At 45.1% G+C, this 60,948-nt stretch overlaps 7 protein-coding genes across 8 annotated transcripts in view; 3 read left to right on the top strand and 4 right to left on the bottom strand.

Annotated features, from left to right (window-relative positions):
• Positions 1-3,905: 3,905 nt before the first annotated feature.
• Positions 3,906-10,284, top strand: LOC307241752 (calcium/calmodulin-dependent protein kinase type 1D-like; the record flags this gene model as incomplete). Its single annotated transcript, XM_080015971.1, has 11 exons — positions 3,906-3,991; positions 6,622-6,747; positions 6,880-6,954; positions 7,055-7,193; positions 8,126-8,249; positions 8,359-8,434; positions 8,730-8,842; positions 8,954-9,032; positions 9,376-9,466; positions 9,777-10,108; positions 10,227-10,284. The coding sequence occupies 11 exons, from the start codon at positions 3,906-3,908 to the stop codon at positions 10,282-10,284; spliced, it is 1,299 nt and encodes a 432-aa protein (XP_079872097.1).
• Positions 10,285-15,972: 5,688 nt separating this feature from the next.
• taf8 (TAF8 RNA polymerase II, TATA box binding protein (TBP)-associated factor) lies at positions 15,973-21,160 on the top strand. Its single transcript, XM_080015654.1, has 8 exons — positions 15,973-16,096; positions 17,079-17,238; positions 17,324-17,422; positions 17,513-17,575; positions 17,680-17,804; positions 17,923-18,070; positions 19,117-19,259; positions 20,670-21,160. The coding sequence occupies exons 1-8, from the start codon at positions 16,049-16,051 to the stop codon at positions 20,808-20,810; spliced, it is 927 nt and encodes a 308-aa protein (XP_079871780.1). The 5' UTR covers positions 15,973-16,048; the 3' UTR covers positions 20,811-21,160.
• A 3-nt stretch (positions 21,161-21,163) lies between these two features.
• LOC307241196 (ciliary microtubule-associated protein 3) lies at positions 21,164-24,425 on the bottom strand (the record flags this gene model as incomplete). Its single annotated transcript, XM_080015232.1, has 6 exons — positions 21,164-21,273; positions 21,762-21,918; positions 21,978-22,114; positions 22,393-22,485; positions 22,607-22,746; positions 24,398-24,425. The coding sequence occupies 6 exons, from the start codon at positions 24,423-24,425 to the stop codon at positions 21,181-21,183; spliced, it is 648 nt and encodes a 215-aa protein (XP_079871358.1). The 3' UTR covers positions 21,164-21,180.
• Positions 24,426-26,196: 1,771 nt separating this feature from the next.
• Positions 26,197-30,633, bottom strand: atp6ap1b (ATPase H+ transporting accessory protein 1b). The gene is made up of 10 exons (XM_080015930.1): positions 30,499-30,633; positions 30,194-30,314; positions 29,489-29,563; positions 29,168-29,361; positions 29,051-29,088; positions 28,873-28,958; positions 28,541-28,770; positions 28,350-28,385; positions 27,966-28,203; positions 26,197-27,332 (listed from the first exon to the last, which is right to left on the bottom strand). The coding sequence occupies exons 1-10, from the start codon at positions 30,618-30,620 to the stop codon at positions 27,120-27,122; spliced, it is 1,353 nt and encodes a 450-aa protein (XP_079872056.1). The 5' UTR covers positions 30,621-30,633; the 3' UTR covers positions 26,197-27,119.
• A 1,340-nt stretch (positions 30,634-31,973) lies between these two features.
• On the top strand, positions 31,974-36,387 carry gdi1 (GDP dissociation inhibitor 1). Its single transcript, XM_080014463.1, has 11 exons — positions 31,974-32,286; positions 33,188-33,295; positions 33,433-33,532; positions 33,720-33,854; positions 33,975-34,173; positions 34,517-34,648; positions 34,759-34,858; positions 34,969-35,140; positions 35,466-35,610; positions 36,014-36,068; positions 36,212-36,387. The coding sequence occupies exons 1-11, from the start codon at positions 32,242-32,244 to the stop codon at positions 36,362-36,364; spliced, it is 1,344 nt and encodes a 447-aa protein (XP_079870589.1). The 5' UTR covers positions 31,974-32,241; the 3' UTR covers positions 36,365-36,387.
• A 2,779-nt stretch (positions 36,388-39,166) lies between these two features.
• On the bottom strand, positions 39,167-52,108 carry itih6 (inter-alpha-trypsin inhibitor heavy chain family member 6). The gene is made up of 17 exons (XM_080015634.1): positions 51,999-52,108; positions 51,175-51,210; positions 49,976-50,130; positions 45,531-45,641; positions 45,128-45,375; positions 44,383-44,552; positions 44,130-44,246; positions 43,821-43,992; positions 42,046-43,734; positions 41,599-41,631; positions 41,417-41,434; positions 41,274-41,321; positions 41,157-41,186; positions 40,947-41,042; positions 40,723-40,836; positions 40,208-40,591; positions 39,167-40,127 (listed from the first exon to the last, which is right to left on the bottom strand). The coding sequence occupies exons 1-17, from the start codon at positions 52,104-52,106 to the stop codon at positions 39,865-39,867; spliced, it is 3,792 nt and encodes a 1,263-aa protein (XP_079871760.1). The 5' UTR covers positions 52,107-52,108; the 3' UTR covers positions 39,167-39,864.
• A 5,158-nt stretch (positions 52,109-57,266) lies between these two features.
• The window catches only part of pfkfb1 (6-phosphofructo-2-kinase/fructose-2,6-biphosphatase 1), a 6,816-nt gene continuing 3,134 nt past the window's right edge, over positions 57,267-60,948 (bottom strand). Inside the window, exons 2-14 of one of the 2 annotated variants that reach the window (XM_080014942.1) lie at positions 60,426-60,551; positions 60,238-60,334; positions 59,999-60,065; positions 59,797-59,871; positions 59,572-59,628; positions 59,341-59,462; positions 59,042-59,249; positions 58,787-58,933; positions 58,439-58,543; positions 58,187-58,316; positions 57,997-58,059; positions 57,837-57,901; positions 57,267-57,570 (exon numbers count right to left, since the gene is read on the bottom strand). In XM_080014942.1, coding sequence (XP_079871068.1) covers positions 57,511-57,570; positions 57,837-57,901; positions 57,997-58,059; positions 58,187-58,316; positions 58,439-58,543; positions 58,787-58,933; positions 59,042-59,249; positions 59,341-59,462; positions 59,572-59,628; positions 59,797-59,871; positions 59,999-60,065; positions 60,238-60,334; positions 60,426-60,551 — 1,322 coding nt within the window. In that variant the 3' untranslated portion in view covers positions 57,267-57,510. Of the gene's footprint in view, positions 57,571-57,836; positions 57,902-57,996; positions 58,060-58,186; positions 58,317-58,438; positions 58,544-58,786; positions 58,934-59,041; positions 59,250-59,340; positions 59,463-59,571; positions 59,629-59,796; positions 59,872-59,998; positions 60,066-60,237; positions 60,335-60,425; positions 60,552-60,948 lie in introns of those variants that run through there. The other variant, XR_013844540.1, reaches the window with a different exon arrangement.

The raw sequence follows: 60,948 nt of genomic DNA, 5'->3' as shown, positions 1-60,948 counted from the left end.
CTTAGCTATTTCTTTATGCTTATTGTCTAGATAAGCACCAAATATGACAAATTCCTAGTACATGTAAATTCCCCTGGCGGAATAAAGTCATTCAGATTCAGATTCTAAATGTTTAATACTTTTTTATTATTATTTAAATATGCTTAAATCTGGTATAAGATAAGATCAGGTAAGATAAACAAGCACACACCAGTACTGAAAACCATTGAAAGTGGACAATGGCCATAATAGCCTCACAAGCCTGTCTCCATGACAACACCGTGGACTTCTCCAGCTATTGGTATTCTGCTTCTACAGCTGCTGTGACACAGGTGGGGGAAATGCAGCCTTCCAGTGTAACAGCTCACTTTCATTTACACGCATTTGTATAATATGCATCACTGATAACCAACTGGATTCTAAATATTAATGAATGCATGTAAGAAATTTTATAAGATTACAATCATTAAATTGAAGTTGCATTGAGAAAAAGGATATGGCTGTGTATCTCCTATTCTACGGAGTGCACAGAAGGCTACAGTAAAGATATTATTTTAATTTGGCTGGCTGGCTGTTTCTCTTTACATTAAATATATTGACCGGTCCCACAGTTTTCATTGTATATATATATATATATAAACCGAAATGAGAATGATTTGACATTTCAGTGCGTTACTTTTATGACACTATCTATAATTATGTTGTATAATTATTTCCAGGGTCCTGAACAGTTTCAATTTGTTAAAAGCTTCGACTGCCATTACTCATTCACTATTCCCGGATTCTTCTATACAGCAGTATAGTTATTATTTTTCATATCAGGGCCCCTGGGTTTGAAACAGGCGTCATAAGATGTTGACTGCGGAACCCCAAATTGGAGAAGATTCTTAATGTTTAGATATGATTTAGTCCAAACGTCCATACCCTGCCTGTACGACAGTATAGTAAAATAACAGTGGGGCTATATGATCAGAACAGTACTTGTTGTATCTACTGTACCTCTCTAATGGCGTGTCTTAGATGAAATACTGGTGAAGTTGAACCCGTTGTGCTGGGTGACACAGGCTGAGAACCTCTGACATACAGGATACAGAACGGCCATAATTATTTAGAAGCTTGTCATCAATCGGAAAATGGGTGGGAAAAAAAAGTACTTTTACCCAATGAATGTACAAAAACAATGAATGACGCAGAGTAGTGTGTGTGTGTGTGTGTGCGCGTGTGTGTGTTTGTGTGTGTGTGTGTGTGTGTGTGTGGGGGGGGGGGGGGGGGGGGGTAGCAGTTGTATTTTGCATCTTATCTCACTGCATTTTATACAGTATACAGCCTGTACATGTCTATCCACACAACCCCTGATGGAAAGCCGGGTGCGATGCTGGTGCTGATGCTGCAGCCGCGCGGAGGAACCAGCGCGGCTCCGGCGAACACCTGTCAGATTCTCGGCCCCTCCCCCCCTGATCGGTCTTGAGTCCCGTGGTCGTCCGCCCACGGCCCCACACAGGGGAGTCGGAGCGCAGCGTTCAGTCTCCAGGTGAGTGTGTTATTCGCAGACAAAGCCCCCCCCACCGCCCCCCCCCCGAGGCGCGCTCCTGCCGTCCGGCCGGGCCGTGGTGCGCGCCGAGGTGAAGCGTGGGTGACGCGTGCGGCAAACGAACGTCCGTTTGCCGCAGAGAGGTTTTCTCGCGAACGGGTGGATTCTCTCAAAATCAGTCGGCGGTCGGGAGTCGCTCGGGGAATAAAGAGCGGTGGGTTTGGTTCGTGCGCGACTCGAACCAAACCCGACTCTCGGGCTCCGAACAAGCCTCTTAAAAAGTTGCCGTGTCAGTGATTCGGGCGGTGGACCCTTGACTCAGCAAACGGAAAATAATTACAGAGGGGAAAATGAATCTGTTTAAAAAAAAAAAAAAAAAAAAAGTGGCATTTGACTACGATTCATGTTGAATGTGACTCCCATGTGATTTACACCTTGCACCACCAAAATATTGATCATTTTGAGAGACGTTCGTAGCGACTCCTCCTTTAACCGAATCAGAAAAATAAGAATAAAAAAAGAGTGAGCGTTTCACCACCATCCGGATGCTGCGGCAGCCAGTTTGGTTCCCCCCTGGTGGCATCATCAGCGTCATGGATTGTCCTCTGACCATCCACACCAGATGTCTGTAGCGGCAAGAAACGCACCTGGCCAGTGTCAATTCTGTCAGCAAGTCTCTGCTGTTGCATTGCGTGATAAGGGCAGAGCGGATGCATCATATGTTCATCACATATATTAGAGGCATTTCTGTTGAAGCATCATGGAAAATGGGCTGAGATCAACGTTTCCACCTCTCAGAAATACGATCAGCCCCAGTGCAATGGAGTTTCAGCTCTGGGATCAGTTTGCTTTTATATTATACAGAATATCCCCGAATGCCAGCGTGCGGCGTCCAGCTGACATGTGTGTCCTGGACACTGTGATCACCTGCTGAGTCTCATGTCCTCATGCTGCTGGATGACGCTGGAGGCTGAGGACTCACTGACAGGTGGACAGGAGGGAGGGAGGGAGGGAGGGAGGGAGGGCGGGTAAAAGCTCCCTGAGAACCGTCGACGGACACTGCCTTTTTCTTATTAGTGTGTGAGAGCGGAGCGAGAGGGAGAGCGCACGCACCACCTCTGAGCTGTCGTACAGTAGGTATACGCTTCTTCTTTTTCGGGGTCGCACCGCCGAGGCGCCCTGGGTGTCGGCCCCGGAGGCGCAGGGTGGATAGGTCTCTCATCAGGAGAGACGGGGAGAGGGGAATTGTCGTTTTTCAACCCCGTGAGATTTCGCTCGTCTGTCTTCCGAGTAGATCCGCACCAGCGTCGGTGCAGGGCTGATGCTTGATAACTTGATGAGACATGCGAGGAATTAGAGAGGTGTGAAAGGGTTTGGATTTCTGAAGTTCATTTTCCTTGGTGTTGTTTTTATCTTGGTTTTCAATCCCGGAAAAAAAAACAACTGTTACTTTTTACTCACTCTGGTCCTGAGTGTATTGGATGCTCAGACATGGACGCTAAAATCAACTACATGCGAGTCCCAGGTTTATTCTAGAGTTTATACCATAGGAAAGAATTTGCCGTCAACTTTTCATTTTGAAATTGTTAAACTAATCTAGACTCTAGACTAATCTAGGCTTTTTTATACCCCCAACCTTCCATTTCGAATGTCCTTTCGGCGCTGTTTCAAGGTGAGGTTTCTAGATCAGGAGTTATAATCCCTTATATAAGAGAAAAGAGGCCAAGACGCCACATAGGGTACCCTGCTTACTGCCGAACTAATCCCACCAGTCATTGCTTCACAATGACAGTCAAAGCTTTTTATTTGCAAGATAGGTCATTCTATTCTATTCCACCGAGCCAAAAGACCGAACTGAAACGGTTTCAGTGTTTTGAATCTATGAACCTTGTAACTATGGACACATTTCTGAACATGCTGAGATGATGAGACTCGTGGGCACACACTCTGATGTCCGGTTAGAAGCCCTGTGTGAATCGGCGGAATCGGTTGTCGTCAGCTCTCCCAGCGGGGGTGTGTGGGCGTGGACGAATCAGCTGGTCTGATAATCGCTAATCGATAATTGCCGGACCGCCCTGGCTTCCGATGTTCCCGTTACGCCGGCGGCTTAGCGTGGCCACCTTCGTCTGATGCCTGTCTGATCTGCCTCGGTCGGCTGTGCACGTCAGTGCGGCGGCAGAGGTCCCGCCGTCTTTCCGGGGCCCCTGGATCCCGAGCCACTCCGCGAAACTCCCCAATTTCCCAAAAGGAGGTTCTTGTCGATCGTTAACGCCGGGAGAGGGATCTTAATGGCACCGTAGGCCGATTGCTTTCACTGAGTTCGATGAGCGACGAGCCGACTGCCCGCCCATCCTGTTCCTTTCTGACAGGAATCCCCGCCGAACCACTCGCCGCCATGGGCCGCAAGGAAGCCGACTACGTGTGGAAGAAGGACACGGAGAACATCCAGAATGTCTTCGAGTTCATGGAGGAGTTGGGATCGTGAGTAAAGCTTAACTTGACCTAAACCCGGTCTTCCATGACACTACTCCCCATTTCCAGGGTACCATCTCTAAGGAAGTGGAGATGTACTGACACATTGTCGCAAGGCTCCAGAAGCATCAACACTCACACCTCACCACCACCAGAGCGACAAACCTCCCTCCATGTTTCAGACTATTGTACGGCGTTATCCACGAGTAGATGTTTGTCTTTAGTATCGGGGAGATCTAGGGGCCTTGCTTTGTTCCTGGGTTTTCCCGTGGCCTGATTGTAGACCCTTAAGAGCCTTTGAGACCGTTTGGTAAGTCGCTGGGACAGATTATCGCTTTGATTGGATTGACGGGAGGAGACCTACTTTGCCGGTGTCTTAGACAGGAGACTCTCTGGCCACGCCTGAGTCCGTCTCATCTGCTGCGACGGCCCATTCACAAAAAGGCTGCTTCGTATAAATATACATAAAAATCTTAATCTATGTCTATTGATAGTCGGTACTCGACCGGTTTTCAAGGCTTCAAGCACTCTTTGGCGGGAGTAATTGATGCTGTTGGGATGCCAGCCCCGAACACCGTAGCCGGTAATGGCTAACTAGGGGCCGATGTGCCATTCCAAAATTTCCCGTCTTACAAACCCTCCTCGATGTTTTCAGCGGTTATTACAAGTGTCATTTCCCTGGCCAACACAAATGAACACCACAAGGAGTCTGGAATTGAATGACGTATACTGTACATGCGTAAGCCGGTGCTTTGCACGGCTGCTCTTATTGCAAATGTTGAAGATCTCAACGTTTCATCATCATCTAAGCCGCAGATTGACTCATCCAAAGATGCAAGGACATTTGCAAACGTCCTTGCATTTTGTGGCTTTTTCCTGCTTTAATAAGTATTCAATCTACAATATACAGGCACCTGTCCTCCAATATCTGGCTTGTTTGATGAATTACCTTGAAGTCACTCTACTTTGACGTGCTTTCATTTTCTCATCGGAAGATGAGAGATCATTTTTTCAATGAACTGCGCCCACGTCCTGGTGTGTGTGTGTTAGAGTTTATTCCTCTTCCTATGTTCCCTGCTTGCCATCCGGAGGGACGTGGAGTGCTTGCGGAGGACGGCTCTCCTCCCGCGAGGCCTCATCAATCGCTGCTCGAAAAAAAAAACACCCTCCAAATTGTTTCCCGGTGACGAGGGCTCATCAGGCCGCACCCTCTGGAGCGTTCGCTCTCGTACCTGCTTTTACCCTTAGTCGGGGTGGAGCAGTCTCTGTTCGCGTGGTGACCTTAAGTAGCTGCACCCAAATGACCTCCCTGACTCATTTCAAATTCGTAATTAGAGTCGCTTGTTTTCCACCCGTTTTTCTAAATGAGACCATGATTCACGTGGCTTATACCTGGCCCTTTAATCCACCAGCGAGGGAGGGTAACATCCCGGCGTTGGCTGTCGTACATTGATTGAGTCCTCCAGGGTCACAGCAATTCTTCTTAAGAAAATGAGCCGCGGTAACCAGGGAGAAGCGCGTCCTGCGGCGTTGCCAAGGACAGAGGCTCTTTTCCTCTCTCGCCAGAGCTCCCAAGGCTGCGTAGGTGTGACGGGCGACCGCGCTGTCAATTTCCTCATCCTAAATGACATGCCAGGTGGGAAATAACACCAAAACCCTCACCCGGCTTTTGTGTATTGTCTGGTGAATGGGTTAGTAATCATGCCGGTGCTCTAAGTGGAGCAGGATTAATATGACTGCAGCCCACCATGTCACAGCCGTGGGGCTCATAGAAATAACATAGAAAAGGAAGTGCTGGGTTGTGTGGCGCTGTGGCCTGTTTGCGCTTTGCCGCTAACCCTGGTGGGCGACCTGCCGCTCCGTCCGCACATGCTCATTGCCTCAGATCCAGCTTTGCCCCTGGATCCCAGAGGCCGCAGTCGCCACCGCCGGCGCTGCGTATGTTTCCATTGCGTAAGGGATAAAGGTTCCTAATCCACCTCCTGGGACAACTATTTCCAGTCAACGCTGAAGATAGCTTGGGAACAGGAGAGGACGTCACAACAGAAAAACCAGCCTGAGCTTCTCTAGCTTATATGTGTGTGTGTGTGTGTGTGCTTTCTCCTAATTAAGTTTAACCTGAACTTTAACCCTCCATCAGTTTAATTTATTAATGTCAATTTCCCAGAGATCAAGTTTGGTAGGAGGGATCACTATGTAAGTCCTTTAGGCAATTTAACAAATGAACTATAAAAGTAACAGTGAAAAAGTAAACAAAAAAGAAAAGAAAAAAACAAAAAACGAATCAACTTCAAAATAACTGGTTTTACATGATAATGTGAGAATCTATAGATAATAAAATGTGGGTGCTAGCGTGGTAAACAGTCCACTTATAGCGGCAAATTAGAACTCTGTAACCTTCAAATTAAAAATCTCCCTAGATATCGCAAAAAAAAAAAATAAATACGAATTTAATTTGAAAAGAAAAGTGTGATGCGGAATAACCCAAACCAGTCCCTAATTGGCCAGAACGGACACCAAGAGGCCGCCAGTGGCTCCATGTTATTAAACCCCCTCTCCAAATGCCTTCCCACCTCTCATCTCTTGCGGTGTTTATTTGCATATAAACATTTTTTTCTGGCTTGCGTGTTGCTCGATAGGGGGGCGTTCTCCGAGGTCTACATGGTGAAGGAGAGGAAGACGGGGAAGCTGTTCGCCATGAAGTGTGTGAAGAAGAAGCAGAAGAAGGACCACAACCTGGAGAACGAGATTGCTGTGTTAAGAAAGTAAGATAAGATGAAATTACTTAATATAAAGACTTAATTAGGATGGGGGGGTTAAAGATTAGTAGTAACTAATTAAATAATTAAGTAATAATTAAAGGCTCAAACTTGAAGGTTTCTTTTTCTTCAAATCAGGGTAAAACATGACAACGTCATTGGACTGGAGGACTTCTATGAAAGTCGGACCCACTATTATCTGATCATGCAGCTGTGAGTTTGCTTTGTCGCACGTTATTTTAATTAATATTAATTTTATTTAATCAAATATATTATGAATTGTTGATGTTTGACCGTTTTCCTGAACTATCAGTGTGTCGGGGGGTGAGCTTTTCGACCGCATCCTGGACCGGGGGGTGTACTCCGAGAAGGACGCCAGCAGGGTGATCCAGCAGGTCCTGCAGGCCGTCAACTACCTGCACCAGAGCGGCGTCGTGCACCGCGACCTCAAGGCATGTTGTTGGTCTCATGGTACACTGTTGGTCTCATGGTACACTGTTGGCCTCATGGTACACTGTTGGTCTCATGGTACATTGTAGGTCTCATGGTACATTGTAGGTCTCATGGTACACTGTTGGCCTCATGGTACACTGTTGGTCTCGTGGTACATTGTAGGTCTCATGGTACATTGTAGGTCTCATGGTACACTGTTGGTCTCATGGTACACTGTTGGTCTCATGGTATACTGTTGGCCTCATGGTACATTGTAGGTCTCATGGTACACTTTTGGTCTCATGGTACATTGTAGGTCTCATGGTACACGGTTGGTCTCATAGTACATTGTAGGTCTCATGGTACACTGTTGGTCTCATGGTACACTGTTGGTCTCATGGTACATTGTAGGTCTCATGGTACATTGTTGGTCTCATGGTGCATTGTAGACCTCATGGTACATTATAGGTCTCATGGTACATTGTTGGTCTCATGGTACACTGTTGGTCTCATGGTACACTGTTGGTCCCATGGTACATTGTAGGTCTCATGGTACATTGTAGATCTCATGGTACATTGTAGACCTCATAGTATGTTGTAGACCTCATGGTACATTGTAGGTCTCATGGTACATTGTAGATCTCATGGTACATTGTAGGTCTCATGGTACATTGTAGATCTCATGGTACATTGTAGACCTCATAGTATGTTGTAGACCTCATGGTACATTGTAGGTCTCATGGTATGTTGTAGACCTCATGGTACGCTGTAGACCTCATGGTACGCTGTGATCTCATGGTAGTTGTAGACCTCAGGGTACGCTGTGATCTCATGGTACGTTGTAGACCTTGTGGTATGCTGTAGACCTCACGGCACGCTGTTGGATTCGTGGTACGCTGTAGGCACCAGGCTTAGAAGTAACTTAAGAGACTTGTCACCTTGTCCCATGCAGCCCGAGAACCTCCTCTACTACAGCCAGGATGAGAACTCCAAAATCATGATCAGCGACTTCGGCCTCTCCAAGATGGTCGACAACGGGATCATGTCCACGGCCTGCGGCACGCCAGGCTACGTGGGTAAGAAAAAAACCTAAACCGTCATCAGGAAGCGGTCCCAAGATGTAATCAGAGGGAAAGATATAATGGATTTTTGGAGCCGTGGCAATGTCATTTCTCTTACCACCAGCTCCAGAGGTTTTGGCACAGAAGCCCTACAGCAAGGCGGTGGACTGCTGGTCCATCGGTGTCATCACCTACATTTTGTGAGTTATTAATCCTGCTGTTTGAACCTTGTTTTATAATGTGTGTGCATGTATTCAGCGACACAGAGGAGTAAACATGAAGATAATTTTTTAATGAGATCAAGGGCAGCTGGATTATGAGTTATGTGAGGGTTCAGTTAAGTAGCTGTTGCATGTGTGTTGCATAGCGCCATCTCGTGGGGAAGGTACCAGCATTTTTTCAAATGGCTACATCTGCACAAACGCACCCACAATGACTGATGGTAATAACTACATAGCTCCCCCCAAAATATGATTGTTCTATCCTTTGGTCCAGGCTCTGTGGCTATCCTCCTTTCTACGAGGAAACCGAGACGCGGCTCTTCTCCAAGATCATCAAGGCGCAGTACGAGTTTGACGCGCCTTTCTGGGATGAAATCTCCGAATCTGGTGAGCGGCTCCAACGAGCCTCTGGCGTCTATCGCCGATCTCCCCCGCTGCGATGCTGCCGACCTGACTCCCCGACTCTGTCTCTGTCTTTGTTTTTTCTCCAAAATGCAGCCAAGGACTTCATCCGCAACATGATGCAGAAGAACCCAAACATGCGCTACACCACAGACCAGGCGCTCAGACACCCCTGGTAAGCGTCTGAAAGCACATTTCCACCTCGGCAGCAGTCCAATCTAGTTTTAAGGAGCTATTTTCTTTTCCAAATAATAATAAATAATAATAATAATAATAATAATAATAATAATAATAATAATAATGCACGGCCATGTAACAAGATGCCGATCAACAAGTTCAAATCTTTAGTTCCTGAACTTATCAAAGGAGAATCCCATATTTATGGACTTATATACAATCTATATTATATATAGGATCTATATGAAAACCATTGCTCTCAAAATACTCCAGGCTCCTACTACTCCTACTACGGCAGAGGATCCTCCGCCAACTGACTTTGACCTTTTTTCCAATTGCAGGATCATCGGAAAGACGGCGCGCAGCCAGGACATCTACCACTCCGTCAGCGTTCAAATCCAGAAGAACTTCGCTGCCAAGTCCAAGTGGAAGGTAAGTGCAGTTGATCGGGGTTTAATCTAAATCCTTCCTGATTAAGGAGTGTTTAATAGCTTTGCTCTGTAATCAAGGCTAATTTGTGACCGAGGGCTCTTACTGTAAGAGGAAGTCAAATCAAAGCACATTTATGTTGTTGTTCTGACTTTATTTTGTTATGACTGACATTCAAAAAACGCCCGAGTTGGAGCATGCGTACTTAATATATCCAAATTCAACAGGCACTTTCACAGCCATTGTATTCGTAAATGTTCAAATTAAAAGTTGTCTTGTACCGTTTTTGGTTCTCTTTAATTTTCAAACGCAGCAAGCTTTCAACGCCACCGTGGCCATCAACCACATGCGGAAGCTGCAGCTGGCCCACTCCGAGGGGACGATGCGGCGGGAGGACATCCCGGACATCACGGTCAGCGACGCGTCCAACCCCGAGCGGCTCAAGCCGGAGGCCGCCGCGGAGATCGACGGGAATGGCAACGCGGCCGGCACCAACCACATGGCGCTGCCGTCGGGCCCCGACGAGCTGAAGAGCTACTTCCACCTGCTGAAGCCCTGCCACAGCCAGAGGGAGTCGCAGCACGCGCCCTCCATCGCCGAGCAGGGCAAGCACGCCTACCACTCCGAGCCCGCCAACCTCAACGGGTTCGTCGCCTTCTGAGTCTTTCACTTCCCACCAGCGGTGTGTAGTATATATCGATACCACTGGCAGGAACCTGGCGATAACACAACACTTCTCCTCCTCTTCCTCCTCTCTCCTCAGATACGGCAAAAGTCGCAATGGCAAGGTTATGCAGACCGGAGTGTGCTCGATCATGTGAGCGTCCCATGGAGCTTACCTGCATGGAAAGAAACAGTTTATTAGGTGAGGATAAGATAAGATAACATACGATACGATACGATAAGATAGTACTTTATTGATCCTCCCCATAGGGGAAATTCAGGTTTTGTAGCAGATCAGTGGGGAACATGAAATATACATTCAAAAATAAAAAATAAGTAATACACCGCTCAATAAAGTCAATAAAATAAGAAATTGTAATAATTATTATTATTATCATTTAAAAAATGATGATAATGAGACTAAAAAGCTCAAGAATATACAGTGCAGTTATTTTCAATTCAATGCAAATTAGAAAAGCATTTAAAATTAGCATAATACTTCCATCACACATGAGATTTGCTAGCTGGGGATTTTTTTTTTTGGAATGTTGTCTAACCATGTGTTGTTCCTCTCTGCAGGTCAGTCTCGGTCTTGCAGCTGACCCGGAGTGGGTCCTCATTCAGAGCGACCCAAATGGTCAGCGGGTTCCAGAATTTCCCGAAAGAGTGCCTATGAATCCCCTCCCCGTAACACGCACATCACAAAGAAGAAGCACGAAAGACACACACACACACGCCGACCTGAACCTGTTCCCTATTCATACAGTATTAAAGGATCTGTGTTGTGTAACAGCGGATGTTGTGCCCCCGCCAGGCTTAACTTGGGCTAAACATTTTGTTTGGAGAAAGTTAAATAATCATCGCGGTTTTGCATAATTTCAGTGTTTTCCTCAGGACATTAGCAGCTGAATTTAATATCTGGTTAAATGTTGTCTATTTAACTGTTATTTAAGTAACGCTCCAATGTGTAATGCTGTATTTTGCATTATCTTTTGCTGTGGAATATCATATTATCTATTATCTATTGCACAATTGCACATTTTAGCACGATTATCAAACGGAAAAACTGCATGTTTGCTGCTCTAATTGGGGACTGTCCATTGTTTTCCGACGACCCATTATTCCGAAAACCCAATTGTCCACAAAATGCTGGGTTCCAGATTAGGTAACCCTAAGTTTAGGTATAGGTTACAGATGGTTAGGGTTAGGGTGTCGTCCATGTCCAATGGGCCATCGTTCGAACTATTGGGGTTTCGGAGCAATGGCATGGCACCCTTGAAGCGGCCCAGTCTCAAAACGCCTGCCACACCGGTCTCTCACTCTATCATATTGATTGCCATTGTAATATTATACGTTTTTGTTTTGAATATTTCCTACCTTTTTTCTAAAAAATATTTTAAAAAGGCACAACGGCACAGACAGGAATTTTCCCAAAAATCCTATCTATAAATGCACATGATACCAGCATAGATGACACGCGTAAATTGCCAATTTCTAAGCTCTCGCACGTGGGAGAATCTAACTGTACATAATAGAGTTTATGGAGGATGTTTCCTTGAAGAAAATAATCCGTCACTCTGTGTTTTGTGTCTCAACGTGTGTGTTGCGCTTGGCATTGATGTGTTCAACAGATATACATCTATTGTGTGTGTGTGTGTGTGTATTGTAGGGGGTGGTTTTCCCGAATGCTTGTCAATAAAAGCCAGTGCACAGTTTTCAACCATGACACGGTGTCTTTCGTCCGCTTCACCTGATTCCATAATTAAACTGACCTCCAGACCAATTACCAGGCGCTGAAGCTGCAGTGGACTAGAACACACGCACACTCGCACACTCGCACACACACTCGCACACTCACTCACACACACACACACACACACACACACACACACACACACACACACACACACACACACACACACACACACACACACACACACACACACACACACACACACACACACACACACACACACACACACACACACTCGGGGTTAAGAAGTGCAAAGTATTTGGAGAAGGCGGATAGCTGCTAAATCCATCCCAAATATATTGATCGGTTTTGAAAATATGAAGAATAGAATAATTTAATTTGACCAATTTTGTTTTTTACTTTTGCAGTATGAAATAAAGAATGTTTAGTTAAAAGGAAAACATCATACTATTCTTAGTTGAATAGTTGATATGACTTGATATGATTTTAGAGCAGTGGTATTCAAAGTTTTTTTTTTTACTAAGCCCCCCTCCCGAGGATTTTAAGGAATTTAACTGGAATTGAAAAGATAAAAATAAAAAAATGTGTCATATGCAATTCCAAACAAATGTGCAGTTGTTTATAGTAAACCAGATAGAGCAGTGACATCCATTTGTGGCTTTTATTCCCTATTCACAGAGGCGAACGGGGGCAGAAAGGTGCACAACCAATGAAAAGATAATAATAATGAAAATAAATTCAAATACGAACAAATTGTATTATTTTCAATTAACTAAGTAAAATAACAACCTCTTTCTCTCCTCCCGCCCGTCCCCCCATCTAACTAGAGTGTTGTGTTGGACAGCCAACAAACAACGCACACGGGAGTGGATGACACGTACACACACACACACGTACGCACGCACGCATGCACGCACCTCGCTTTCTGGCTTTTAATTTAGAATGAAGGGCCTTCATTGTCAGATCCATTTCAGCCACTCCCAAACTTTCTCATTTGCTGACCACGACCCGCTAGTCTGGACTGAACGCCTATTCAGGCCAAAGGATGAACAAAAAAAGAGTGAAATGTGGAACACGGGTCCTGAAACGGTGCCACTGGTTTTTCCATCATCGTCAGGAACTTAAATTGTGTGCGCATAGTTGTTATTTTACTCACAGCGAGTAAACACCGGTGGTACAGTTATGCCGAGGTGATGCATCACACCAGAGATCTGGGGGAAAGGTTGGTTCTAAACCTGCACTGAGTCAAAAATACAACAAATCAGATGGTTAATTATTAGTGTGCGCTATACCTTTGTATTGCCTACCATTTAATACTACATAAGCTATCGATAGCAATTAGGTTGTTTTTAAGTCCCAAAGCTTTCATCACAACAACAATTAGAGTCCAACAAATATTCTTTTCCCCCCCTTATATTATTATTTACAGTCAGCACCACTTATTTTAGGCATTTCACATCTAAGTCCATGTAACAGATTGAGGCTAAATATGAATCTTTTGTACTTGAAAAACTGACAGTGCATTACTTGCAATAATTATTATTTAGGTGTATTTATTATTATTATTATTATCATTATTATTATTATTATTATTATTATTATATCAGAACATTTACATACACTAGGAATTTGTTCTGGCGATTTTTGGTGCATTTCTCCACAGACAATTAGCATAGAAAAGCTTAACTGTTTGAAAAGAAGTGGAGAATTAAAATAATAATACAATTAGAGGGGAAAAAAATACGCCCCAAAAAATTGCAAAAAATAGAAAACAGAAAATATTCAGATATATAAAAGTATACAGAAAATACAAAATGCGATACTATACAGAGGATAAATTGTTGTAATTGGCATTATCCGGATTATATAGAAATTAGGATATGTTTCAAACCTAATGAACTATTCTTTTATCAGAAAAATATAAATATATTCCATACAGCCCTGTGTGCATGTCAAATGGCCCCACGTGGGGTCGCGTGCCGAAGGTTGGGAATGTCTGAGGACACTTTTCACGATGCCTCACTGTGCAGACGGCACGAAGAGCACGTACTATGTGTAATGGAAAGCACGTTGACCACGTAAACTGAGGTTTCTGCCAGTCCCTCATGGCTTTCTGTGACAAAGATCAAACCCAATTTCACAACTCGCTGGGCTCACTTTTCTCTTTTCTGCTCTCTGAAACAGGGAACCAGGGCAAAGGGCAGACACAAACACACACACACACACACACACACACACACAGACACACACAGACACACACACACACACACACACACACACACACACACACACACACACACACACACACACACACACACACACAACACTCTCTCTGTGCTTCAGTCTCAGCCAGCGTCCACAGCCAGACAGCGTGCACACGTGAGACTTGCCTTACAAATTCCCGTTAAGATTGAACGTTAACTCTCTTTGTGTACGAGTTAATCAATACCAGAGACGAGATATAATCAAAAAACACAAACAGCGATTAGACTCTGATCATCCTCTCATGATGGAGATCAATAGGTACGGAAACATGCCACACAATACAAACCAATCCGTTTATTTCTTTCAAGTGTGCAGCATATACACATTAACACATTATCTCTCATCCTATAATATTTGGTACGTGATTGTACTGTATGTACCCGTGTGTGATGTCACATGCACGTGCAGGGGAATATCTTCCTTGCCTGTTATCCTGCAGTGCGTGCACTCTTACCCACAAGCCACAGACTCCCAAAGGGCCTGTCGGCGTTGCCAACAACTGTGCACAGCAGAGTCTGGTTGTAATCTATTTACAAAGTCCAAGCTCATGAATATGCAGGTCAGGGCGTAACAGTGGTAGTGAATATCGGCCCACTGGTATATATGTACCACCTTCACTCCTCTCTTTGTCTGTGATTGCTTCAGCAGACTGGAACAGGGGAAAAGTCAGCACTGAAGGCCGCCTTAAAGTGAGTGCTACTATGCAGGCTTTTTTGCACATGATTAATTAATTTATAGTATTTTATTTTATTTAGTTTTATTTTATTTTATTTTATTTTATTTTATTTTATTTTATTTTATTTTATTCTATTTCATTTTATTTTGTATATCTATCAATTAATTAATTTATTTCAATTAAGTCTATTCCTTTGTTTATTTAAAAAAATATATTTTCATGTGTTTTTAAATGGTATTTTTTGGTATTTAGATTGTTGTATTCATATGTCATTTCTGCCTATAATTAGTTCTTTCTTAATCTCAGATTAAGCCTTACAGACATCATGGAAACCATTGGTGAGATGATCCCATTTGCCAAAATGCTGCTGAACCAGAGGCCCATCTGGGGGGTGATGAGGATCTATATACTTGGCTCTACTTTGGCCGTGTTTGGAGTGGTCAGTGGGCTGTTGGAAACAGTTTGCCACCCCTCTTTGGAGCAGGAGGCTGCTGCGGAGAGAGAAATGGATCTCCTCTTGGAGTTGATGAGGAAGAAGAAGAAGAAGTGGACGCGAAAGCCGCAGACCACCAACATTATCTCTGACGTTGTGCAGGTGCCGGAGTTGACGGAGGCTGAGGTCGATGTGAAGCATCGGGCGACTACGGCCCAGAGAAGCACAGCCAACCGACTGCACGCCTCCTAAACACTCTTGTCAGGGGCGGAATTAAATCCCTATAGCACAAGTTTTGCTGTGTTATAGTGCTTATTGTTATCATGATGGCCTTTTTGGACTAGCAGAGAGAGACGATGGAGAAAATGTCTGAAATACTGCAGGGTACAGTGATCGGCTGCTGGGCAGCAAATGTTTTGTTACGAATGTGATGGAAAAAAAATAAAAAGAGTCTTGTGTTTCTATTTTACTTTGCAATATAGTGCACATTTTTTTTTTCAGTCATCGACTGCTTTAGTCATCACATTGTAATCATAATAATAATCATCACTTTAACACAGTGTAAAACAAGAAATGCCCTTTAATCAATAGAAAGACATTGGTTCATGAACTCCTACCGCTGACAGTAGTAAGACGCATGCTGCACTTCCACTTCCATACACTAGGCGGCGGTAGGAAAGAAAACCCAGTAATTCAAGACTAGTCGGAAAGGCGGAAGTGACGCCAAAAAAATATTTACTATGTTTACTGGTAGCGCAAACATGTCTACCTGATGTAGAACCTTGCCCTGTATTAAAATAGTTTAATACAAAGAGTGGACTCACGTCGTCACGAATGGCGGACCCGGCGGTGGCATCGAGCGGTTCGCTCAACGCTGGAGGGGTAAGAGAGACAAGATACGCCGACGTGTTACAACCTTGTGTCGGATTTAAGAGATGCTACTTTCTTTCAAGATAGTCGCGTGTTAAATAAGCCCAAAACCTTTTCCGTTTTTCCAGAACAACTTTGATATTGTGCGTCGGTAACAACGTTGCTGATAGCCCCAAGCGAGGGCCGGACGATGTTGACAAAATCAAGGAAAACAAACAATACCGATATGTCGGCGATATTTTTGGGGGGTTAAGTGCTGGTGCTCTCATAAGATATGTAAACATAGGGATGTTTGAGTAGCAACCATGAGTAATGTGGATATTACAACCAAGGCTGTATAATATGTAATATCTATCTATCTATCTATCTATCTATCTATCTAGGCATTGATTAGAACAGTCAACAAACTGCATCACTTTACTGTAGTTCAGCCATAAAGACACCATTTAACTATATAGCAATATTATGATAAACAAAATCCCAGGCTATGGCCGTTTCTCAATACCAAGTACGCGTAGTCCGGACTTGCGGACTTGGTAGTTCAGACTTGGCAAGTTCGACTCGGTAGTACAGACTCCCGGGGACCAATACCATTACCACCGCTTGGTGCGAAATGCATTCTGGGATATTTGGCTGTCCCAAGTCCACACAAGTCACCACCGATGCATCCTCCGTAAAATGGGCAGAGCAAGTCCACATCCGGGCATTTGGATTGGACTTGGCTTGATGCGTACTTTGAATTGGATCAGTACTTGGGCTGCGACTGATGACGTTTCACAAGTCCACAAGAACACAAGTACAGACAAGAACGCAGATTGAGAAAGGGCCTATATCAAGTCCAATATCACAATATTAATGTACAGCCATACATTGCCAAGCATGTTATTGCCGCTGTAGCTCCGCTGCATTCTGAGTCTGTATCTGTTCAAATCAGTCGAGAGTCAAATGTTCACTATTTTGGATTCCAAGCTGTTATTTTCTGCCCGTTTCCCAGCGGTCGTCCGGCAGCAAGGCGTCATCCAGCCCGTCGGAGAACTACCAGCTGGCGAGGCGCCGCACCCTGCAAGTGGTGGTCAGCGCTCTTCTGACGGAGAGCGGCTTCGAAAGTGCGGAGAAGGCGGCTGTCGAATCACTCACAGAGATGATGCAAAGCTGTAAGGATGCTTCATTTGGTTGGATTTCTTATTTTTGAGGGTTGTTTCTGCGAGTTAACCAATACATGTTGTATCTCTTTTTTAGATATAACGGAAATAGGCCGTTGCGCTAAAGCCTACTGTGAACATACAGCCAGGAGTGTCCCCACGCTCTCGGATGTCGTTGTTACGCTCATTGAGATGGGTGAGTGCGCGACACCATAGTCGTCATTATAATCAACCATTACTTGATGGGCGGAATTTAAATGTTATTCTGTTATTTTTTTCCACACAGGTTTCAATGTAGACGCCCTCCAAGTCTATGCAAAAAGATCACAGAGGATGGTTATAACAGCCCGTAAGTAGTAGTATCTATGTCTCCGATGTACATCTTTTTTGATTTGTTTTCCCCCATTTTTTATTTTTTTTTATTTACTGAAAACCCTCTTTTTTCTATATTAGCTCCAGTGACGAACCCCCCTGTGACTCCCAAGGCACTGACAGCTGGACAGAAGCGCCTGCATCCCTCCCACATCCCCAGCCACTTCCCAGAGTTCCCTGACCCTCACACCTACATCAAGACCCCTGTGAGTACAGTGAGCACACCCTGCTCGGTGCCTCCCTCCGCCTTGCGTTCAACGACAAACCTTTATTTCCAGCAGCCCGGCTGAATGGCACTTCTTCTTCTTCTTTTGCACCCTGCAGACGTTCAGGGAGCCCGTGTCCGACTACCAGGTGGTGCGTGAGAAGGCGGCGTCTCAGAGGAGGGACGTGGAGCGAGCCCTCACACGCTTCATGGCTAAGACGGGGGAAACGCAGAGCCTCTTCAAGGATGACATCACGGCCTTCCCACGTGAGTGACCCCGGCCCGGTTTGCCGCCGAGATGTCAAGGAAGCCCTTCTTTGGTGTCAAGGAAGCCCTTCTTTGGGGCTGTGTTGTGGCAGGAATCCTTTGATGCGATGTGCGTGTCACAACATAGGAGCCACGACTCAATATATCACAATGCGATTGGACATTGATGATGATTGACAAGCGATAACCTTCCTAACTGGACGTGGGCGTAAGGAACTGGTGTGAAGATTATTCCTCTTTGAAACCATCTCATGCATTTCTCCTATTTCTTTTTTACAAAATCCATACTGATTCTTACTTGTTCCTATTCTACATGCTGATCAACTTGTCAAAAACATAGCTTGGTGGATCATTCAATCTAGTCTTGATCAAAAATGTCCATCTCATTTCAATATCCTATTTATCTTGTTTCTAACCATGAACCACACTCATAGTTGCTGTGCTACAAGGTTGGGGTCTTGTTGGATAAGATGTGATAACACTTTATTACATGGTTCTTGGCAGGTCCTTGAGGTGCTAGAATTGAAGGAATTTAAATTCAGGAATACCTTGAAATACCTTGAAAATACCCTTCTCTTTGCTTGAAAAGTCAGTGGAAAAAAATGTGACCTTTGAAAACCTGTGATATTCCACCTTATTTGTTATTCAAATCGTTACATACTAGGATTTTCCAGAATCACTTTTACAACTTAAGATTATGCCAGGGAAATGTAAATTGAATCCAACACGGTTATAGACACTTATGATTGTAGATGAAAATTAGATTAATAATAGATATTTACTAATAGAAATAATAGGCAATGAGACTAAGATTATAGTCCTTGAAAGTACTTGAATTAAATTCTGCAATGACAGCATGAACCCTGTTAATAATCCTCGGGCATGGAATTCAGGAACCCCAACTCCCGAGAAATTTCCATTCATTGTTTGCGGAAAGCACAATTTCTCCACAAGCGTTCCAAGCGTCGGCTCAAAGGAAGTTAAGAAGAAAAAAATGCTCCCTAACCAACGTGTGTGTGTGACCTTAATGCCTTTTGTGTGGTCAGTGATCGCGGCGCGGCCCACCTCCATCCCCTACCTGAACGCCCTCCTGCCGTCTGAGCTGGAGCTGCAGACGCTGGAGGAGACGGACTCCTCGGAGCAGGACGACCAGACGGACAGCGACAACACGGCCGGAAACATCATCACCGTGAGTCATCCTTGACTAATTCCCAGCACAGCGGGGCTGTTCATCAGCCAGATGTTTTGTTTTTTTCCCTGCTACTTTTTCCGTGCATCTTCCCAGAATCATATCCACGTTTCTCTGGTTTTGCTGCATTTTAAAGTGTGGAACTAGACCGGAAAACCAGCGTCTAGACTATAGTCGAGGCCATCTCTTCCCATATCTCATAATGGGATGCAGTGTTGCCATAATACTAAACTTTGATACAAAACTTAATAATAATTACTAACTCAAAAACCAACACACCAAAGGAATACAAAAATATCTCCACACAGTGATTTGGTTTCAATTAGAATTTATTCTTGACTCAAATTGACTACTACTTATCATTTCTTGAGTCTCGGAACAAAAAAACAGAATGTTGCAATAGAACTGCAATCCAACACGCATACGAGGCTCAAGGCGATTGTGATCTGCCCGTGTGTCTGAGCGAGAGAAAGTCATTTTCTTCTTTCCAATCTGGGAATGTGGTTATTAGTTTAAAGCAGAGCTTTGTTGGAACTAGGGATGTTAACGATTCTACTATTACCGCTATCACTAACATGACTATTTGACTCGATTATCAGTATCAACGGGAGTCTTTGTGGGGGCAGTAGTAGTACTCAGTGGAAAGACAGGGGGCAGTGGAGGAAAATAATAGCCGGTGGAGGCTTCCGGAAATACGAACAACAAACATGAGGAAACTGTTTATTGTTCCTCAGCAACTAATGCTGCGGGCAGACGGAACACGGTAGATATGGTAGATGCGGATAACGGCACTTTCTGAACGGCACGGCGGGGTACCATGGCAAAACGAAACAAGCAATATGTTGCTTTGGTGATGGCTCCAATAAAATATATAAAACTTAATTATTTGTATTAGCCTCTCGTTGTCCATATCTGCACCAGACTGCTATGTGACATCCGGCTCATTCGTCACGGAGGACCTCAAAAAGTTTAAATATTTAACTCGCACAAAGACAGGCGGTCAATATTCCTGTGTGGTGAACCAGCTCGAAGAGTCTTGCCTCGAACTTCTCCATTTTGAAATGAAATGGAACGATGAGAAAGGCCCCTCGTGCCCCGTCACAAAATCTAAGACGTGCGGGACGTTGCGTAGGTCCCCACGCCCCATGGCCCCACCCCCTGGTGACGCATTAGCTTTTATGCTATCAAATAAACGACGATTGTTTGTTAAGGTTAACAACTATCGATTAAGGAAATTCCTTTACACTTAGAACAACTTAGAAAAATAAATTCCGGGTAATGATCTTGTTGAACATGGGGATTCATCTTTTCAGAAATTTCCAATCGATGTTAAAAATAAGACTTTTCGGTGCCCGCTTCCGGGACATTCCACGTCAAAACCTTCAATTTGAAGACTCTTTGCCATTGCAGGATGATCCGGGCGCAGACAAGGAGAACTCCATGCTTCCCCCGGGCGGGGTGGTTCCCTCGGCCAAGGTCAACGAGGAGAACATGATTGACAACCCGTACCTCCGGCCCGTCAAGAAGCCCAAAGTACGGAGGAAGAAGTGAGACAGCGAGCGGAGATAAGACCCAAGACTCTGACTCATACCCGCTGCGAGGTTTAGTGACTCCAGCACCCAGTTGTCGGTGGTTCAGTCCGGTGGAGGAACCCACCGAAGCCATAAGTGAGATCCTGGACTCAATACCTTACCGTTAATAGGGCAATACTGCCAGATACTCAGACTACAGCAATTTAATTGAACTGTTGTTCACAGTTTCTTCCCTTTATTTTATTTTTTTGTCATTGTGATTACCTTTTTCTCCCTGGGTTTATTTAAGAAAAAAGCACGTTATTAAAAAAAAAAAACGAGAAAAGAGTCGAGTCAGAGGGTGATTTTGTCAATAAAAATACTTTTTCTTTTTTTTTTTTTTACTTGTTTTATGAACGTTTGAGACCATTGTTATTGCCATAGTACAAACTCAGGTACGCCATATTGGCCCTCTGCTTCTTGAAGTCCTTATCAGAGTTTAGCTGAAAATAAAGGAGAGAGACAGGCATTGTGTGTTAGCACGACCTACGGCTGAGGTGAGTTGCCATATAATCATGAGTAATATTTGTTCAATTTCTAAAAAAACAAACAAAAAAAAACTAAACGTGGGACCTGGGGTAGAAGGATCTTAACCAACCCCCCCTCTTTTTTTTTTTTAATCTACACCTCAATCCCCATCATTTAATAAATGTTTTAGAACAGCATAGAATTCTTTTGAGAACACCTTTTATGCTGCATAAATGAAAATGTAAACTAATTTGTGCACTGCTGTGGGCTCCTATTCAAGTTCTGTGCATACATAAGATGTATTTAATACCAGCTCAAGACTCAAGTAAATCCTGAAACTGTGTATTTGATTTTTAATCTGTTTTTTTTTAAATTCCCTATTTTCTACGTCGGTTATTTAGGACAATTACCCCCGGATTGAAATGATTGAGTTAAAGTATCGTAGCTTTAATGTTTAACCCACCTCTGCCCGCAGTGTTCTCTTCTTCAGCTGAGGTATTTTAGACCAATCTGGCGTACCAAAGCTCATAGGCCAGGCAACCTTCCTGCCCAGAACAGTATCATGAGCATAAGTCCCGGGTCTGCGTTTAGATTTAAAAAACAAAGCTTCAGCCAAATGCCTTTGAATTAAACTTACAGATGCTATCCTGTCTCCGTCTCTTCTTAGAAAAACAATCACCCGGGATTGGTGTTGATCGATTCCGTGTTGTTCGTGAAGCGGAACGTGTTGGAGTGGAAGGGGGTTTTGGCAGTGGGGGCCGCCATGGTGGACTGAGCTTGGTCCTGCTGGTACATCTGGGGCGACGGGGTCACTGTCTTATGGAGGCAAAGAACAAGAATGATTATTTTAATAGCACTTTTCATACACAACAGTCGTAGTAATGAGCTAGGCGAATTTAATAATTCGAAAGAAGAAAATACTATACTCAATTTCAGGGTTGAATGGCAAATAAGGTTTCAAAAAGGTTATTTTATTTTTTTTTTTTGCAAAAAAATATGCATTTGACTTGTGTGGTCGTATCCAGTTTATTTGAATGATAATCGGCTCTGACACTGGTTTGGTGTTTAAATGGCCTGCTGTGTAGCGTGGTCACCTTGTTGGGAGGCAGGAACCGCGGGCCCGTCCTGGCCGAGTATCCTCTCTTACTAATCGGCCTCGACTCTAGATCATGCGTCATGCTGCAGAACTGAGGAGCAAAGTGTCAGAAACGTTCACTCGTGATCGATCTATTTAAAATAAAATAACAAAAAGTAGGTGAGATTTATTTTTATTATTTTTTTTATTGCTCCCTCCCCCTGGGTACGGACCTTGTGGTTGTCATAGCAACCCGGGCCTCGGTGCGGTGTGTCCTGGCGCGTCATGTGGTTTCCGAGGCGATTCGGCGGAAAGTAAACGGGGAAAACTTTCCTCTCCTGGCAGGAGCCGAACGCCACGGTCGGCCTGGGAGCTGGAGATGGCGAGAAAGGCTTTTCATGTCTAAACGGCTGGCGACATGCCGGTGCACCAGTGGCCGATGTCACTGCGGTCACGCCGTCCGCGCTTCGGAGTGCATTGCGCGTCTACGCCGCTTCTTACGGAAAGGCCATGAAGCGTTGTCTAGAACTGTAACGTTTGTATTTTTCTTATTTTTCTTTGTTGAAATACAAACAAATACATACATTTGTCATTACGTTCTTTCACTACGGCCCCCTTTAATAATTGGATGTTAAAGTCATACGCAATATATGTGCGTGACACATGACACCCCTTGAATCTTGAATCGTGGATACGCATGCGTCGCTGGCAGATTTTTAAAATTCCATAAAAAACGATATAACCGAATTGTTTTCAGCAGACTCCACCCTATTCTTGTTGTTTAGCACTTTTACTCTATTCACTAGAGTTATTTTTACAGATTTGTTTTTAAACTGCCTATATAGCAATGCGTGGGTTGCGTATGACTTTACATCTAATTATTTTTAAAATGCTGTATAGAAAGAATAACAAAGTAATGACAGGTGTATTTGTATGTATTTCAACAACAGAAAATAAGAAAGAAAAAAAACCCTGCCCCCCTTTTTAAAGCTGCGCGGCTTTACCGTCGACAGCGATTTGGACGCGCAATGGATTTTGCGGCGTAGAGGGCGTGGCCGCAGTAGCACGTCGGTACTGTTACCTGGATCCGCAACTGCCATGTTCTCCTCTTGTTTAGAAAACAGGTCGCGGTGCGTTGATTATGCAAAACGTTTGAGTAGAGAACTCCTTGCGATAGTGTCAGATTGTGTTTATGTAAGTGGTAGGAAACAGGCAAGACGCTCTGCTTTATGGCGTCGGGGTCGTGATGTCATAGAGGCGGGGCTACGGGGAGGGTGTGGGGTTCCCCTCATTTGTTTACATGTTTCCATGACGACTGGGTTTGTGCTGGCAAACAGATAGTAGGTACTCGTAGAGGTAGGGGCAGCACGACTTTCCCATTTCTCTTGGGCCTAATTTTGGGGCATAGCAATGGTAAGAACTATTAATTGTAACAATTAAGTTGAAAGCACACAATAATAAGAGGCACATAAAAATGGCCTTTCGTTAATAGAAACGTCAAACGTCATCTTTCAAAGGAAGTATAGCGAATGTGAAGCCGAGGTCACGCTGCTGGAGCGAGCCGCCATATTTGGGGTCTGCATTTTCTAGGTAAAAGACGTCTGGGAAGTCTTGTCGGGTGAAAAACTGCCACAGAAAATCTTGCAACCATCTCGAGTGAAACGTCGACCCTGCGTTTACTTCATTCATTTATCCATTTTTGTACATTTCGTATATTTTAGCTACTTCTCTATGCAATTGAATGAAAGTGATCATCCAAAGATGGTGACCGGAGTCCATAGCAACTGTTAAACTTCACATTCCCCATTTCCCGTGGCGTATCGTAATGTTTCTTCAAGGACTGAACAAGGACCTGTCGTCAAATGGAAGTGGTTTCATTTGAACTCTTTTCTCGGTCAAACAACATTGTCCCAAGTTTCTTATTTGACTCCTAAACAAAGTAAGTACTTCTGCAAGGCATCAAGGCAACAAGACTGTCTGTCGACAAGCAGCGTTCAGATTCCTATATACAGGTAATTACTTACCACCAGGCCTCTCCATCTCACGTGCCATGTTGCCGAACTGAGAACCAAAACATCACAGTTGACAAATACGTTGAAATTGAAATGATTCATGATTAAAGGTAAAAAAAGTTTTGTTCCCAGGTACAGACCTTGTGGTTGTCATAGCAACCGGGGCCTCGGTGTGGAGCATCCTGGCGGGTCGTATGGTTTCCAAGGCGATTTGGTGGGAAATAACTGGGAAAGACTTTCCTCTCCTGGCAGGAGCCAAATGCAAAGATCCGCTTGGGAGCTGAACATGCACGACAATATTTTATTTTATTGTTGCAAACAGATTAACATCCAAATGATTGGTGACGTGCGGTGACATATGACAATGTCAGTGGTCTCAGTTTACGGTTACCTGGATTCCGAACTGTCATGATAGGTAAATACGGTGACCAGGTTTATGCAAAAACGTAAACTAGAAAATTCCTGGTGATATTGTGAAGTGTGCTGGCTCTGAGTGAGTATGAGTGTTTATGTGAGAGGACAGTCTGGAGGCAGTCTAAGAGACAGTCTAGGAGACTGTCTAGAAGACAGTCTAAAAGACTGTCTAATAGACTGTCTGGGAGACAGTGGGGGAGACGGTCAGGGAGACAGTGGGGGAGACGGTCAAACACTCAGCTTTATACCGGGAGAGTTGAGACATCACAGTGGGAATTCCCCTAATATGTACACATGTACTTCCATGACGACAGAGCTTGTGCTGATAATCTCAGACAGCCACTGTGCCAAATGTGTGAAGAGGGACTGTGAAGTTTGAGGGTTGCCATGGACTCTGATCGCTTTCATTCAACTGCATAGAGAAGTAGCAAAAATATACGAAATGCACAAAAATGGAGAAAGAAAGGGGGAACACGAAGGGTGGAGGTTTCACATGATGGTTGCAAGATTTTCAGGGGCAGTTTGTCACCTGACAAGACTTCCCAGACGTCTTTTTACTCAAAAATGCAGACCGACATTCACAGTCAATGCAAGTGATGTCCTAAATATGGCGGCTCGCTCCAGCAATGTGACGTCAGCTTCACATTCCCTATTGGAAGTAAATCAACAATTTGGTGTATAATTTGCCAGAAATGTGGAAGTTACAGCGAGTTGAGTGAAAGATACACAAATGTGGCGACAGAGATTGAAGATGAGCTAAAGAGGGCTGAAGAGATTAACATTCCACAATGGTTGTACACATGGTGCGGCCTTCATAAAAAATTACTGCATCTCAAAAACTATTACAAGTTTTAGAGTTTTGCATCGAGTAGCAGGACGAAATTGCCTTCCTTTCGATGTATAATATGCGCGTGCACTTGCAAACCTGCGGGAGCTGTCACGAGTTACAAGTGTGTGTCAAAGTGGCAAATTTTCTCTGCCGCAATCTATTTTCTAATAGGAAACCTCTAGGGCCAAGATTTGTTCTACTTCTGTAAAAAGATGGCAACCCAACGTGGACTGAGCCAGACATTTTGATGTATTTCACATTGATATGGCTTGAAAAGTGTGAGAGGAGTACTGTGGTGATAATATATTAATAATAAAATAATCAAGAATAAATGAATACTTGAGTTAAACGCCTATATGAACTACAGACAAAAGCATAATACATAAGAAAAACAAGTGGCACATAAAATGCCCTTCTGTAAATAAAGTCATCTCTCAAATGAAGTATCGATTCATATGCAGAAGAAATAGCTACAACCTTGAAGTGTGCAAAAATAAAGAGAAATGTTCGAGGCGGTGCAGTCACATAAAGTAGCCCAAAATCTCAGATCTTTTTTTTTTTTTTTATTATCACCCATAAAAATTTATTATTACTGATGGCACATCTTAATGTTTTAACAAGGATCCGTCAACAAGTGGAGGTTGTTTTAACTTGAACTCAGCGTGGCGAGTTGAGGACAGAACAAGAGACATTTCATATAAATAAATGACATCAGCAGATTTCTTTTCTGTCTAACAGCGTTGTACCAAGTTTTCTCATGTGACTTCCTAAACAAAAAAAGCAAGTAGGAAGGAATTTCCAAAAAGGCAACATTTGATTGTCTTAAAAGACAAGCAGCTATCAGATTCTTACACACACACACACACACACACACACACACACACACACACACACACACACACACACACACACACACACACACACACACACACACACACACACACACACACACACACACACACACACACACACACACACACACACACCATTCATAATTAGTCTTTAAATTACAGTAGACAAAACAGCAACGATCATGGTCTAGAACAGTAAATAATGCAACAGCAGAATTTATGTGTGATGTCAGAACAAAAAAGTGTTTTGGGCAAGATAACGACAAAAGTCATCTCCTTGAATTTGCAAACAATGACAAAAAAAAACAAAAAAAACGAACAATTTTTTTTTTTACAAATGGATTCAAATCAGAACGGTAAACATGCTCTTTCTTATTTTGGCACTTGTGAATAAGGAGGGTGAAATTTTCAATGGAATGGTCCTTGTGCATTAAAAACTAAAACAAAACAAAACCCAGACATGACCGCGAGGAGAAACAATCAATTTCATATCTTTGGGTGACTGCTAGGAAGGCAATTTCAGGCCACAAATTGAACGCTTGTGGGCTGTGTCAAATGCATCCACGGAGAACAGTTCAGAGCTGCGTCTTTTCTGACGAAAGGGGAAACTTGAGTGGAAGGGGGGGGGGGGGGGCGTGTTTTACTCCGACTGAGGCACGGATATGGACGGACCTTTGGGGTCATCGAAGCGGTCCATGGAGCTGAGCTGCATGATCATGTGGAGGCCGTAGGCGAGGATCAGCAGCATGAGCAGCGAGGTGAGCAGCCCCATCCAGATCCCTGCCGTGAAGAACCCCGCACAATCGCTTGCGTAGGAGAAGTTTGTCCCGTTTGCCAAACCGAAGCCCTGGATCTGTGTCGGACGAGAAAACGAGCAGGGAAATCACATGCAGTCATTAAGACATGGTCTCTAGTTATAAAACATAAAATCAATCAAAAACTATAGTCCTTGCGTGGCAACCGCTCACCTATAAAAAGACTACACGTACACGGAAAGCCTATTGCACAAGTTGAAGCCGGTTGCAGCTGTTACTGGATATTCTTGTGAAAATGTGTCGCCACACATTTGCATTGGTGGGATGCATCCTGGGAGCTGCTTTCAGCCAATCAGACGTCGCTGCGCTTTAAGCCAATCGCATTATGTTTAGCTTCAAAGCAGCTCCCCGCTGTGAGCCAATCAGGTTCAACATTGTTGACTGCGTTTGAACAGGAGACATAACACGCTTTACTAATCTAATAAACGATGTATTCACTGCCTCAACTGACAGCTTGAAAAGGTACATCAAAGCATGTATTTATTTTCCCTACAATTTTTAAAGCCATAATGGTGGTAAATGTTAGTCTAATTTCGGAGTTTCTTTTGGATTTGCCATATTTAGCGAATGCACATGGCATTTCAAGTGTAGAATTATGACGCAAATCGGATTTGCTTTTGACGAGACAAGGACTTTATACTACCCCGATCGCAACATTGCTATTGTTTTACCTGGAAGTCTACAAAATTAAGCCTCCATCGAGATGCGTTTTGGGTGGCTTCACCGGGCACAAGCAGGGCATTTCTGAAGCTGTTGACCGACTGGCAGTGGAAGGAGTACTCCGCCGGGGCGTAGATACCGTGGCTCCCACTGAACGACGCAGCTTGGCTGTTGGACTGCAGGTGCACCGTGTCCAGGGTGAACCAGTTCCGGGCAGACACTGGAAAGAACCGCTGACTCATGGCAAAACTGGTGATACAGAATAATATTTAGTACTGTACTGCAGTGTATCAACACACAAAGAGGCGATATGCCCCCACGTCTTTATAACCGTGACAAAATATATTTTACTTGAACCCTCGTTTTCTGTGTCAAACGCATCCCGTTTCACTCACCTTAGAGTGATGCCAGATGGATAATTAAGGACAAGCCTGGTTGAAAAAAAAAAAAAAAAAAAAAGTAGGGTATGAATATCCCAACTGCATTAACAGTCACACGTATATTCCTTAAACTCTGTTGAGATATACTGACGATAACACAGCTTGATTAGTATTTATAAAGACAGTGCGTGAAGACGTGTTCTCACATAGAGTTTGTGCCGTTACAAATGGAGCCGTCCAGAGTCGGGGTCTGGACGGTGAGGTCGATCCAGCTCGCGGTGCCTGCGAAGCTGACGTTGAGGTTCTGAGCCCAGAGCATGATGCAGGGACTGTCGGACACGTTGTACATGATGGGAGGTCGGACGTCACCCACTGCGGCAGCTTGAAGCAGCGAGCGACCCTGAGGCTGGCCGGACATGGACGTCTCCAGACTTTCCTGTCGATGTAGATGGAAAAGTTTGAGGATTGACACACTTTTTAAAAATTTTATTATTATTATTAAAGAGGTATGTTGTAGGCACATAGGAATACACCGTACATGTGATGGCTGGAGTCCTGTATATATGGCAGTGTAGGGGACATTTTTGGCTTTCACGATGCGCAAAACTTCTCCAATAATTTCATCTGTAGGAAATAAAAACACAGCTCAGTCCCGCATGAGCCACGCTAGCGTCCTGGTAATTGCATTCCCTTGATTCCAAATGCTTAAAACTTACCATTCTTGTGTAAAACTTCCTGACACGACTTATGGATGCTGGAAAAAAAAAATCCCCACAGGTTTAATCAAAGGAACATTATACTTGCCTAAATTACTCCTATAATCCTATAGTCACCTGGCACAGTACGGAAGGTTGAAGAGCAGCAGGTTTCTGTCAGCTGCACTGAGTTGGAGATGTGACAGAGTATCTGGGTCGACAAGGAGAGGGGAGACACCCAGCTTTTCTTGGAGCAGGTCCAGTACCGCACTGGATCCCCTCCATTCCGAAGCAGGGAGCACGAATGAGGAGGTGGAAGAGTGCAACGCAGCCTGGAAAACAGACATCGTTGGAATACGAGAGAAGTCACGAAAATGTAAACGCTGCGTCTGTTACTGCTCTGCATGCATGCGGCGTCAAAAAGAAATGTGAACAAACTTCAGGTTCAACAAATCATACCTCGAGGTTTGGAAAGGCACCCTCTTCCTTGTTACCAAACACTCCTCCAAACTTTGTGAAGTCCTCTTGGCTTAACTACATCAAAAGAAACAGAACCAAATCAGGTCAACTGATTGGCAACAGATAGGTGTGACATCACAATCATCTTGTAACCGCGGCAACATTTGCGCAACTATAACGACGCTTTTAAACGCAAATCCCATAGCAATCTTAGGTCCACTCTTCAAAATGTTTCTACGTTTCTGGCACGCAAGGACAGACCGCCTGCGAAAAGTGAAACTGAGCAAAACAGGAAACGGTCGCCACAGCTCATTGTCACATTGCTGTGGAAATTCCAAAGCTTCTGGATGACTGTGTCACAACCCCGTGAGCAGGGAGGCGTCACTGACTCATTTCTCGACTAAATTATAATAAACCTATATATATTCCACATGGGTCAACATGCTATGTTTATTGTAAAAAAGGTGCATGAAAAATCAGCCAAGTGGTCGTGGGCTGTTGGCTAAACATTAACATACAAGTACCGTGCATTACCAAAGAATGGCAACTCCAAAGGCAGTGCAAAACAAAGTATGTAGCGTAACAAAAACAACAACAGCAATAATATTATAGTCTACGACAGGGTATTGCATGGCGATATACAGGGTGTGTATATTGAATATGAGGGTTTTTAGGCGCTGGAATAGATTTTCTCGAAGGACGAACCTTGTCCTGCAGAAACAGCAGCACAGTGTGAGGGCCGGGTCCCAGGGCAGAACGCAGGTAGTTCACCAACTGGCTGCTTGACACGATGTGACCGGCGGCAGGTGGGGCCACTGGGGACAATCTGGGAATCACACCAAGGGAACAAGCCATTGAATAAGAAATCCAAAGCCAGATCCAGATCCAGATCCAGATTTTCTAAACCGCTTCTTATCCCGACACAACTCGTCGCCGCGTTAGCATTAGCTTCCCTCGACAACCGGGGAGCCGCTCGGACTCAATCACGCTGCAAACACACTCGTACCGACCTTTCGCTGGACCACAGCAGCAGCGGCACCTGGGGAACCGCGCTCGCCGACGCCAAGAGCGCGTACAAAACCCCGATAAGCGCCACCGAACAAACTCCGCTGCAACTTTTGCTTCCGGCCATTTTCCTTTTTTCCTTTTTTTTTCTTGCAGCTCCCGCTTCCGTTGACCGCGTCACGTGACACGAGCCAGCTGACTGTCATGTGCGCGCGGCCCACTTCCGGCTCTTTTCGCCCCGCCCCCCCCCACCCCCCCACCCAGATCAGCCGCTGGGAGACCGGAGTTCCGACGTAAATACTGTGGAAGTCGATCAAAATGAAAACCTAATTATATACGACGACTTTAAAAAAAAACCATATATATATACTTCTTCAATAAATTACATTCATGTAAATATATTCTTTTTTAAATATCGGTAGTAAACTAACTGTATATCATAGTCACAGCCAGTTGAACCCTCTCCACATGATCTACATTAGCGTTAGACCTTAAAAGAGTTGTTGTTTTTTTTTTTTTTACTTTTTTGAACCTGGGTCTATACTTGTATTATAATCTTCCAGCCGTAGAGATACTGCATTTACCGATTAATCGAATTTTAACAAGGTCCCAGGAAAGCGTGGCAGCAGAAAGACGAACCATGACGTAATAACAAACCAATGAGACGTCGCTATCGTGTGAAAGTCCTGTTTCAAAAGTGCCGTTTGAAAAAAAACAACAACCCCACACACACACACAAAGGGGCATTAGTGGAGTATGAGATTATTAAAAAAAATAAAATTATATATATATATATATATATAAAGAGTGAAGGCGGGGTCCCTTCGAGATGCGCAACGTTCGCACGACGGACGGCGCCAAAAGTCACAAACGCCACCGGGAACGCGGCGCGGTGACGTCAGCGCGTCGTGGTCGCGCCCCGAGCCCACGAGCGGGGCCACACCTGGGCACCTGGCAGCTGTCCGTGGTGCTGGTGCTCCGGCCACGCGCCCCCCTCCCACGCACCGCGCCGACCCGCCGGCTCAATTGTAACGCGGCGAATGGGTTGTTTTCATCGAACGCAGGAGGAACGCGTTGGCCACGGTCCGCGTACGCCGCTTGACCGTGGTTATTGCGATTCCGCGGAAAGGGCCCGGGGACCGGGGAGGAAGTCCTGCACAGCGCCGACACAGCTGTGGCGGCGGAGGGATACCGCTGTATCCACGAGCTGCTGCGCCTACCTCATATTGTAAAGAGGCGGGGAGGATAAACAAGGGGACGACAAAAAGAGCCTTTCTAGGCACAAAATGAAGCCCGTGCGAAAACGCCGCAATAAAAGTTACGCCGTGCGAGCCGAGTCGTTGAAATAAGCACGTAAAAAAAAAAAAAAAAAAAAAAAAAAAGAACAGAGGAAAACAAAGCGGCCGTCACTGTCTTGTCTATTGTGCGGATTGGGTGTGTGCGAGAGGGGGACTCGGAGGATGTGCACTATTTGCCGACGCGGAGGAACATCATTCCAGAGGCGTTCTGCGTTTTGGGCCATCTTTGGTCGTCCTCGCCGGTGACAGTGTGGACCGTATATTCCACTGGTCATTCGTCCCTAATGATCAATAAATAAGATTCGACGCCAAGCGACGTATTCGAACACACTCGGACCGAAGAACGAGAGGCGTTCGCGGGGGTTTTGTCGACTCACTGGGCATCCGTCATCCTTCGACACCCTTCAGTTTTTACAGGGCGAAAGAGGGCGAGCCGGGAGAGGATCCAACATGGATGAGGAATATGATGTGATCGTTCTGGGCACCGGACTCACAGTGAGTGATCGAGCGAAACATACCCATATCGATTCGTTGTTATTGTTATTAATATTATTAACGATTAAGAAAAACGAGTTTATGGTTTACTATGAGTGGGCCGAAAGGGATGGTCCCCGCATCCCCAGAGCGCTTGTGCTGTTCCGCCGGAAAATGCTCTGAAACGTTATTTAATGAATCCCACTGGAATAAACACTGCCAACCGTTGTGCCTGTGCATAATACGAGAGATTGCACGTTCGAAATTCGCAGAATCCGGCGTTTTTCTCCCCACCCCGGTGATCGGGAGCAGTTTAGGCGTAACCCTATATGACGGTCCCTGTTTTCACAGACAGGCCTCCATTCTCAGGTCTGCACCGTGGCCGGGGTACCGCCGATCATTCACTTCTCTGCTGCCTTTCACTGGCTCGTGTGGCTCGGGTTCAGCCTTTACAGTGTGTTGAACGAATGTGTTTGGTCGTATGATTTCCTTGTTCTTTGAAATATATTTATTTTAACCTACATCCCCTAATACAAAGTATTACGCGATGGATGGTTTTAGCGAGATCTAGTCGAGCACAATTCCATTCACAACATTTAAAAATGTATAATAATAATAATAATAATAATTAAATAACACAATAAAATAGTAGTTATAACAACAATACTAAAAATAAAATAATAATAGTAATAATAATAATAATAATAATAATAATAATAATAAATGTCTCAATACCGATACTGTCACGCATGCGCACAACCTTAAGTCAGCCCCCCCCTTCATGCTATCAGGTTATCCAGTTGGTTCTCCTCCTGTCTCCTCTAGCGCACGCGGTTGCTCAGCCTTTCTTTACATGTTTAGAATCGTTTTCTTTTATTGAGTGTTTCCTAATTGCTGAGGTCTCCTGGCCGTCCCCTTCTAGGAATGCATTCTGTCCGGGATCATGTCTGTGAACGGCAAAAAGGTGCTGCATATGGACAGGAACCCCTACTACGGCGGGGAGAGCTCTTCCATCACCCCACTAGAAGAGGTCGGTCCAGTGCTTACAATCTCCCAGGGAGCAATGCAAGCAATCAATGTGTTTTATGGCTCCTGTTCCATGGTAGATTCAATTCCGTAGGACTTGTTTTACCGGTGTCATCATCTGTTGTCGTCTCTTTTCCGCAGCTTTACAAGCGCTTTAGTCTCCCGGACAGCCCTCCTGAGTCAATGGGCAGAGGAAGAGACTGGAATGTCGACCTGATCCCCAAGTTCCTCATGGCCAATGGTCAGCGCTCCATCTTGAAAACACATCCCTAGAGCTCCCACCACTCACAAAACACATGCAGAATGTATAGAAATGCAGGTTATTGTGTAGTTATTTTTAGTTTTTATTGAAAGGTCCATGAGGAGGTTCATCTTCTGTATAATCTCAAACTGACCAAGCGATGTGTATGTCTCACAAAAAATGACAGGTCAGCTTGTTAAAATGCTGCTCTACACAGAGGTGACGCGATACTTGGACTTCAAAGTAGTAGAGGGAAGCTTCGTCTACAAAGGAGGAAAGATCTACAAGGTGCCGTCGACCGAGACCGAGGCCCTCGCATCAAGTACGTCCCGTCGATCGGTGCCTTGACGGGCTGTGGCCGCAAATCCAGGAAGGAAATGTACTTAACGTTGCTTTTTTTGGGGTCGTTCAGTAAGACTCAAGCCTTTTCTTGAATCCCCAGATCTCATGGGAATGTTTGAGAAGCGAAGATTCCGCAAGTTTCTCGTCTTTGTGGCCAACTTCGACGAGAACGACCCCAAGACGTTTGAGGGCGTGGACCCGAAAGCCACCACCATGAGGGACGTTTACAAGAAGTTTGACCTCGGCCAAGATGTCATCGACTTCACCGGCCACGCCTTGGCCCTCTATAGGACAGATGAGTAAGAGCAGCCCAGGACGACCCAAGCCTTCTGTGTAGTCTCAAACCAAATGATAGCTGTTTCATTTTAGATCAACTTAAAGCATCAGTATGGCGAAATTAGTTGCATTTCACTCAGCTTTATTCATATTTTCTCATGGAAATACTAAGGCTCAACCAATGTGAATTATCCGTAAGAAAGTACGTATATGTTGTTAGTGATAATAAAAGGACAAGAGCTATCCATATTCCCATTAGCTGTAGTGACTATTTAGGTCACGTTCAATCAATTTTCTTGGTTTGACACCTAATTGGAAGCATCCATCTCATATATTTCGACTTAATCCTCCTCCTCCGACCACCAGCTACCTTGAGGTTCCCTGTTTGGAGACGATCAACCGCATCAAGCTGTACAGCGAATCTCTGGCCCGGTACGGGAAGAGCCCTTACCTCTATCCCCTGTACGGCCTGGGGGAGCTGCCGCAGGGCTTCGCCAGGTACGCCTCCACCTTGTGCGGTACCGTTTAATACCGTACGGCTCATTTTCACGTGCACGCAAACGCAATAAGGCTCCCAATTCTTATATAAATCATTCCCTCTCGACCAGATTGAGCGCAATCTATGGCGGAACCTACATGCTGAACAAACCGGTGGATGAGATTGTGATGGAGGACGGCCACGTGGTCGGAGTGAAATCCGAGGGAGAGGTATTCTTACACTGTATTGATGTTATCTCGGCGATCAAGCCACCGGCTATGAAACAAGTGGCATTATATATCATTGAGCCGATGCGTATCGACCTCTGCTCTCGGCGCAGGTGGCTCGGTGTAAGCAGCTCATCTGCGACCCGAGCTACATCCAGGACCGCGTGCGCAAGGCGGGGCAGGTGATCCGTGTGATCTGCATCCTCAGCCACCCTATCAAGAACACCAACGATGCCAACTCTTGCCAGATCATCATTCCTCAAAACCAGGTCAACCGCAAGTCAGGTGAGAGCCAACGCCACCTCCTGCCACATCCACCAAGTGGAAGAATGTAAAAAGAGGAGCAAGAAAATCTTCCTAGATGGGGTGGAGTTTATTATTCCTTTAATTAGTATACATTTTTTTTACCATCAGACTTTTAGGTCCCACGATAAATAAGGACCACTCAGAAATGCATATTTGAATAGATATTTCTTAACCATAGCCGCTCAGAGGGCGACCACCACTGGCAGGTTGATTCACATTAGCGAGTTGTTTCCCAAAAAACCCACTTATCTCTGTCTCTGGACTGACTTTGTGCTCATCCTAAACCTTTCTTTCCACCCTCCAGACATCTACGTGTGCATGATCTCCTATGCGCATAACGTGGCGGCCCAGGGGAAGTACATCGCTATTGTCAGCACCACGGTGGAGACTGGTGAGCCCGAAGCCGAGATCGAACCGGCTCTGGAGCTGCTGGAGCCCATCGACCAGAAGTCAGTCCCCTCTTTAGCTGTCCATGTCACTGTACACCTGTTATTAGTTAATAAAGAATGATGAATAGTAAATTAATTAGCAGTGTGTAAACAGCAAATTATGTAGCAGTGATTCCCTAACCCTTACCAGGTCTTTGAAATGCTTGAATTTCATCCTCAGAAATTTAAGTACTGGAATACCTTGAAAATAGCCCCTTTTGTGGAAAAGAATGTGATCATTGAAAACCTGTGATAAATAAGAGATACACTAATATAAATATAATATAAAATTTATATATTATTCATTATATTTTAATGAATAAACATCCCATAAAAAAAATTGATTGTATTTGTTTTACATGAAAAAATTGTGCTTTCATTTTGTAATGCCAGAATGAACCTGAAATTATTTTATTTTTGGCAGGTTTGTGGCCATTAGTGACCTTTATGAGCCCACAGATGATGGCACTGAGAGCCAGGTGGGTCCAAAAAAATACAAGTCTTTCTATTGTTTCATTCCCTTAGTGTTTTTTTTTTTGTTTTTTTTTCTCACTGGGACATACAGACGATGCTAACGGCGACGACGGTATTAATTCAGCCCTGATTTTTATCTCGCCCGTAGATCTTTGCCTCGCGGGCCTACGACGCCACCACTCATTTCGAGACCACGTGCAACGACATCAAGGAAATCTACAAACGTATGACCGGGAGCGACTTTGACTTTGAGAACATGAAGCGCAAACAGAACGACGTGTTTGGGGAGGATGAGCAGTGAACGGCCTCAGAGAGAGGGCTGGGCCAGGAGCGGAGGGGCGGAGGAAAGGATAAAGCGGGAGCGGAGCCTTGAGCGGGTGGGGTGGGGCGGTGCGGCGGGGTAAATAGAAAGCGGCGGGTAAAAAGGCACAGGGGTGTGTTTTGGCCTGAAGTGGTCCGCCTCCCTCCCCCGCGCCCCTCTCTCTCTCTTGACACACGTTCGTTTGAAACTCCCAAACGCTCGCACTCTCTCACACACAGACACACACACACACACAGACACACACACACGCGCGTTGTTCAGATGCTCACACTCCTTATCTCTGTCACTGAAAAGCAGGGTTGATATGGTCTTTCATTCCATTGTAGAATCTGTAATCATCTGTCGGCTATCCACTATTCGGGGTGAACTTAGTACCTGTTGCGATTTCCTTAAAAAGCCTTTCGTCCTTCCCGTCTTCGCATCGGATTTCGCTCGGCGTCGAAACTGTCGGGATCGCAAACCCTGACGTGAGGGAAGCGGAGTGGCTTTAGCGGAAGAATCATCCTCTCGCCGGGTCGCTTCCTGTTGACATGCATGCATCTTTAACACTCAGTAGTATTGTACATAGAACATACGTTAATGACACTGCAGTACGAAGGCTGGACCACCCCACGTATCACCCCTGTCGACCCTGCTTTCACTTTTCTCTTACTTGGTCTTTTACCCGTGTAATTTAATAGACTCTGCTCCTTTCGGCGAAATATTTTGGTCAGGCAAAATGTGATGACAAGTTCTATATCAACGCGCTATTCCGTGAACTGATAGTGCTCAATTTGCAATGTCGTGTTCCCTGTGCTAGCAGGCAAAGCTGAAAACCGGTGGCTTCTAACCGTCATACCCCGAAACTGTTCCGTTGTTTATCTCTGTCGTGCAGTGTCGATTCTTTGAATTTGAATAGTTTACTTTCTAACACTTGAAATGGTTGAATTGAAGAGTTTTATTACTATATATTTGGTGCACATTTCACTCGCTGAAGTTATGACGTTTACAAGAGCCGAGTCGGAAAACTGGGGGAGGGATCGGAAGTAGGGCCTGGTCGTTGAAGACGGGAACGTCGTGGAGAAGGTTTGTTTTGAGCGAGGGTCGTCTACGAGGAAGATGGGAGAGCGCCATGTATGGTGAATATCGCAGGAGACGCAGGTTGAGGTGCCGGGGGACGTGCCGAGGAGCTGAGGATGTACGTTGGCGGGGTTGGATTTTCAGGAAAGTTTCGCTTTTTTCGAGCGAAGAGGGTGAAGACTGAAATTTCGGCTCACAAGTGAAAGCACCGGATCGCGTCTCGGTCGTTTCAACCCTTTTGTGTTTATCGTCCAGATAGCCATTCCCCGAAAGAACTGAATCCTGTGAAAACATTAGAATAGCTGCATCGAGGAGGGGTGGGGGGCAAAGACGGACACTTCCACAACTTCAAAATAAGACCTGGTAGCATCGCAAAAGCCCCGAGGCCACAGTTGAAAGTGCCGCCCCTCAAGAATGAACCAATATGCATTTTTTTGGTTTTAGCCTTAATTTTGGGGGGAGGGGGTTCCAGTACATTTGGGCCTCGCTTCAAAATGGATAACTCGTCATTTTTAGTCATCCTTTAGCCGAAAAAATCCGGCCTGGTTCAAACCGGCCGTCGCTGACTATTGTTTGGAGAAGCTTGTTGACTTGAAGTATAAATGGTAGTCCACGTTGCACAGAGGAGTCGACTGAAAAACAATTAAAAATAAACACCCGCATCCGATCACGCCGGGCTTCTCGTTGCATTCCCGGATGAAGGCAAACCCTACGTTTCGAGGCAGTTTGGCCGCAGACGGACGGGCCAGGGGGGCTGCGATCTTTTCCTCTAAAACACTTAAGCAAGGTTGAAGCAGCTCCACTTCGCATCATCCCCGATGACTCAAAACAAAGTTCATATATGTTTGCCGTCGTTTATTATTTGTCTTATTGTTATGCTCTATTTATTTGACCTTCACTGACGTACTGGTGGGAGGTTTATGTCAAATGCTGAATATGCTAAGCTATTAGTATTTGTAATGGTAACTGCTAAAAAAAAGAAAAAAAAAAAAGAAAAAGCGGATTTTCAACGTGATGCACACCGACATTGTTTGTTTTTTGTTTTGTTACTTGCTGTGTCAGGATGTTATTTTGACCTTTCTTCACGGATCATTCCAGTGTCGCATCACAATATATATTATGATTAGCTGCATTCTTGACGAACAGGCTTTCGATGAGCGAATAACGGAGGCTGCCGAGTTGCGGAGCTGGATTCAAAAAAACGAAACAAAAAAAGACACCTACTGATATTTATTCGCGGCGGTTTCACACTGTGCGTCGTTCAACATTGTGTGTGGTCTTCATCCTGAAACCATAATGTCATTTATGAAAACTGGAATATTCTTTTAAGTTGAATTATATTTCGAGTCCACCCCTTCACCGCCAAATACTGTCCACTCCTTTTTTTTTTTTTTTTTTTTAATTTTATCGAAAAATAAAGCCTAATGTGTGGTTGTACTGTTTCAATTATCAGCCAGTTTGGCCTTTGGAAATTACTTTGGCAAGATCCGTTCGAGTTGACAGAAGAACTAGTTCAGGCTGAGTAGTAGACAACTTACAGTCCTTGTTTGATCACTAGTATGTGAACAATGCCTAATGTCTTGTGTAACAAATAAAATGAATTAAACTATGAATGAAATCCAGGCAAACCTGGAAAAACACTCCTCAAATTCCTGAGTTCTATTGTGTTTTCTTGGAAGACATTTTCTCCGAAGATCCGACAAAGCAAACAGGGCATTGACAATAGCCGATAATTTATTAGGACACTTTGGGGAAATGAGCTATACAAACACATTGTGATATACAGGAATTATATACACTGAGAAAATAGAACTTACCCGATGGTGTATTTCTTTTAAAAATAACATAAAATAATGACTATAAATATATAATAAAAAAACACCTTTAATCTAAATAGTCATTCATCTTCATCTGAGATGAATCCAATATATATCATTATGACAATATAATGAAGGCAATTTTGTGTGCAAGAATTCCTTTTTGACCGCTTAAACACAAACAACGGTTTTCCTTTGCGGTTGCCATGTGAACAAGAATCCAAAACTTGAATCCAATTCAAATTGAGTGATGCAAAAAAGGCACAATTTTATAACATCAACATTTCATCCCTAACTATATAAACGTACGTCACACGCCCTTTATTTTGTTATTTTCTTGTTTCATCATTTGTCTCTGTAAACGTAGCCCCCGCCCCCAACTACTCTCCTCGCCGTGCTAATGCTTCACAGCTCTCAGAGGAGTTGCGAGTGACTCATACTGCAGTTTGGAGATCTGCGATTGTGTGGCTGTGACTGGACTCCAGGGCTACAGAGCTTGGAACCCCAGAGTCCACGTTGTTCCAGAGGGGATCCATCATTGCTGTGATGGCCTGAGCTGTCCTGTAGGGGGCGGGCGGTGTCTACTCAGTTTTTAATTAAATTTCACAGGTGATCCACCACGTAGCTCTGGTACGGATGACCCAATAGCCTCTCCACCTCCGCCTTGGGGACCACCCAGCATTTGCCCCCGTGGCGTTTCCGCACGGTGTCCTTCAGGGTCTTGTCCTGCAAGGCGACCTGCATGTGTATCGACCCCCACCTGAGAGTCCCCCTGGCTGCCGCCCCCTCCTTGCCGGGTCGGTGAGCGCCTGAGTCCGGGTGGTCCTTCACCGGAGTCACGCTGATGTCGGCGTGCTGAAACTGGCCTGTGAACACGTAGAGGGTAGTGAGTAGAGGTCATATTAAAAGGGAAGTGTTCCAAACTAGCATGTAACAGAGAGTGTACCTAGTAGGCCTTGAGTCGCCGAGGAGAGCCCCTGTCCGTTGGTGATGTAGAAACCCAGGTGAGCCATCTGCAAGTAGCTGGGGTGCTTGTAGTGGTGAAACAGAACCAGGAAATGGACGTTCTTGGCCATCTCGATCCAGCAGCTCCGGTGGTTGTCCATGGCGACCCTCACGCCCTGTCTGGTGACGGATCCCTGTCGATTGACGGGTAGGGTGTCCCGCCCCTCCCCTTCCACCACCACGCCCCGCAGCGAGAGGGTGATCATCATGCCGGCGGAGACACCCACCGAGGAGGAGATCACCAGCTGGTCAAAGTAGGTACGAGAACGCTCTTCTGCGCCGTGTTTGGAGGGAGCGCCCATTAAGTGTCCGTCCACAATGATCCCTTATTGGAGAACAAATAAAGGAGACGAACCATGGGAATTGGATACTATTTTTAGGTTATTCTTCTACTATTTAGTCATTCATCTTTACATCTTCAACAAATTTAAGGAAACAAATGTTGGTTCCGCTCACCTCTCTCTGGGTCCTCTAGCAGCCTCAGTACGTCCTTGGCCCTGCCGTCGACAGTGAAACAAAGGTTCTGGTGCAGCTTTGGCAGCTGGACCACAAAATGAGGATCTCCGTCAACTGGGAGGGATACAATCCCACATGAAAAAGAGTTGAGTTTTAAAAAGGATTATTATTACATATTTGCAATAATAATAATTTAAAAAAAAACAAGCAATACGGGCTACTACCTGATGAGGAAAAGACCCTGACGGTGCTCAGCCTCGACGGGGGCTCTAAAAGGACAAGACATTCAACTAAAGGACAGTCCTCCTCACCCCCAAGCACTGAAATCAACAAGAAAAACAACGACTAAACTAAGCTGTGGCTTTATCATCCCTAAGTAGTTATAAATACAAAGTAAGGTTGATGTGCAGCAACCACAGATGGAAAGTACTTACCAAATGATTCTGTGTCGGCTGCATCGTCCCCTAAAAGCAAAATAGATTGAAGGAGATGAAAAGCGGTTTAAGTGGTTAACGGTAAGAGTTTGTCCCCAATTGAGTCCCTGCACTTACAGGAATCATAGTTCAGATCGTAGTCATAGTCGTAGGTTGCATCATAGTCTGGGAACAAAACGACAAACAATTGGAAACCTCTAAAATCCCCAAATCTCATTGTCATTCATAGCCACGTCGGTAGCATTATTACGAACACTCACCTTTCACAAGATCAATATCTATGTCATGGAGATCAAAAGGAAAGAAAAGGGTCAGTGGTCGACACTCCATCATCTGGTTGAACACAACTGAACACTGCTACAGGTTTTATATTTCTTACTTCTGTCAGATGAGGTATAATAAAAGTAAATATTTTGTTAATAATGTGGGAAAACACATTCACCTTTTCTTTGGATCTGGATGGAGGTGGAGACATCTGTTGGAGAGATTAGGAACACACTATTTTTTGGGGGTTTACTCAAACGGGTCTTGTTGACAGAGCTGTCACAATTATTACATAGCCGCCTGCCGGTGGCGACCTTTTTGTAAGATATTGGGATTCTGCACTAATGTTTCAAACTAAAAAATTCAAACTTGAAATTTTATTTTTAACCAATGTGAAAAATGTTGCAATAAATACAATGGGTATTAGAAATTAGCAGTCTACCTAAATTTTCATGTTTGAATCTTCAATGCCAATCAATGGCCCCTCTGCAGTACGTAGACCTGTGTTATTACACTATCGTAAGTTTTATTTTATGGCACTATTATAGGGGCAGATATGAAATATCACAAAGCATCACAAAGCATAAATGCGCTGAGCAGAATAAATTGAGCATCTACGACTTACCCAGAAGCCCAGCAGCCTCCCATAATTTCGGCCCATCTGTGACACCCGGCATGGGGGCGAAGGTGGCAGACAGCAGGGTGGCGATGCTGATGTCTGTGTCCACCTCAGAGTCTGTGTTATTGTCCCGGGAAGCCGGGACCGGGGTTGGGGCCGGGGCCGAGGTGACGGTGGGCGGCAGTCTGGTCATAACAGTCGTGACCTCGGGCGCCTGTGTGTCCGGTGCGGACGCGGTGCTGTTCTGCGTCTCTGAGGTGGGACGGCTCACAGCTGTCCTCGCCGTGCTCAGCTCGGGCATGTGAGGTTTCCCGGATGGCGGCGCGGGGTCGGTGCCGCCTAAACTCAGCGGAGGTGTGGTCGTCGACGTCATCAATGTCGCAGAGGTTTTCGTCGTGGACGGCCGGATTGGTTTTACCGTGCTGGACTGCGGGGAGGTGGAGGTTTTCCCAGGAGCCGGTGGCGGGACGGTTTTAAGGGAGTTCAGCAGAGAGACGGACATCCTTCCAGCAGGGGGAGCAGTCACCGTTTTAGGACAGTTTGGGGAAATGGTCGGTGCTTTGCCAGAAAGTGGCGCCGGGTTAGTTTTAGCAGAATTGGGACTCAAAGTTTCTGTGTTCTTTCTGGTGGAAGGTGGAGCCACCGTTTTGGTTGATGTAGGTAATGATGTGGATCTCTTGGGTTGTAGAGTGTTGGGGACAGGGTTGCCAGGAGGCGGCTGACGGGGCGGAGGCTTAACGGAGGGATGGTCAGGTTTAAGTTTGTAAGTCCTCGGGTTTGAGGGAGAGTTTGGCTTCTTGCCGGACACAGCGGCTGCTGTTTTGTTAGCAGCAGCAGCAGCAGTAGTAGTAGTAGTAGCTGTCGTAGTCGTTGTGGTGGTTGTTTTCGTGGAAACTATGTCTGGACTGGGAGTTGCTTCGTCCATATCCGGCTTCACCACCACTAATGAGGTGACGGGGGTGACAAAGTTGTATTTCAGGGAGAGGTTAGTGGCCTTGTCAGCTAGTAACTTCTGAGTCCCAGGGTCAGTGGTGTTCAGTTTGGCCAATAGCAGCTCTTTGATGGTGAAATAAGCCCAGAGACGACGCACAAAGCTGGAGATCCCTTCAGTGGCGCCCGTGCAACCCGCCGACGCTGCGGTCTCATTCCCTCTGGATTTGGAAGTCGACGTCTGACTGTCTACCTTCACCAGCTGCTTTGAATCCACCGCGCTCAGCGATACCTTCAAGGCTTTGATCCCCGGCTTCACTCGCCCAGTCACCACCAGCTCAGAGCCTTGGAAGTAGTTGGGGAAGAGGGAGCGGGTGACGTCGAAGGCCTGGTCGTCCAGGTAGGAGAGCTGGATGTCGGAGAGCAGCGGGCTGGCTACCTCATCGTAGAAGCCCTTCAGCTGCAGAGCGGCGTCTGCGTCCTCGTACACCATCCTGGCAACGCCTCGGTTTTCCAAGGCCAGGTGTTTCAAGAGGAGAAAGTCGGCATCGTCCCCAAAGGCGAGGCCGAACAAGGAGGCGGGGCCCAAGGCCTTCTTGGCGTTATTGAGGATCGTGTCGCCAGTGGTCACGCCGATGGTCGCCTCTCCGTCGGTGAGGAAGATCACCAGGGGGACGCGCCGGTCCCTGGACGGGCCGGAGGAACCAGGGGCTGGGGGGTGGACCAGCTGGGCGGCTGAGAGCAGAGCTGCATTGATGTTGGTCCCTGGTGTGAGAAAATGACACGGATGAGCGACAAAGGAAACACGGTTTGGGACACCGTGGGCAATTGACAATGCCACACCAACTCACATCCCTCAGCGATTATCCTCTTCACAAAGTCTTTGGCGTCCCGTACGTTCTGACGTGTTGCACGCACTGTCCGCCCCTTTTTCCATGTGTGAACCTTGTCTGAGAAGGTGATGATGTTGAAGTGGTCGCCCTCTCTGAGGTCTCCCAAAATGGTGGTCATGGCCTGCTTTGTCTGGTACATACATACAAGATGGATTAGCAGATAGAAACAATGGTGGAAAGCACACCTGAGTGATGGCTCTGACCCTCTCTATCCTTCTATGCCGGAGGAAAAAATAAATAAATAAACGTATAAAGTTTCTATTATACCTGTTTTATCTTGGTGCCAATCATGGAGCCGCTGACGTCAATGACAAAAATGACGTCCTTAGGGACCACAGGAAGCCGCCGAGGTGCGAAGTAGTGCACAAAGTAGCCGTCGTACACCTGAGAGAGAGAAATCAAGGCAGAGAAACACAAATCAAAGAGAAGCAACGAACGGCAAACGGAAAGAACAAAGCAATGATAACCGTGTTCACACCAAATAAGAGTTTTCAGATCGATTTCAGAAAGGGCTACAGACCTGGATATCACCGATGAGATCTCTAAGCTCCACGTCGTACTGGAGAATGAAGTCAGCGTTGATGCCCTTGGCGGACACGGCGTTCTGCTGCTGCAGAGTGGGGCTGTAATGAACCCGGGCACAGCCGGAGTTTTGCTCGACCACAGTAGACGGAGGTGCGTCGGCATCGGCTACAAGCCGAGAAAAACAAACTAGTAACTCTTGTAGGGATATAAGCGAAAGTAAGTGACTGATGTGTTTTTTCAGAAATTTTTTCGGAAATGCTTCCGGATAAAATTGAAGTCATCACAATCAAAATGGCAGCTTAGTCATTAAAAGGTAGCTATATCAAATGGACCATCCTTGCATGTATATTCACAGGCCAATTTTTGCATGAGCTATTTATTGTTTTTCTCCAGCACTCCTTGTTTCAGTATCTTGATTCTACAGTCACCCGCTACTGTATACATTCTTGATAAATAACTGATTTTCTGCTAAGTTTCAACTTAGCAGAAATGATTGTGCACTGTGAAAAAAATGTCTTCTTGGTCTGCGTCTTTGCAAATCCTCGCCTCAAAACGTCTGAGTGGTCGCTTTGTTCACTTTCACTCTCCATGAGAATCGACTTTGTTTATTACCAGTTGCCGTGGCATCGCTAATATGTGGTGTTCCATTCCTGACCCCACCGGTTTTAAGAATAGTTAAGGGGGCTTCAGGGAGTGAGGTGATCTTTGAAACCTTATCGATCTTAACTCCCGCATTTTACCTTTCACAGTGTTGGAGAGCAGTCGGCTGGTCTTGAGTGGGAGGACCCTGATGAAGCTGATGCCCGTCCTCTCTGTGATGCTGACCTCCAGGGTGAGGTTCTGGACGGGCTGGCCGGGCCTCAGGCCCAAGATGAGCTCATAGCGACCGAGTCGCCGTGGCAGGAGCTCCTCGTAGGAGAGGGAAAAGGACACTTCGGCCCCAGGTGGTACGCTCACGGCCACGCGGAACTTCTCAATCTCCCTTTCTCTGGGACACAGCACGGTGCACACACACACACACACACACACACACACACAATAACCTAATAACCTGACGTTGGCGGTTTTGAGTGAATTTTGGTACATTGTAGTTTGTGTACCAAAGTACCAAGTACTAACATCGTCTTTTCCGTTTTTACTAACTTGGTAGCAACGAGGCCGGCCGTTTTCCCTTGCTTCTTAGCGGCGTCGTAGATTTTCCTTGCCGCCGTTCTTTCCTGTACCTGGGCCACATACACCTTGCCATGTGAGGTGCTGACGGGATACAGAAAAAATAGGAAAGATAGAACAAGAAATGTCTCCTTGTTGGACTCACAGAGGCCGGATTATGTTACGTCGGGAAACGCGCCTGGCCTGCAGAGAACGGTAAAGCGCCAATTGATTGGATTGGCGCACTGCATTCACGGTTCATATTTTCACCACAAAGCACGGGCTGTGCGGCCGAACACACGCGCGCACACACACACACACACACACACACACACACACACACACACACCCGCACACGCATGTTTGTTTGCAGTGTCGGAGTAAGCAAAATAGAAGTTGTGGAGTTCAAAACATGTGACAGGGACAACATGTGATCCCCCCCCGCACCCACACACACACACACACACACACACACACACACACACACACACACACACAAACACACAAACACACACACACACAGGGGGTCACAGGGAGGCTGGGTGGAAACAGGTAATTTCCCTCTGAAAACATGATTAATGAAGAGGAATCTACCCGCGCTCCACCTAGTCAAAAATCCTAGTCAAGTGCGATCCAAGCTTCTACATTTTTTTGTCGCCCGTCACGTGACGAGGTGCTAAATTAAGGTCACGTCCTTTGAACGAATATATTTGCGTAGAAAAAAAACATCAAGGACCAACCAAAATAAACCCGCAGGCCTGAAGCGGGTCTTGTTTGGAGGCACAGGGCCGTGTGGGCATGGGGGAGCCGGGGGCGGGGAACGGGCAGCACGGGGGTGACCCGCGGCGGAACACAGGACTCTCTCAGTCCCAGCCTCGCAAAAGGAAACACTTTTTCGCCGGAGCTTTCTTTTTTCCCCTCCCGGGCTCGTCGGCGACGCTCCGGGCCCGCGAGTCGTTAAGCAAGCGTGGCCAAAAGGCGTGTGTGCCTGTGAACATATGAATGTGAGACCGCTGAAAGGTTGTAAAATATATACTGTATATATATATATATATGTATAAATATATGTGTATTTCCAGGCTCCCACTTTGCAAAGTTAAAGTGTGTGTGTGTGTCTGTGTGTGTGTGGAGTGTGTGTCAGCGTTGGCCGGGCGCCTCGGTAAACTGCGCGGGGAGAGAAGGGGAGGAAGCCGGTGAACTCCTGTCATTTTCTCTATTAACTCTCCTCCGTCCAGTTACAAAGGCTGGCATTCATCTGCCCAGAGGTTTCTCTGCCTCCTGACCCCGCTTCCGGTCCCGGGTCCAGCTCGAGGCTTCGGCGCCGTGCTGACTTATTTGTTTTGTTTATATTTAGCTTTTTTTTAAGGATAGTGGTTTCCAAACCTCTTTAGTAATCCACCCATGTGGCTCCCTTCAACTGGAATCCAAGCTCCGGTTTTAGTCCCTGACATCATTTCTCCGGATTTCGTCCATTTCCATTTGTGCTTATTTTATATTTTTGTTTCCTGGTAATGAGGTGTGAGTTATTTTGCTGGTTGATGACTTTTCCACTCTTCCCCGGTCCCATTGATCGCCTCCCTGGAGGATTTTCTGCGAGAGCAGTCGCGGGACAATACCCTACGCGTGGCCTTTGAGCTGGTATTTAAAATTGATGGCGCATTGGTGCAAACAGGCGCCACACCATATGGCTCACCAAAACCGGATTGGCGCTCACCTCCGACATCATGAAACACTGCAGCGGACAATGGCCCGCTTCTATTGGCCAGGCAATGGGGCAGATGCCCGTAAGTGGTGCGCCGCATATCCGGAGTAACAATTAGTCAACCCTCCGACTACAGCGAACAAGCTGTTGAGGCCCCTCCCCCTAGTCGAGACAGCATTCGAAAAGCTCAGTATGGACCCTGTCGGGCCGTGAGACTGCAGTGCTCACAGGTATCGGTATGTGTTAGTCCTAGTGGACTAAGCAACCCGGTACCCTGAGGCAGTGCCGTTGCACAGTATTACAGCCCAAAGTGTGGCGCAGGCCCTGTCTCAGGTCATCTCCCGAGTCGGGATTCCGAAGGAAATGCTGACCAGCTAGGGCACTTCCTTTATGTCACATACACTTCTGGAACTTAAGCTGTTGAGGGTCCCCTCGTGCCTAGCACCAGTGAGAACGAAGTTCTGTACGTTATGGACCTGCGAGCAAAGCTGCACGCGCTGGGGCGCTTGTCGTGGGAACATTTTTCTTCATGCTCAGGGTTAGGTTTAGGGTTAGGGTTAGGGTTAGGGTTAGGGTTACATCTGCTTCGTTTATATGACATAGGGGCCCCGCTCAGGCAATTTGTACCGGTAGACAAGGTGTTAGTGTTATGTCCGGCTTTAAATTACTCGCAAAGTGGGAAAGACCCTTTGTGATGACACAGTGGGTGGGGGAGGTCGATTATGAGGTTGAGCAGTCTGACATACCTTAGTAACCTAAAGGAGTGTAAGGAGCTGGGGTCCGTGTCTCTGGCCACCGCGGTGGTCGAGGGGGATGAGCTGGGGCCGGATGTTCCAAAAGTTCCCACTCCAGCCCTGTCCAGTAACCATTTTCACCAGTTGTCCCTGATACACTACCACGTGGAGACAACCCCGGGGGTAAAAGTACGCCTGCCCAAGCATAAATGCAAAATTGTGTGGGCAGAATTAGAGGGGTGATAGAGGAGTCTACAAGTGTCTGGTCTAGCCCCATTGTGCTGGCAGGTGAGCCTGATGGGTCTGTTTGGTTCTACACAGACTACCAAAAGGTGAACAAGGTGTCAAAATTAGACACGTACCCGATACACTGGGTCGACGAGCTGATGGGACCGGCTCAATTTTTCATGACACTGGATTTAACCAAGGGCGACTGGCGGCTTGCCTTGTCACCAGAGTCCGAAGAAAAATCAGCTTTCTCTACTCCGCAGGGGTGGCCCCAGTTTGTTACAGCTCTGTTCGGGTTATTCAGGGCCCCAGCCACCTTCCAGAGACTCATGGACCGGGTCCTGCCTGCATCCACACGTGGCATACAGCGCCGACTACTTGGACAACGTCATCAACCACAGTGAAAGCTGGGGGCAGCACATGCAGCAGGTGGGGGCAGTGCTCCAGTCCCTGAGGCGGGCGGGGCACATGGCCAACGATACGATATCTTTGGTACTATCTCTAAGGACTGGTCTGACCCCAGATAGATAAAACCGCCGTGGTCGTGAAGAGTCTGCGGCCCAAGATAAAGAAAGAGGTAAAGCAATTCTTGGGGCTAGTCGGTTACTACAGGAAGTTTGTAGCTGATTTTTCAGAACTGATCAGTCCTTTGTCTGATTTGCCAGCAAGCATTTGAAAAAGTAAAATCAGCTCTCTGTGGGAAGACAGCGCTGTTTACACCTAACTTTTCTCTCCCTTTCTGCCTTCAGACTGACACGTCAGACAGTGGGCTGTCCCAGTAGGTGGATGGGGCCGACCGACCGGTGCTGTACATCAGGCGGAAGCTCTCCAAGCAGGAGTCGAGGTATAGCACCGTGGAGAAGGAGTGTCTGGCCATCAAGTGGGCCATCGGCACCCTCCGTTACTACCTCTGGGGGCGGCCATTGACTCAATGTTTGGACCATGCTGTAGTGGCTCCAACACATGAAGGATACCAACACGCGGATCACCCGTTGGTACCTGGCTGTTCAGCCCTTTGAGTTCAAGGTGATCCATACAGAAGGCTGAGGGCACACGTGGTGGTAGCTGACTTTCTCACCCGCTCTGGGAGGGAGGGTGTGGCTAAGCTGCGGTCTGCAGGTTCCAACTACGCCTGATCAGCCAGCGGGCGCTGGTTGGTCGTAGTCAGCTGGGAGAGTTTTCTTATGCGTTGTTTGTCTTGCAGTGAGTTGTAGCATGGTGCAGGAGTCCGTGGACCATATAGCGACTGGACTGAACCTGCAGAATAATTCATTTTGATTGCCTTATGTTTACGTTGGCCAGTGAGCCTTTTTGTTGGACTGTAAATAAAAACCTGCCTTGTCGGCGTCACTGCCCAACCGACTCCGTCTCCCTCCGTGAGCCTGTGTCTGGGGGTAGAGTCTCCCACAATCAATAATGTGGAGATTATGACCGAGCATGTAGTGGTGTTGATAAGAACAGCTAGAACAGTCTATGAAGTTCAGAAAGTTGCATTACTTTACTGTAAATCAGCCTCAAAGAAAACATTAAACTCATCAGACATCATCAAAATCCCAAACAATATCTAGTCTCACATCACGATATCGATATTATATTGAGATATCGGCCAGCCCTAGAACAGAGGCATGATTATTGGTGATTTGCCTGGATCACCTATTTAGGTTAAAGGTAAAGTAAATGGAGAAGTAGTCAATGGAGGATGATGAAGAGAAGGGACAGAGAAGCATACATGCTGCTGACAGTGAAGTTCATTTTAAGGGCCCCGAGTGACTCACATGGTGAAGTTGGAGATGAAGGCGGAGGCGGGCAGGTCCACCTCGAACGCCGCCTCCTTGGTGACGGAGAGCTGGTTCCACACCGAACTGTGGACAGTGGTCAAGGCGTAACGCGACACCACTGCACACCTCACGTGGTAGTCTGTCACCTTCAGCTGGCAGCGTAAAAAAGACCAAGAGACTACGTGAGTAGACGACTTCTTAAATATTTGAGCGATATGAAAAGAGAGACTTAAGGACAAGAGGTTTCTTTTATAAAGCAGTGGTTCTCAACCTTTTTTCACACCAAGGACCCTCAATTTGATCCTCATTAGGCCACAGATCATTTAATTGGACCAGATTTAGTCTCTGGGATCTAATCTGAGAATATATTTTCATTGTTAGACCTGATGAGTCTCTACTCGAGTTATGGAGATAACAATGAAATTAGGATCCAACAGAACTTTAACTACAGTATGAGTCACTTTTCTGGGGACCAACTGGAATCTCTTGAAGGACCGCTGAGGGGTCCCCGGACCCCACATTGAGAACAACTGTTATATAGAAAGCCCCACAGCTTGGGAGTGTAAAATGTCCAGAAAGAAAGCTGGTGGAACAAATGAGGTCCTTCTATCCGAGTTGCTCTAGAGGTCTGTGAAATGCATCGCAACCCACCTCATATAGGCACAGAAAGACTGATGGTCGTTGGGAGTTTTTTTTCTTTTTACAGACAATCTGCTTTTTATTGCCATATTGTGGATTTTCTGGCACGTCTCTCGCTTTGGCCCTGACAAGTCGACCCCACAGCAAAGCGGTTCTCTGCGGGGTATCTCGCTCTCTCTCCCCTCCTCCTGTTTGCACTGGCACCGCTGGCGCCTGCCGAAACCAATCTGGTCGACGGCGGCCACATGAGTGCAGGACCGGGGAAAGCCGCTCCTCACACTGCAGCAATGTGTTCGTGAAACTAAGGCTTTGACGGCGGACCTGCGATGGTTCCACAGCAAAGCCGAGGGTCAGGGGGTTGGTGTCAGCGATCATGACCCCATCCATGGAAAGTTTGCTCTGTTTATCCGGGTCAATGACCAAGGCAACAAGCGGCCATTCTTTATGGGAACATTTCTAAATCATATCTTAACAACAACACTAAAATAGTTCAACTTCAACCAATATGACTGACACATTTGCTGACAGTCCCCAAGAGGAAGCCCCAAAATACTTACCACTGACTTTGCTGGTTTGTTTTGACGCTTCGCTCTCTATAATGGACACAAAGTAGTGAGTCAGAGTTACATTTTCAGAAATAGGCTTCATAATCTTTATTCATTTCAAGTCAAATTTCTACTCTTAGTTTTAGAAAATGACATTCAAACTGACACTCAAATGAGGTTGACCAATTCTTGCCCCCTTCAACCTAACTATTGAACACAGCCCTTTCAGGGTCATTTTTGTGTGAGCGTTGTGTTAGAATAGACTGAATCTGAGCCATTCATGAATGGAAAGGAAGTGGAACTGGACATAAATGCTTTCACTGTACACAGGGGCAGCAAGGACGCATGGTTTGGTTTAAATGTTAATTTTGCACACAAATCATTGCTGTGTCAATATATTACCACATATCCTGGTGACTGCTTGGAATTTTTACATAAATAAATAGCTTCAAGGGTGGAACCCTCATTATAAAATGTTGTATAAATGCAGTATTATATAAAAAAGCATAAATTATCAAAAGACCATAATTTAGTTTTACCCTTCATCTACTTATATTATGAATATACTACTCATTATTGTTGCTGCATTTTCAAAACTTCAGCAAACATTACAATTTTCTGTCGAGGTAAATACTCAACATATGTATGACACATTAAATATACATTATGAATACAATGTCTCTCTGATTAGTCATTGATACATCTCTTATTTAAGGGGATGTTTTAGAATTAATTTATTTTTGTACATTTACATAATGTGAAATACTTAGAGACCCCACAGCCCTAATATAGTATTACCCTACCTTATCACCCACCCTGGAAAGACAAGACCTCACCTGTAAAAGAAGGTTCTTGGCTCCAATGTGCGCTTCATATTCACGCAGTAATCCTTCTTGCACGTAAAAGGTAAAAACAAACATAATGCATTTGATTTTGAGAGACATGGTGTCCATAATAAGTCGGGGTCCTCGCTGTGAGGTGTGAAGTGCCAGCAGGTCCAGATGCAGCAGCGCTGTGGGAGACGCGCCTGCTAACCTCACATTTTTGCAAGGGGCAAAAAAAAAAAAAAAAAAAAAAAAAAGAGTTATTTTTGCAAGGGGCAGGCTGTTCTCTCCCTCTTAATTTAAACCTTGGGGAACTACTGGCGCAATAAAAGAATAGCTTGGGCACGGAACATTTTCACAGCTCATTTCATCAGATCATTTGTTCAGCAGAACTTTCAGTCAGAGTGTTGATCCTCTCTGTGTGCACACACACACACACGCACGCACACACACACCACTACACTGGAAATTTCGCAGACTGTTGCCATCACTGAGCATGAAAAATGACGAATCATTTAACCCCTGAACGTCTACCAAGACCTTAAAGTGAAAATCCCTGGGATTCTTCTATTCAAAATACTTCATATTTTATCCTTTTTATTTCCTTCTTTTTTTTTTATAAGAAGCCAAGCCAGTCAATGCATTTGTGTTATGTATGTGCTTAGTCACAAAGGTCAAAGAAATGACAAGAGATTGTTTTCTGAAAAGGTCCTTAGCACTACTTTTTTTTTTTTTTTGTAAGGCATTATTTAGATAACTACATTGGAAAGAAAACATGTCGCTCAAAGGTTTTCCGTGCAAATCGTTTTTAATGAAAGTTATTAATGGCGTATTACAGTTTTAGCAAGTGTTGTAATTCAATTTAGACAAGATAATTACAGTATTTTTCTACAATAAAATGCTATTTTAGCTGTAATATCTGATTGATATACGAATAATATGCTATATATAAGAGATATAATAGATTTTATTGATATTCTTCTTTTTAAATATATTTTTATTTATTATATTTTTATTTCAAGTCATATATTTCCAAAAGTACTGACATCAGTTATTTTACGTCTCACAAATATTTACTAATAAATGTCAGTTTATCAATAAATGTCATCATCTAACTAGTGAACTGCTAAAGTGAAACCGCCTCCAAAGGACGAATGTCAGTCAAAGCCAGTCTTGCAGCCTGTTTGTTTCCCAAGAATGCTGATTTATTCAGTCAAATCACTCAAACTGTACTGAAATAAAATGGCAGCTTCTAGAGTAGCTCATTGTAGCAGATTTATTTTAAAAGTGAGCATGTGTCTGGTATTTTTCTGGGCCGTCTCTTCTTTTATCAGGGGTGACCTGCCAGCAGAGTGCACAGCTTCAGTGAAATAATAATAATTAGAATTATGATTGCAGTCCTCTTATTGAAAGAGGAAATATGCTCAAATAATCCCCAATTAATGTAAATAATTCCGAGTGCGAGACCTTCCTCTTATTCACATTCAAATATAATAATTCTGATATTGCAATATTATGTTTTTAACCACCTGTAGAATTTTGAGACATTATCAAAAATGCTAAAATATGATTTACATGCAATTTTGATTAAATATTGACTTTTCCTTTGAAGTTTTGCAGGCATGTGTGGAAAGTGTGTCCTCAGACTGGTGCTGCAGGGTTAGGGTTTGGGAATATGACCTAGAAGGTGAGGAAGAATCTTAGGTATGGGATACAGGGATCCATGACAAAATGTTCAGCTAAATATGAAGAGATCCTTCAGTTTTAATGTCACCTGTTATGTAGACTAGGTTGTTGTGATGACTTAAAAGAACGTTCTTACAGCCTCTTAATCTCATTCGGCAAAACACCAGGGTGTGGTCAGCTGGCTCCTTCTGTTCCCGCAGCTCCTTCTAAAGATGTATTTCATGTCTATGGTCAAGGAGCTGCACTATACCTTTCAACCGCAGGGAGGCAGCATCCACTACCCTCTTATTACACTGGTGTTTTTTATGGTTTTGCAGCCAACATTCAAATTCATTCACACTCATAGAGACCGGTTTCCTAGAAGTAAAGAAATGAATGAATTGGCATATATGAAATAGGAAAAAAATAATCATGGAATATGAAATACACATTTAATATTCATCCACATCAAGCATATATCAAAATAAACTTGGTGAAAGTTTAATTTTTATTAATGAATCGATGAATTAATTAATTATTAGGGGTCCAGCCTGCAGGGCTGGAATCCTGTTGTTTTTGTTTTCGGATTTGTATTAATTTTCTCCTTGGCATTTTTCAGGCTAAAAGTGTCTGCCGCACAGAAACCGCCAAACCCACGGACATGGTTGAGGTCTGTTGGAACTGGGACCTTTCAGACACCTTGTGGTAACGGAAGTCGCAGAACGTTGTCTTCCCGTGATTAGTTTGTGTAGCAGGGCGCTTTGCGACATCATCATCCAATTTGATGTACTGTATGTGCAGGTTGCATACCTGTTGCTCGTTGGTTGGTTTCATGAGCAATGAATTAAAACCCCCCGTCAGCACCCGGTCCTCCAGGTTGGGGGTTGGGCGTGGGGTTAACTACCTCACCCCGTAAAAAAAAGCATGTTATGGAAACGACGAGAAGGCGGCATTCTGGTAAATGGTGGGGACTCGTCGCCCAATGTTCCAGAAGGAACGGGAGGAACTGAACTGAACTGAACTGATGTGCAGGTTGTGTCTCTGGGGGGGCATTCCCATCGGGTGAGGTTTGCGGTGTAGACTCCATTGGTGTATAGTTATTGCTTCGCGCAGGATTTACGTTGGTCGGGGACCAGACACAGCAGGAGCTGATGCTACGTTCAATGGAAACTCATAAAATTGTAGCTCATGTTAGTAGTAATGCTGCGTTTCACAGAGCCCCAAAATCTGTAAATTATCATAGGGAGCGCTCACCGCATCATTGCTTCATTTCGTCATCATTGCTCAACGCGGCAACAAAAGTCACTTGAAAACACTGCAGAGAACCGATTGGTCCCAGATAATGGTCACTTCGTTAATGCGTCACTGCGTCATCATTGCAAGACACGGCACACAAGGGAATACAAGACACATACTCCCGAAATATAAGCAGTTTATTAGCTGTCCGAGCAGGGAGGAGAACGCAATGGATCACCAGTACACCACCGTCCAAAACTCGTATCACAGTCTGGATCACGCTGAGACGTCATAAATCAGCCTTGATAGTACAGCTCTATTCCTACACCCACCCTGGTGAGTTATAACAATGACAAACCCTGGCTCACAGCAAAACGCAGATGGCTTCATTTGAAAAAGGAGGAGCATTTCAGACTGGAGACAGGGAAGACAATAACATGGGAAAACACACTTCTGTGAAGGCAGTTACATATATTTATATTAGTCCCCCCGTATTAAGTAAATTTCCAAAGAAATGGTAGCCTACAACAAACGTTATATTTCATTATAAAGACAAATTGATGCGATGTTCCATGGGAACTCAGAAAACTGCATTCGTATCTAACATGACTAACCTGGACCCCGTGTATTGCTGCCTGCAGCCATATTTGTTTTATTATTACAGAATTATTATTATTATTAAAATTATTATTAATTATGAATATTATTAACAGCGTAGTATGCATACTAGCCTAGCTCCTGTGAAATATCAAAAACTGAGCTATTGAAGTAATCTTTATGATGAGGAAAAATACAAATTCAAAAGTTAGATATTAGTTGTTTGAAATAAATCTACATTTAGAACTATTTTTGACGCATCCATCCTCAATCATGAGCTCTGAACAGCGCTTTAAGTGAGTTGGGGGTTGTCAGTTGGACACCGGGCTTTTCTTGTAAAAGGAGAAAAACCCGCCTATTATTTCTGATTAAAACCCGCCCACATTTAAATGTCCCTATCAATACTATTTTTTCAAGCCCAAACCGCCCAATGCTATTTTTTTCCAGCGCAATGTGATCAAAAGGTAGCCTGCGAACCAGACGAATCTGCAACTTATGTTTCATTCGCTCTGGCATATACGTCTGGCCACCCTCCCATTCAAACAGGCTTCCACCGACCTTGCCAGGGTTGGGCCAATCACAACCGTTTACCTAATATGGGGCGGGTTTAATACGATGACGATCAACGAACCCTAACCCAGAGGAGAGCCGTTGAGGCACCTTACCAAGATGGCCGCCGCTGATCTAGAATGGTCTGTTGAATCCACTAGCGCCGGTGAGGCACCTTACCAAGATGGCCGCCGCTGATTTGGAATGGTCTGTTGAATCCGCCAGTGCCGGTGAGGCACCTTACAAAGATGGCTACCACTGAAGTTGAATCTGCCATCGCGACGGCCTCAAACGAACTGGACGCTACGTTTTCTCTAAAAGGCTTTTGCTGATCAGAAAGATGTGTCGCCGTACTTCCACACTCTGATTATTTGAAGGTTTATCCATATGCGTCCAGAAACATTTTGGAGGGAGAGAAGATCGAAAACGAAGGGAGAGGTCTCAGACTAATACGCATTGGCGAATTGGTCTGCCGACGCCGGGCTAATCTGGCAACACCGATCCAGGGATGAACTGGTTTCCACACACTTTCCCTTAAAGTCTTTTTCTCACACAAACTACAGTGAGAAACGTAAACACGAACACAGGGAAGGATCTTCTGGATTATGTTGATGTATTTTTTATTTTAAGTGGAATGAAAAATTGGCTTCGCCATTACCTTGAAAATAATTATTGTATGGTCTACAATACTTGCTGTATGTTGTGTGGATGTATAAATGGTTTACACAGTTTTTGTCTGAACTCGATGTGTGAAAAATGTATTAAATTCAGCCTCAAAGCTATAAGCACAAAAACAAATCCTTGTAATTGAAAATTGGACTGGATTGGTGATTTATCCACACAAACACAGTAGCCTGTAAGGATTCTGACAATTGTATTTTGCATTTGTGTGTGTGTGTGTGTGTGTGTGTGTGTGTGTGTGTGTGTGTGTGTGTGTGTGTGTGTGTGTGTGTGTGTGTGTGTGTGTGTGTGTGTTTGCGTGCATGGGTGCGTGTGTGGGAGCTGTCCATGGTTCTCATTGATATATTTGATGTTTGGCTTTAACAAGCCACTACATATGCTCCAAAAGCTGCCAGAGCACATCATTTCCTGTTTGTTTATTTTTCCCCTAAACCTTGATAATTATAAAGAAATTTGACACTTTCAGAGTTTTCTTGAATTACTTTTTTTTTTTTTTTTTTTCTTTTTCAAATAAAAGCGGAGGATCACTTCATAGACATAGAAAAAAATAAATCACCTTACTTGTGTGTTTATTTTTAAGACGTCCATATTGGATATTCCATTCGGGTGAAATCAGGCCATGGTACCCTTTCTTTGAAGAAGCTCTCGCAGCTAGGCAACAGGGTTCCTCCGGGACCACCCTTTCCGGCCATTTTTCTTTCTTTTTCAAACATTAAGGTACAATCTGGAGCGCCTTTCCAATAGCAGTGTCGCATCTACAGCTATAGCACTAGAGTCCACGCCTCCCGAACAGCCTTCATATATGTTCGGGAACAGTCTGCAGGGCGTCCTCCGCTTTCCTGTTTACGTCCACGTTCTACAACAACAGCAGAAAAAAACAACATTTTTAAAAAAAAGCGCAGAAGAGTTCCGATCAAGCACTTATTTTGTATGCAATTGGAGTCTGTGTCAGTGGCACCAAATTTAAATATGGGTAAAGTAAGTAACGGGCAGTTCATCTGATATCACTATTACAAACTGCCTCATTTAAAGCCTACTTCTTCAATTATAATTCCATATCATCTTACTTATACATCATAATGTTGGCTGGTAAGATGTATTACAAGACAAAAAGCAACTTACCGCTGGTCTTTCTCTGTGAGTGTTGACCGCTTCAATATTTAGGAAAAAGTGCTCCGATTTACACCCTGCCCATGGGAGGGAAAACAAATCAGTGTCTTCATGAAGGGCCCCACAGAGGTTTCCTGTGTTTTTCTACTTTTGGTGGACACAGGCTGCTTACCGTAGGCCAGTGGGGTAAGTTTGAGCACCGTGTGGAGAGGACATCTCAGATAAGGCAACTCATCTAAAAGAAAGGTGAAGGGGAGATGAAGCGTCTGGGGCGCAGATTTTTTTTTTTGGTCCGGTAAAGACTACACATTTTATGAATAAATGTGAATAGGTGTAGAAGTAGGCCTTGCTTTTCTTTCTACCTGCAGGTTTATCTAGGAAGTAGGCCAGGAGGCAGCGCATTATGGCCTGATGGCAGATGACCAGGACGTTCTCCTGCCTTTCCAGCTCCATGATCACCGGCTCCAGACGGTGGACCAGGTCTTCGTAGGACTAACACGCCAACAACCAGAGGTATAGAGGAGTCAGTTATTTCAAATGTCAAGCGACCGACTCCAAAACTGTGATTAATGATCAATGGCGAATGAATATCCTGAGTTCAGACGAGGTCCTACCTCACCCTTGGGGTAACGGTAACGATACTTGTCCTGGTCTCTCATCGCAAACTCTTCTGTGAAATTCTCTTGGATCTCCTCGTAGGTTAGCTCCTCACATACACCCTGAACGGGGAAAAAAAAACAACTTTTGATACAGGGCCGTCAGCTCAGCCCATCAGCTTTTAGATACTGACATGTGAAATGGGAGTTACGATCCTTAGCGGTGTGTACGAGCTTGATATTAAAGGTCACTTGCGGAGACCAGATGAGCCTGTTCAAACTCAAGCTCCGAATAGTTTAACACCGTCATAAGGTTCTTCCGGGTAACATTTTGTACTTCACACCGAGTGAAGGACCGTCACTCACGGCGTCTATCTCGTTGAGAGCCTTCCACTGTTCGTACTGGACTCCCAGAGCCTCCGCCGTCTGGATGGTCCTCTTCATGTGACTGGTCCACACCTTCAGCTCGCTGATGTTCTGGCCCTTGATGAACGCCGCCAACGCTTTTGCATACTGAAAAGGTGAGATTTGATGTGTTTACGCCACTTTTGGACTTGAACCCACATCCAGACGGCTTAACATGTATATTACATCATCATTTATCAACTCCCCCGCTCCCACCTTGTTCCCCCGTGGAGACAGCCCCGAGTCTCCCCCGATGCGGCCGACCAGGTTGAGCTCGCTCTCCCCGTGGCGGCTCAGGTAGATGGAGCGCGGCGTGACGTGGATGTTCATGAGGTAGTAGACGATCCGGCTCTGGATGTGGTCCTGAACCCGGTTCACCAGGTACCTGCTGCCCACGTTGAAGATCTTGATGTAGGAGAGCTTCCTTTTTTCACATAAATGTAGATACTGTAGATTAGGAATGACAATTAATCTTAAGGTACAAATCACCTTTTTTAACACATTCACACTGGTACCTGTCCTTTTCATCGTCTATAGGCACATAATTGGCTTTGTAACACTCGATGCGTTGGATGAAGTCCTGCATTGCCTCGTCAGCGTCTCGATCCACGTAATCTGGACTCCCAAATTTGACTTGCTGGAAAGAAAGGTAGGCCCTTATTATTTGATTAACAATGCGTAATGATATGATTATCGGCATGATGGCACATACATTGTATTCACTTTCATTAAATTAAAACTCTTACCTTGATATTTTCGGCGATGATGTCCGGGTCATCACAGATCGATTCCACAAAGAAAACCTTTTATAAAACGAGACGGGACTTTCAATGGAGTAACTTGTGAATTTATATTCCTAAAACTTTCATTTTAAATGCTTGTTTTATAAACGCCCATTCCTACTGTTTGCATGGGGGTACGTTTCATTCTCTGTGATGCTAAATAACGTTATGCTCAACCCCCACACTTGCCTTGTAGCCTCTCTCCTTGGCGAAGCTGATGATTACTGCCCTCCTCTCCCGTGTGGTGTTGGTGGCGTCAAAAACCTGGAAAGGGAGCGCAGTGCTGCAGGAAAGACCTCAATAGAAATCATCGGCCCTGCTTTCATTCAATACTGCATTTGATGAACGTCTCATGTTTTCATGGGACAGTTTTGTTTGTTCCCTTACTCACAGCTACTTGTCCCTGCTCCTTGGTGAGGTAGGTAGCGACATCTCTCAGAGCAGCTGCTGCACAGGCCCTGAGAGAGAGAGAGAGAGAGAGAGAGAGAGAGAGAGAGAGAGAGAGAGAGAGGGAGCGAGAGAAACCCACAATTAAATCCCCCACAATGACACCGCACGATCTCCACATCCCCAACTTTTTTTTTAAATCATATTTCACTCTGCATTTCAAATGCACATTCTCGTTCTTACTTGCGGATCCTCATGGCCTCTTCATTGTCGGATCTGAAGAACTCAAAGTTCTCGTAGGTCTGGACGGCCTCCCTGCGATACTGTCCCACGTTAAACACTGGAGGTCATTAGAAATAAAGATCAACAAAGGGAAACTCTCCGACACAATGCAAGGCACAAACTCAGGAGAAGGAAAATGGAACCCGGACCTTTGGTGGGGACACCGATCCAGTTCAGGTATCTGGTGAGCTTCTTGGAGATGTAGGTCTTCCCTCGGGCCGGTAACCCCACCGTCACTATCATGGTGGGGGAGTTGCAGAACTGAGGCACAGAGGCTAGAATAAAGAAAAGGAATGCACGGAAATAAACTACAACAAGATGATGAGAACAGTTTATAAGTTCTGTCTTGGTTCTTTTCTCAATGTAATGTATAGCCAAGGCAGCTGGTATTCCCATGCATGTATTGTTAACTATAAATTATATTTGGTTTAATATATCTAAAAAATATACAGTACATAACATTGTTACCATTTAACTTCATTCCGAGACTATGAAGAGAAAAGAGCATAATAATGATCCTGGACCCTGATCCATTGGGAAATAAATGTTCATGTTAAAAACAGAGCATGTTGTTATCAGCCAGTACTAAATGAGGTTAATGTTTGGCCATGTGTGTGTGTATGTGTGTGTGTATGTGTGTGTACGTGCGTGCGTGCGTGCATGCATGCGTGC

This window comes from Zeus faber (assembly GCF_960531495.2).
Source record: "Zeus faber genome assembly, chromosome: 15".
Classification (NCBI taxonomy): Eukaryota; Metazoa; Chordata; class Actinopteri; order Zeiformes; family Zeidae; genus Zeus; species Zeus faber.
The sequence above is the reverse complement of the archived record's forward strand: the minus strand, read 5'-3'. Positions and strand labels throughout refer to the sequence as shown.

Bases quoted from the DNA above. Each gene is read 5' to 3' on its own strand.
- itih6 (XM_080015634.1), bottom strand. From the start codon at position 52,106: ATGTCTCTCAAAATCAAATGCATTATGTTTGTTTTTACCTTTTACGTG. The intron at 51,211-51,998 runs GTGAGGTCTTGT...TGTCCATTATAG, and splicing joins CCAAGAACCTTCTTTTACAG to AGAGCGAAGCGTCAAAACAA. The intron at 40,128-40,207 runs GTACACTCTCTG...ACGTGTTCACAG, and splicing joins GGCGACTCAAGGCCTACTAG to GCCAGTTTCAGCACGCCGAC.
- taf8 (XM_080015654.1), top strand. From the start codon at position 16,049: ATGGCGGACCCGGCGGTGGCATCGAGCGGTTCGCTCAACGCTGGAGGG. The intron at 17,239-17,323 runs GTAAGGATGCTT...TCTCTTTTTTAG, and splicing joins CACAGAGATGATGCAAAGCT to ATATAACGGAAATAGGCCGT. The intron at 17,576-17,679 runs GTAAGTAGTAGT...TTTCTATATTAG, and splicing joins GAGGATGGTTATAACAGCCC to CTCCAGTGACGAACCCCCCT.
- gdi1 (XM_080014463.1), top strand. From the start codon at position 32,242: ATGGATGAGGAATATGATGTGATCGTTCTGGGCACCGGACTCACA. The intron at 33,296-33,432 runs GTCGGTCCAGTG...TCTTTTCCGCAG, and splicing joins CCATCACCCCACTAGAAGAG to CTTTACAAGCGCTTTAGTCT. The intron at 34,174-34,516 runs GTAAGAGCAGCC...TCCGACCACCAG, and splicing joins GCCCTCTATAGGACAGATGA to CTACCTTGAGGTTCCCTGTT.
- atp6ap1b (XM_080015930.1), bottom strand. From the start codon at position 30,620: ATGGCCGGAAGCAAAAGTTGCAGCGGAGTTTGTTCGGTGGCGCTTATC. The intron at 29,362-29,488 runs GTATGATTTGTT...TCTGTTTTCCAG, and splicing joins GTGCCTTTCCAAACCTCGAG to GCTGCGTTGCACTCTTCCAC. The intron at 28,959-29,050 runs GTAAGTTTTAAG...TATTTCCTACAG, and splicing joins GGAAGTTTTACACAAGAATG to ATGAAATTATTGGAGAAGTT.